This window comes from Bidens hawaiensis, unplaced genomic scaffold (genome assembly GCF_021521415.1).
Source record: "Bidens hawaiensis isolate Kalapana, Puna unplaced genomic scaffold, B.hawaiensis_p1.1 tig00062506_1, whole genome shotgun sequence".
NCBI lineage: Eukaryota > Viridiplantae > Streptophyta > Magnoliopsida > Asterales > Asteraceae > Bidens > Bidens hawaiensis.
The window spans coordinates 1-61,788 of record NW_027506513.1 but is presented as its reverse complement, the minus strand read 5'-3'; the positions used below and the strand labels follow the sequence as shown (position 1 = coordinate 61,788).

Genomic DNA, 61,788 nt, shown 5'->3' with positions numbered 1-61,788 from the left:
TATTGGACGGCCGGTTCGGATAAAACTCACTGGTTTCTTTGTCGTTTAGGATCCGCATTCGAGTCTTTTCCACAGCGATTCGGGCTGTCCAACCTCATTCTTGTTTCTTGATCTTCTTGCTAAAGCCAAGGGAAACGAGATCTTTATCACCTCGCTACAAGGATCTGACCGGGCTCCTGTGGCTTTCACGGCCCATGACACATCCTCTTGTTCAAACTTTCAAGGTCACGGTCATGGTAATCAAGGCAGGGGACATTACAACAACTCTATGAACTCCCGCGGTCGAGGTCGTCGATCGCCTCATTGTCAGTTATGTCGCACATATGACACGTTGCAAGTGGTTGCCCGGATCTCAACACTTTTTCTCATCAATCCTCTTATTCGGCTGCAAACCTCAGTCAAGCATTCCATGCGGATTGTAATGTAACCACCCCTAAACTGGCTTGGTGCGTCGACTCCGCTGCTACGGCTCATATGGCACCATCACCATCTCATGTTGATTCATCGGTTCCTTATCAAGGACATGAGAAGGTGGCCTTTGGAAATGCTAATATTCTTCCAATCTCTCGTGTTGGTACTCTTTCCATTAATCCGCATTTGAAACTAAATGACGTTCTAATTGTCCCTAATTTCAAAAAAAAACTTGCTTTCAGTTAGCAAACTTACTAATGATTATCCAATTGATTTCTTGTTTTCTCGATCTTATTTTGCTATTCTTGACTTGGTCACAAAGACTATTCAAGCAAAAGGGACACATAAGGATGGGCTCTATGTCTTAAGTCCCGGTCTTCAAGCACTTGAAGCTGCCGTTTTATCTTCTACAAAAGCTTCGTTCGAACTTTAGCATAAACGTCTTGGGCATGTTGCCTTCGATGTCGCTTCTATTGAATAAACATGGGCGTTTAAATCTCACGTCTATTTTACCGAAACCAAGTCTTTGTCTTCTTGTGAACTTTCCAAGCAACGCCGTTTACCATTTCAATTAAATGATAAACGTTCATTACATGTTCTTAATCTAGTGCATTGTGACTTGTGGGGATCCGCTCCCATTGTTTCAAAAGATGGTTATAGATACTATGTTGTGTTTGTTGATGATTTTTCAAGGTTCACTTGGTTTTTTCCCTTGAAAGCCAAATCGGATTTTTTTGAGGTCCTTAAAAATTTTATGACTTTTGTCCAAGCACAATTCTCATGCAAAGTTAAAGAGTCTTTCAAAGTGACGGGGGAACCGAGTTCCTAAATAATAAAGTTCGGCACGTATTTTTAAATAATGGCACCCACCGTTGGATGTCTTGTCCCTATACATCCCAACAAAACGGTCGAGCCGAACGAATACACCGTCATCTTACCGAAACCGGGTTAGCAATGCTTTTTGGTGCTAATGTACCTGCTACCTTTTGGGTTGACGCCTTTTCTTTCGCGGCACGTATAATAAATCGTCTACCCACAAAGTTACTAAATCAACGATCTCCGTTTGAAGTTTTGTTTCACTCGGTACCAAATTATACAAACTTCAAAGTTTTTGGATGTCGGGTATTCCCGTACCTACAACCGTATGCTCCACATAAACTTGCACCTTGGAGCATTGAGTTTGTTTTCATTGGCTATTGCACTCAATACAAAGGTTATAAATGCTTTGACCCTCTCACTTCACGAACATATATTACTCGCCACACGAAGGGTATAAATGCTTCCCATTTTCAGTCTCAACAAAAACCATGAACCTTGCCAAACTTTTTCTCAGTTCCTATTCTGATTTAAATCAACCCACTACAACACATCCCACATCCTCATCATTAGAAGACCCTCCTCTATGCCCACACTCACAAACCCAACCCACATGTGCTCAACCCACACCAAACAAACCCACACCAGCCCAATGTGATAATATTTTAGCTTATTGCCCTACCTGTGATACTACCCCAACCCCTTCCCATGTAACCACTAATTCCCTTGAACCACCTATCTCGATCCCAACCTCTCCTGTCACACCCCAACCTAAGGCGGAATGCCTGGGCGTGATCCGATTTCTCACAGCTCGAAGATACTATCATAATTATAAATGACAATATCTAATTAATTATTTTATTCAAATAATGCCCACAATAATCAAATACAACAAAAACAATTCAAATAAATAAATATAACAAGTTTAAATCCAAGTTTGTCTTTATTTCCTAAGGTCTTTTTAAGCGTCCATACTTCAACTTCAAACAACCTGCATATGCGTAGAAAATGGAATTTTGTCAACAAATATGTTGAGTGAGATGATCACCAATTTTGACACAACAAATAGTTATATAATAAATAAATAATAAATGACAAGTGTTAAATGCGCAAACCACTCTCTGTGGTAATAATCAATCAAACCTTAACAAACCAAAACCAAGTTGTACTCATGTGCCAATGAATTGTTGTCAAGCGAATTGGGCATTGATTACAATGACTAAATTGTCGGTTTACCTTCGCCAAGCGAATCGGGCTCCAGTTACTTAGACGGTCGTATGATCATACTAATGAGAACCCTATACAATGGGATATGTTGGACCACTCCGAAACATTATCAAGTAAACAATTAAACATGTAGCAATTAGCAAATAGCATTCAACTGATATTCACACAATAATTATGTTTGCGATTTTCAATATATATATAGAATAGAAAATATGGGTAAGTACGCATATGTCCCCAAAACGTTAGAAAACAGTGTATAAAAAGTAGAATGATCAAACTCACCTTAGATTTAAGGCAAGTGAGTACAATTAAGAATAAATGAGTCAACGGATAATCGAGTCGTCCAATACGCATCAAACGAGATAACTGATCAGAATCTAAAACTTTGTGATATGAAACTATAAATAAAAACGAACTTAATGCCGCTGGAATCAATCCAAACGGATGAGTAGAACTCTAGTTATGTTGAATTAAACGTTTAAGCGAGTCGAGTCTGACCAGAATCCGAACTTCGATTCGGGAGTCGGGTTTTGGTTAGAACCCTTAAAATTACGTTTCGAGAATAAAAGTCTTCTGGACCGAACGTTGAATCCGACCAGAAGCATGAGAAAACGATAAGTCAAACTTTTTGACTATTTTACCCTTAATCGGGTTTTGAAGCAATTGACCAGTCAACACCCTTCAATCACCGAAATTTATTGAAGGCTATTGACTAGAATGTGTATGAACAATTCTACAGTTTACAACTTACCCGGAAAGTGAAAGGATTGACGAGAAACGGAAGTCAAAGATCCTAAAGCAAGCAAAGTCAACGAACAAGTCTTGAATCTTTAACGAAGATGCAAAATCCGAAGGGTTGGAGGATGAACAGAGGTAAGGGACGGCTGGAGTATGTTTTTTAGGGTTAGATTAAGGTTTACAGCAGGGAATTATGATGTGTTTATATAGGAATAGCTAAACCGAACTAATTATGAACTTTTGGCCCGTTTGAGCAAGTAAATATGGTTTAAAGGAAAGAATCGTCAAAAGATCCATAAAGATATGTCTTGGAGCAGTAAATAATGAATTAGAATTTGTATTTTAGTTATAGGATATTTACTTTGTCCTTAATTCTCTCTAACATGTTTTTTAGGGTTAGATTAAGGTTTACAGCAGGGAATTATGATGTGTTTATATAGGAATAGCTAAACCGAACTAATTATGAACTTTTGGCCCGTTTGAGCAAGTAAATATGGTTTAAAGGAAAGAATCGTCAAAAGATCCATAAAGATATGTCTTGGAGCAGTAAATAATGAATTAGAATTTGTATTTTAGTTATAGGATATTTACTTTGTCCTTAATTCTCTCTAACATGCTTAAAATAAACGATTTTATGTCTTAGATGAGTTTAGAAACGAACTAAAGTTAACGAATCTGGTGCAGGTGGTTCCCCGCGCTGCACGGCAAGCCAAAGGCAGTCCAACGCGCGGCGCTCCAAGGTAGGGGATGAGAAGTATGAAATTTGGCTATTTTGGTCCCTATACTTTGTTATTTGAGCATTACTTGAACTAGTTTTTGATATAATTTGGTTTTGAACATTGTTCAAAACCAATGTTATGACTCCAAAATCAGCAAATATAGTTTTTAAAAGATTGGGTTTTGCGATTCAAAAAGGGGTAGCGGCGCAGCTTGTTGCCCGCTTGCCTTCTGTTTCGATGTAATCCAATACATTTTTGTACCTTTATTTCACATAATTAATAATAAAACATCATAACATTGTTTGAAATACAGGGGCCTAAAGTGAACATTAGGAAACTTATTTACTTATAAATATTGCATTTTCAATAATAATAAAGATAAAAAAAAATGTTTCATTCGGGTTAAACGCAAACAAATACGGGTTTGAAAAATCCGAGATGTTACAGTCTCCCCTACTTTAGGGAATTTCGTCCCGAAATTAACGAAAACCAAAACATCATTGTTTTTTAAATACTTTAAACTTTTAAGGAAAATATCATAACATAGAACTTATAATAACCGAAGCAACGCTTCAAATGACAATCTGATAAGGGCACTTATATATAGGATGTACCAGCGGCGTATCCACCATGTCCTTATCATCTCATCATTCGTACCATCACTCAAATTACTTTCGGTTCTAAATCATGACACACAATTATACGAATTATGATTTCCATGTGGGAACTTTGGTAATTACGTGTCGACCCATAATTACTTAGATTATCGGATAGTCCGCATAATTCGTTCCATCATGTGGGTTATAAAACATTGAAAATAAAATTTTTAAAAGAAAACAATTGTGTTGATAATTCTAAATAAAATTTCAAATTATAATTTATACTGTATTTATTAATTACCTCAATTAAACCAATAGTGACTTTCATAAAATTATATGACCAAAACATATGCTTAATTTCACTTATAACTTGCATCAAATATGTAAATATTTTTTTTTGAAATTATATCATTTTTCAGCCCGTGTAATACACGGGTTATTAAGCTAGTACAACATGAATAAGTTAGTGAGTCAATTTATGTATTTGGGCTAAATGGGCTTCACTAAATAACCAGCCCAGCCCAGCCCAGTGGTATATACGAATTAATACACGAGGTGTGGTGTGTGAAGAAATATCCGGAGGGAGGCAGACAGACATATATATCCGTTAGTTACTAAAGAGTCCGAGAAGCCTCTGGAAAACCGTAGAGATAAGTAACAACTAACAACCAACGAACCAACCATATAAATTTCGTTTCAGTTTCAGTTTCAATTTCAAAGAAACAAACAGCAAAAACACAAGTGGAAGTGGTTATATTGGGTTGGTGGATCGTAATAGAACTGATAACTAAGTTATTCGGATTTGGGTGGTGGATTTTGAAACCTGTAAGCTAGCCTTCCTTCTTTCAATCAATCATATTGTATCGTGTTTGTTTGCTTGATGTTCATCGTTTCGTGTCAAATATATTCTATTCTTTCCAAAACTACTACGAATATGAGATCTTCCAATGCCAGTTGATGAGCTAAACTCTTTGGCAGTTTCTTTTTCTACATATTTCATAATTGAGAAAAACCCCTTACTTGTGATCATATTCATAGTTTATATTTACAGGTTTCGTTTCTTTAATTTATATCATGCAACTGGTTTTTTAGGCATATTTGTTGTTTTAGGTTTCTTTAATTTAATTTATTTTTGTTAAAAGGGATTTTAATTTTCATCTCGTTCTGATTATCTTCATTTGTGTGTGTTTTGATTTGGGTTATAATTAGGGGCATGGTGCTCTGTGGTGCGGCTTTGGGCTAAAACCAAACCGAAAGCCAAAACTTTAGCTTTTAGATTTTGAAACCGTTCACTTTGGTTTCAGTTTTTGCCATTTGAACTTGTAAATTTTAGGCCAAAAAGAAAGTTTGTTTGGTTTTTGGGCTAAAGCCAAACAATAATGATTTTCAGTTCGGTTTGGTCTTTTCGGCTTTTATTACATGCAAAACCAGAACCGAACCGTTAGTTCGGTTTTTTCGGTTTCGGGTATGTATTTTTCTTTGTTGCACACCCTGTTAGATAGAATGATCACAATAATGTAATTATGATTTTGGATATTCAAACTGCAATTGGGTTTCACATGGTTTTCTTCAATAAGCTAATAGTTGTTTGTTGATTTCAGGTATTAGTTAACTAGTGAATCAGTCCTATTTTTTGCTCAACAATGTATCATCCCGCTTACCTGTGGACCGATTCATACCCGAGCCACGCCGATACACGCCCATCTCATATGCCCCCAAGCCCACTGTATCAGCCCTGGCCTTATGCTCCCAGCTACGAATATCGTGGATGCTGCAGCCATGCCTGCAGTTATGGCACTGCCCCGTACGAATACCGACCCCACTACCCGCCACAACAATTCCATCCTTATGGGCTAAATACTCTGTTTCCACCTGCATACCATGTTCCGCCATCGCATTATTCGGTTGAGCAGCCGAGGTATGATCATAACAAAAAGAATCATCATTGTTGCGGATGCAATCACCAGGAGGATGTCAAGGCGCCAACGATCAAAGAGGAGTCACAAGTTGACAAGAAGTCAAGTAATAATGACTCCTCTTTGGTTCCTTTGTTGTTGAAAGACCGCCCCGAGTATCCTATCATGTGGGTCCCTCGCGGCTACGTTACCAACACCGAACCAGGGGCGAAAGACAAGGAGATGCATTCTCGTGATCCGTTTTCAGTCGAGCGTCTTGAACCTTCGAAACAGGGTGGAAATGGTGAAATGGCCCGTGATACCGAGTATCCAATCTTGTGGGTCCCGCGTGGCTACATGACCAACACCGAATCAGAAGCAAAAGAGAAGGAGATGCATTCTCGTGATCCGGTTTCAGTTGAGCATCTTGAACCTTCGAAACAAGGTGGAAATGGTGGGATGGCCCGTGACACTGAGTATCCGATGTTGTGGGTCCCGCGTGGCTACATGACCGACATTGAACCAGAGGCGAAAGACAAGGAAATGCATTCTCATGATCTGCTTTCAATCGAGCGTCTTGAACCTTCAAAACAAGGTGGAAATGGTGGGATGGCCCGTGACACTGAGTATCCGATCTTGTGGGTCCCGCGTGGCTACATGACCAACACCGAATCAGAAGCGAAAGACAAGGAGGAGGAGAAACATTCTCGTGATCCTGCTTCAGTTAAGAATCTTGAACCTTCGAAACGAGGCGGAAATGGTGAAATGGCTCAAGATGAAAAGAATGAAGATGGTAACCGGTTCCCGTTCAAAATCTTTTGGTTGCCTTCTAAAAACGATGAAGCGGGAATCGACGCCAAGAAGAGCACTCATGATCTAGTAGCTAAAAATGGATTACCAGAAGATAATAAAATTATTAAAAACAAAGAGGATTCGGGTACTGAGGACGAGTGTGAAACTAGTAAGAAGCATGTTGTCCAAAAGGTGATCCCGGTGAAACAAGCAGTACGAAAGAGGAAAAGAAGAACCCGAAAATCATAGAAACGAAGGTGAACACGGGTTCTGTGGAGAAAACAGAAGATGGCAGCAGGGCTTCACCAAAGGCATCCAAATTACCGCCTGTTTGTCTGCGTGTCGATCCGCTTCCAAGAAAGAAGAAAAGCTCACGCTTGCCTAGCCCGACTGCTGAGAAACAAAGATCAAACGAGTCGCCAGTAAGCACTCCGAAATCTTCTCAGCAGGTAGCACAAATGAATAAGGCTGAACGAGATAATGTTACCGACAATGTGGAGAAGAAGACGAAGAAGTTGTCAGAGGACGAAGCGGCTTTGATCATACAGTCTGTGTACCGTGGTTATGAAGTGAGGAAATCGCAGCCGATTAAGAAACTGAGGCAAATTTATGAGGTTAAGAAACAGGTTTTGGAGTTAAGAAATCGTATTCAGGATTTGGAAACATCCTCCTCTACCGACCGCATTGATGGAAAGAAACAAGTGATTATCAGTGAGACTATAATGAGCCTTCTGTTAAAGCTAGACACCATCCAGGTATATATATATATATATATATACTTTACCGAATTGACCGACTTTTGGTAAATGAAATGTTTTTTAAAATAATTATAAAAAGATGTATACTAATCTTATGATATGATGCTGATCAGGGTCTGCATCCTTTTGTTCGAGAGGTTAGGAAGTCGGTCGCGAAGGAGCTTGTAGGTTTACAAGAAAGGCTAGATTCCCTTGTGAAATCTGTAACCCCGAGTGACCAACAGATTATGCATCCTGAAGATGAGAAGTCTGATCCGGCGCAAGACCAAACGAGTTTATGTGTGAGTCATGAACACGAAGCTACAGAATCTCAATATAATCATGCTGCAGAAGCCTGTACTACCGCCAATTGTGAGCAAACATGTGAGAATCAGGAAGTTGAATCAGGCACAAATGGCGAGCCACAAGTGGATCAGGCACCAACCGAATGCGATGAAGCCTTGGGGTTATGTGAGAATAAGGAAGTGGAAGCTGCAGAGTCAAAAGAAGGCTGTAATATCAATGGTGAACTGCAATTGGAATCATATGAAACGAAGCTCGATCAGCCACCAACTGAACGTGAGACTCATGAAGTAGAAACTATGGTTTCACAACAAGGCTGTGATAGCGTTGGCGAGCCACAAGTGGAATCCAATATGGAGAAGCCAACTGAATGTAATGACGCTTGCGTGACTCGTGAAGTGGAAGCTACACAGTCACAAGAATTTTGCAATACCATTGACGTGCGACAAGTGGAATCGCATAACGAGAAACCAACTGAATGTGATGACGCCCGGTTATGCGACAAACAGGAAGTGGAAGCTATAGAGTCACAAGAAGGCGGAAATACCATTGACGAGCTGCAACTGGAGTCGCATAACGAGAAACCAACTGAATGTGATGACGCTTGTGTGACTCATGTAACCGAAGCTAAAGTCTTGCAAGAAGGCTGCAATGACGTTGTTGAAGCAGAAGCTGCACAGTCACATAAAAATAATACTTACAATGGTGTTGTAGAAGCCGACGGCATGAAGCATGAGGTATCTGGAGATGCTGATAACATAAACATGATGGAGATGAAGTCTGCTGCAAAGGCGAACAAAGGTGATGGAACAGATGAGAATGAGAAAGTGCGGAAGGCGATGGAGGAGCTGATGAACGAGCAACTGAGCGTGATACGGGAGCTGACGGGCCGAGTGAAGGATCTGGAGAAAAAGCTTTCAAAAACACAGAAGAAGAAGAAAATAAAAGTAAACAAGGGCAGGAGGTCTCTTGTTGAACAAGAGGAATGTCTAGTGTGATGTTTGTTTGAGCAGTTACATGTTTTTTGTTTTTTGTTTTTTTTCTTTGTGTGAAAATAATGAAAAGTTTGTTGTTAATAAACATATGTTATCTATTATGTTATATGCATACTTGTTGCTTTGATGGCCACTTTTTCTTGCTAAACAAAAATATTGTGTGATGATGCAAAATAGTGGTTTTGTTACTTGGGGAAATTTGACTGGATCATTGTTACAGTTCACTTTTGACTTTCTAGTCAAACTTACTACTTTTGGAATTGGAAATTGAACTTACCTATATTATATTTATTTATTTAAAAAATGTAGCAGTAAGTTTTGATGACTCTTGTCAGTTAAATTATGACTCAACAAACATTGTAGAATTACCAAGTTTGCACCATCTATCAGTACCATTTATCAGTCTTAAGGACTAATTAAATTTAAAGCTAAATTTGTTTTTTAAACCCAATAACCAATTAACATTTGATTTAGTTTATCCATTTAAAATTTTGAACTCACTTTCAGTTAAACTCATTCAGTCATTTACTCAAGTACCTAATTAAATAATTTTTGGCGTGAAGAACAAAAGAGTATGAACATGAATTACAAAGAGTTGTTCGCTCATTGGTAACAGCTTATGCATGTGTCATCAAGGCATAATACGTATTTGCTTAAAGCTTTCAAATGGAATTGCAAATCTTATGTTTTGTTGATGGTTCGGGTTAAAAGAAATTCTAGCTAAACTGATTAAAGTCTTAAACCAAATAGCCCGCTAATAAATATTTTTAGTCATATACTTAACCTTTTAGGTGGACCAACATATAATATGCGGTTATATTTTTGAAAAACTTGAAAATGTTTTGTTACAAATTTATAATGATAAAATTATTGGTGGTATACTTTAAATGTAGCTGGAAAAAAAAAGGTTGATAACCTATTTTTTAGCTTATACACATCTATATATATAATTAAAATATTTTTTCAACTAAAGTAGCTGACTAATACTATTACCATTTATAGAAATACTAACAAAGTTACAAATATAACTTTAACTTTGTGTTCCCGAGTCTCGTTAAAGGAAAGAAAGAAAAGGAAACGAAGAGAAATAAGTGGAGTGCTGTGTTTCCAAGTTTCATTAAAGAAAAGAAAGGAAAAAAATCAATGATTTGTGTGTTCCCGAGTTTCAATAGAGAAAAGGAAAAAAAAATGAAAGGAAAGAAAAAATAAGGAAAAAGTGAAGAGAAAAATAGGCAGGTTTGTTTGTTTGTTTGTTTTTCTAAATTGAAAAGAATTTGATGGAAAGGAAAATAAATGAAATAAAAAGAAAAGAAAGGAAACTATTCTTTTTCTTTATTTTTTTATCAAAATTTATATCTTATGAATTCGTAGAATATGTTATATGTATATTATTAAATTTAATATTTTTTGTTGTCTTTTTTTTAACTATTTCTGTATTGCACCGGCTATATATATTATAGTGAAAAACAAACTAACATATATTAAAATTAATTCATAAAAAACTTCGTGTGGCCCTATGCGTAAATTATTAAAATGTTAAATGTATTTTTATTGTTTAATAAATAAAAATTAGTAAGTTGTGAACTATAACGAATAGAAGACAATGTGGGACTCCTAAAAAGGAGAATTATAGCATTTAGGATAGCTTACGAAAATTAGTAAGTTGTGAACTATAACGGTTTTAGTTTTTTTATCTTAGACATTTAGGATAACTAATGTTTTCTTGTCAAAATATTAAAATGTTTTTACTATTAAAACAAAGTCTACTCGAGGCCTTCTTTAGATCATGATCTGAAATCACTCCTTAACAATCTTTGGTTACTCGCCCCTCTCATCTCTATCAGACATCTCTCCCCTTCTCTCATCTCTATTCAGTTTTCATCCTTGTCGTTAACTAGACATGAACCGAACACGTGTTGTGGTTAGTTGGGTTTTGGGTTCTAGTTGACATAACTAGTGTGAAAGTAGAAGAAAAGCAAGGGGTATTTTGTTTAAAATTTACTTCTATTTTACAAACTTCTTTTCTTCTAATAATGATAGTATTATTGTCATTTGACGGTGAAAACTTAACAGGTTTTTTAACGTTTTTTTTTTTTTTGACAAGAAAATTTCTATAAACACAGCCCAAAAAAAAGGCAAAACCACCCACAAACACCAATTACAGGTTTTTTAACGTTTGTTGGAGCCAACAAATAAACAGCAAAGACCATACCTTTAATTTGCAAATTAAAGTAGAAACAAAAACATAAAACGAACACGCCATACCAACCAAACATCCGTATAATTAGTTCTAACAATAATAAGATATTTGTTTCGCATACTAAATTTGTAAATTCTTAAACCAAATAAGAATCAAAAGCAATAAAAAGCACGTTTAGGGTTCTTATTTCTTAATTATGGTTTAAGTATTATTCTATTCTATACCAAACAAAGAAAAACGATTTCACAGGTGTGAACACAAGACAAGTACGACTGGTGATCGGCAAAGGAGAAGAAGAAGAAGAAGAAAGGTTTAGATTTGGTGGGGTCAAAAATGAGATGTGTGGGGCCCAACCGAAAACTTATAAAGATGTATGTGTACGTGTCTTCCGACACAGTGTGAACATCCTCATCTTCAACATAGAATTGAAATGTATGAATGAATATTCGTGGAAAATAAAACAAGACAATAAAGCAAACGAAGGATCCTAATAAACTCCTAAATTCCACAAACCGCGTTTCATGCCATTACTATTTCAAATTCAAAACATGCACTTATTTACTTCTTTTTTGTTTCTTATGGCAGGCATGTATAAATCAAACAACTAATTCATTAAAGCCCATTCAACTCCTCCCCATCTATGATCTATGTATCGTTTAGTTGGCACCTTACACCCTAGGTTATACTTTAACGTCTAGCTGATTTGACAAAGGCTAACGTGTATGACACCATACATAACAACTTAATAATTGTTTTTAAATTAAACTAAGGGGGGTTAAAGACGCTAGGGTCATGGGGTATACTCTAACCTCTCTTAACTTCACATAAGCACAACATCACTAATTTTTCTCTCTTTCACTACATCTCACCCAAGAAAAATGGTTTAATCCATTTAACTTCATCTCTTTCTTATTAATTGTTAATTTAATATATTGTTCTTTGTCTTTTAACACATAAAAAGCATAACAATGACTCTTTTTAACAAATTTAACACAAGCGGAGAGTGATTTTAATCAATCTTTAAAGTGTCATGTCGTCTTAATTTGTGTTGGGCGTTAGAGTCTACCGGTAGACCTAAAGACAAGTCGGGTTAAAAGTGTTAACGGTTTTTAAATCCTCTACACTCACACACAATAATTTAAGAATGTTATTAAACTATAAACTGCTGGAGGTTAACCGGGTTAAGCCATTTCCTCTAAATGAATTAGAGTAAAAAGGGATATATCGGGTGATATGACAGTCTACCTAAAGTTAATATAGCCTTATGAATGGGTGTATTCTTGCGAAACCAATTTTAAGAGAAAACTACAATAACAACTATCACTTATACGTAATGCATTAACAATTTAATAAGATATATAAAAAAAGAAAAAAAAAATCAAAAATTAAAATATCAGAATGAAACAAAATGTATGACGTCATTTTTTGTTCATGTAGTTTTCTAACATTTTTTTTATTCCGGTTTGAGCATTTCCATACAGGAATGCCAAAAAATTAAATATAAAGATGATTGAAATATAATATTTATTCGCATATTTTAATATTATTAAAAAAAAATTAAACAAAACTCATTTATTTATATAAACTATACATAGGGGTGTGCATAGGTCGGTTTTGAGCAAAACCCATAATCATAACCATTATGTTGGTTAATGGAAAGTCATAACCATAATCGACCCGTTATGGCAGTTTTGGTCAATCGGTTTTGTCGGTTATAGTGAGTCGGTTATGGGTCGGTTAACCGTAACCGAAACAATGTAAATGAGCCTAAAAGTTTGGTACTAATTATTACAAAAAAAAAGACATGATATAATCTAACAAGGTATATAATCCATAATATTAATACTAAATATTCAAAAAAAAATGACATTATATAATCAAACAATGAAACTCAACTTAATTTGATAACAAACGTTAAACCAAAAAAATCAAAATGATATAATCCAACAACATGTTTGGTGGAAGTTAATCCCCAAACATATTAAACATATTGTTGGTTAAATAAATGGATCGGTTCGGTTATGGCGGTTTTGGAATTATCTTTAACCAAAACCGACCCGTATTTGGCGGTTTTTAAAAATTTATTAAACCGACCCAACGGTTATGTCGGTTATCGGTTAAAACGGTTCGGTTATGTCGGTTATGGTTCGGTATAACGGTTATGGCGGTTAAGTTGCTCACCCCTAATTATACATATGCAAATCGCTATGCCACCGCTGTTGCCACCACCACTTGACTACTACTGTCGTTGTTGCCACCGCCACCACCACCACGGCCTCCACAATCGTCGCCACCATCTAAACACCGTCGGGGCCAACACCATCTGACCTCCACCACCAGCCATTACAAATATTTTTCATTTTGTTAAATTTTATTTGTTTTATGATATGGGTATTTTTGTCATTTTTATATTTATACGTCTTTTCATACCTACCAAACAAGATAAAGTAATGATTTATTCCATTCACATAAGTTAACCAAACACGACAATGGAATAGTAATGATCCGTTGTTCATTTCATTGTCTTCCTTATTCAATTCTCTCGTTCATTTCATTACTTCATACCAAAAAAATTTTTAATGTTCTTGTGATGAACATCTCAATATAAAAACACACACAAATATGGGGAGAGAGTGTGTGAGAGAAGGTTTCACGAGAAACCCTCATTTCTAAGAAAATCGACCACAACACTTGACTCGTTACGATTAAGATCAATTAATAATAGTTTTGTAAATATACCCCTAACCCATCTAATTAAGCCACTTGTTGTCATAATCTTTTAACAAGTCTCTTAAACATTTTTCTTTATCCATAACCTATAAGCGTACTATTTCTAACAAAATCAACGCTAAAATCACACCATTTTTTGAATACCAAAGGAATCAAAGGAAAATCCGTAAGAAAAGGAACAACTTGAGGTTGACTGCTACTCAGTTGGAGTTTTTTTAAATCGTTCACTTATCCGATTTTTTTTGGTTGAGAAAAATTGAAGTAATATGAGCTTATTGGTATAGGAGACAATCTTGATTTTCATTAGTAAATATAAGACACTCCACTGAAAGGTGTAAGATATATCTTGGTTTATACTACATACATGTAAATTTGAAATCATCCTTATGCTTAGATGTGTTGAAATATTGACTATAGTCATGTTTGCTACAGAAAACTTATTTTTCAATCAACTGTGGTCAATTGGTCATGCCAAGTGAAAGAAAAACTATGAAACAATACCAAAAAAATAAACGACCTCTGGCACTGGAGCAGCAGTAGGAAGTCAAAAGACATTTGGGATTGACGATAGAACAATGGTTTTTGTTTTAAAATTAAGTTTATGATAGATATTGGAATCAATTGAGCATTTTATTTTCATGAACTCTATACCTGTTTATTAAATATATTCCTGTTTTATTGCAATAATATTTGCATGTGTTTAATTGTTGGATTTGTAGTTTGTTGGAAATTTAGTATTAGACACATATATAATGTGTCTAAAGAGTAAACATGAATGCAACATCAATACTCTAAGTTATGTATTTAAGAATTTGAACTTTGGTAAAATAGGAAATCAATGTATCCGTCATTGGTAAAATGACAAACTTTGAAGTGGCTTATTAGAAGGAGTGCTCACAAGATTGTTTTCTTGTATGACCTGAAACATTTTCAATGCATTAGTGAGGGTGCTGAGCGCCTGATGTGCCTGGGCACAAGCATGGGACCGGGCGAGGAGCAATGTGCATAATCTGACGTTTCGATGACGAACTTTACAAAGCAGCCTTAGTATTTTTGTAGTGCGATGGGACCAGGTCATGAGACAAGCATCATCTCCTGGTCAATTGAGTGATGAGTCATCGCGCTATGTGTCAGCACTTGAAGTGAACACACATATATGTGAGTGAGCCTTATGGAGTAAGATACCACACCATAAAAATTCCCCCATATGCCAAAATCTGCAAGTACCAACACACCAAATTAGTTCATGCAGACCCACTTTCAATCGGAACTGTTTCCAACCTTCTCGATCTTGCAAGCTCTTGTTTCAGGGATAGTTCAGGTATTAGGTTAATTCCGTCAGTACTCATGTTGTGGCTGTTGTACCCTTTCAGACAAACGAGTTCACCTGGGTGGCCCCACATCTATTTTAAGTGACCCCACTTTAACAGAAATCCTCAGCATCACCCGCTTTATTTTGCTTTCATTCGCTTCTGTATTTCAGTTGTCTGTAGTTATTTCCTATATTTTGTTATTTTGAAGTGTATATTCATTTATAGTTTATTGTTGTAATATAATTTTGTGAATGGTGGTTCTACACAGATTTTTTTAAATGGTGACTTTGTTATATTTAGGCTACCTCACTCTCCAAATTTGAAAAGCCCTGATGCCCCACTCTGACCAGACTATGTTGTTTTAATCGAGCCCACGATGGCTTTGAAGTTTGGCTTGGGCGTCCCCCCGGGGAAACCATACTGCCGACTGCCACCTGACAGTCGTTGTGTCACCATAAAAACAGAACTCTCTAACATAACACATGGTGTGACGAAAGCCCGAGTGAGTTCATAGTTCAAACCTACATAGTTAATATACGTAGTTGTCAAAAAGTAACATTTCTATCTTTACATTTTTTTAACTTGCTAGATTATATACACTTCTTATGTCACAATCGTCACAAACATAATAATAAAAGAATTCTCTCTTTCGTATTTATTGCCTCCAATGTTAAAAGAACCAAAAATATAGAGGGTCATTTTCGTTTTCTTTGTGTCCAAGTTACCAAAGAAATAAAAACCAAGGATTCTGAAAATTACTTTTTAAATTGTGAATAAAACTAAATCATTACACGACACTCTCATTTAGATGACAACAAAATTACATAATAAATTCAAAAATCACTCTACTATTTAATACACAAATCACACTATGATATAACGTATAAACATAATACAAAGTACATTTTTGTATTAAAGATAAAAAAACATAAAGGACATTGTTTCTTTAAAAATCAGCATTAAACATATAACGTCCTCTAAGAAATTGAGATTTCAACTCCATTGAACCATTTAGGGCACTGATCTCAACAAGTTGATTAATAACCTTTGGTTTAACACCAATAAAAAACAAAATAGATAGATAAAACTGGAATAGGACTCTTAAGGCAGTTGCATTAGTAGCAATGGTAATTTTATCGCGGTCGTTAATTTCATCTATAACATGATTAAAACTAGATGTATTGGTCTTTATTAATCACGATTATCTTTTTTTGGTCGCCGTTGGTCCCAACTAACGAATTGGTTGTTGATGGCCCCATCTTTTAACATATTTGTTATCAACGGTTCGTGACTAATATAATTCTAACGTCGTTAGTTGCAGATCGTCGGAAAAACGTTATTTTGCTGGAAAACTCTGATTTTTTTCCCGAAAAAACGCAACATTTTCGTTCCAAACGTCTTTTGTAACCTTGGATAAGAGCTTTAAGAACTTTTTTATGGTAAAAGACCCAATATTGAGGTCGTCAGAACCCTAGAACCACCGCCGGAATCGGTTGGTGGTGGTGACGGTGTTCAAGTTGAGTTTTTTCGGCAAAAAATGTGACTTTTCCGGCTTTTCTAGCGTCCTGCAAGGAAGATGTGTCGAGAAATAAGACCGTCCCAACTCCCAAATGTGTAAAAAGCAACGTTATATATTTTTTTTTTTGAAAATTGACTTTCAATAAAAACAAACACAACCAACGACTATCACCAAGACGGAGAAAGACGCTGAAATCCAAAAACCAAAAACAACAATCACGTTACATCAAATAAACACTATCTTTTCCAATCCATTACCCCTATCTTAGATCTATTTTTGTACCAAAGAAAACCCAAAGATTTTATATCCGCAACCATTTCTACCACCTTAGTGTTCTTGCCCGAAAAAATCTTTTCATTCCTAGCCCGCCAAATCCTCCAACAAGTAATGATGACAATTCCATGAATAATTAATCTCTTGTTCCCCGTCGCACCACAAACCTTATGCACTTCCACCAAATCATTGACATGAAAAACAAAAGATCTAAGGATGTTGCACCATGAACCAATCGCATTCCAAACGGCCATAGAAATGAAACACCCGGTTAACAAGTGCTCGAGCAATTCCTCATTACTCTCACATAAAGCGCAACTATGATCATCACAATGCAAATGACGTCTAGCTAAAGCCTGCTTGGTTGGAAGACTATCCAGAACGGCCCTCCACATAAAAATATTACATTTTTTCGGGACCCAATCGCTCCATTGGAAACCGAAACTCCCAGCATCCACAACGGACCGCACCATCCATCTTTTAATCGCCGAAACCTCGAACTCTTTGCAGCTACCAACCGCCCAAGACCATGAATCTTCACGGTCAACCATCACCACCCCTTGAAGGAGATCTTCCAACTCTTGCTTCTCGATCACCTCCTGTTGGGAGCAAGGAGCTCTAAGCCAATCCCACACAATGCGACGAGAAGATCCAGTGACCACCAACCGATCTGCTAACAAGACATTTTTATGTTTTTCTACCGCATATAAGGACGGATACTTGTCCATAATCGGCGCCGAACCCAACCACAAATCCATCCAAAACCGAACTTGGCGACCATTCCCAACTGTGGCCCGGATCACTCTATTAAAACCCATACCATCAACCTTAAATTTGTTCCAAAACATAACACAATTCTTCCAAACCCCGGGAACCCCATTATTAACCGGAGCAAGCCCCCAACAGCGCGAGGACCCGTGAATAGACAACACTACTCTTCTCCACATCGCGTGATGATCATTTAGAAATCTCCCAAGCCATTTAGTAATCAGCGCTTGATTATTAACCTCTAAACGAGCGATACCTAAACCCCCTTCTTTTATAGGTTTGGTGACTACCTCCCAAGCCACCCATGACATCTTCCTCACATCATCCGAACCACCCCATAAGAACCTTCTCATCAAAGCTTCTAAATCATTGGTAACCTTCTTGGGTGCCTTAAAAAGCAAAAAATAATAAGTGGGAAGACTATCCAGCACCGATTTAATAAGGGTTAACCGACCGGCAATAGATAACGAATTAACTTTCCATTTAGATAGCCTCTTCTTAAACTTGGACACAACCGGTTCCCAATTAACCACCCTATTCATGTTAGCGCCAACCATAATCCCTAGATAAGAAAACGGGATTCTACCCGGCTTACAACCCATGAAACCAGCTTGGGTATCGATCTCACCATCTTCTACACCTACTCCAAATAACACTGATTTATGGAGATTAATCTTTAGCCCCGAACACAAGTAAAATATGCGAAGAATACGTTTCAAGTTATCAAAATTAAAAGAAGACCACTCTCCCATAATCATAGCATCATCCGCATAAAAAAGATGGGATAAAGTAGGACCTTCATTAGGAAGAGTAATACCATGAAACGCACCTATATCACAGGCTTGTTTCAACATACCTGAAAAAGCCTCCATCAGAATAATAAAAAGAAAAGGCGACAGCGGGTCACCTTGACGAATGCCTTTATGACACCCAAATTCGAATGTAGGAGATCCATTAACAAGAACAAATGATCTGGTCGCCAACAAGATACCACTAATCCAATCGCACCAGACCGAAGGAAAACCCATCTGAGAAAGAATCGACAACAAGAACTCCTAATTCACATTATCAAAGGCTTTATCGAAGTCAATCTTGAACATAAAAATTCTTCTCTCCCTCTTCTTAGCCCAAGCAATAACCTCATTAGCCACCAAAGGGCCATCAAGAATATATCTCCCGGATAAGAAAGCCGACTGATGCTCTGAGACAATCTTATTCATAAGCGTTTTGAGTCGATTCACTAACACCTTCGACACAGTCTTTAAAATACAACCAATGAGACTTATCGGTCTAAAATCCCCCAAAGAAGACGGATTACCTTAGGAATTAAGGTGATAAAAGACGAACCAACCCCCGAGCAAAAACTTTTAACCCTATGAAAATGATCAAGAATATCCGCAAAATCCTTCTCGAACAACTCCCAAAAAAACCGAATGAACCTAAAATTAAAACCATCCGGCCAGGAGCTTTGTCACCACCGCCTTCAAAAACCGCCTTCTTGATCTCATGCACGGAAAAATCACTGATCAAAAAATCCGCCTCCACCGAAGACAAGACCGAAAACCCATATCCAATCAACCGAGGCCGATGAGTAATAGATTCTTTAAACTTACCAGCAAAGAAACGCAAAACTTCCTTTTTAATGAGAACCGGGTTTGTTTCCCACGCCCCATTCACTTCCAAACCCGGAAAATAATTTGAAGCTTTACGTTTATTAATAAAACCGTGAAAAAATCGAGAATTTTCGTCTCCATGAATCGCCAAATTACACCGAGCCTTTTGCTTCAAATCCCGATAATAATGATTATCCAACTCGCCTAGCCGTCTTTTAATTTCGCTTAAAGACCATGTCTCTTCTTCCAACAAATCCCGGACCTCCATGGTTTGGTCCAAATCACGCAACTCTTGCTCCAATAAAACCCTTTCCTCCTTTTCTTTGGCTTTACAATCGATCGCCCATCTAGTGATAGCATCACGCAAAGCTTTAAATTTATACAACAAACTCGCGTCCGGAGAACCATGAAACGAGCCATCAACAAGCGTCTTCTTAACCAACGTCCCAAAATCCTCTCTACCAAGCCATGAATTGAAAAACCTAAACGGTTTGGGACCATAGTTCTTGGAAGAACCAATTTTCAAAACCAACGGACTATGATCCGGCTTATTCCTTTCGAGAGCAATATACTCCGCACACGGCCATTCCATAAAGAAATCCCAATTAACGAAGATTCTGTCAATACGGCTTAATTTATTTCCTGCAACAAAAGTAAAACGCCTCCCTTTCAAGGAATACTCGTGAATATTCGAATCATCAATGAAATCGTTAAACTCATTGGCCTCACCCACATTAAACAAAGAATTCCGCCTATCCTCGGCACATCGAACCGAGTTAAAATCTCCTGCCACAATCCACCTCCCATTACCCTCCCCGATCAAATCACGAATTTCCCTCCAAAGAGCTCGTTTCGTAACTAGATTTTGAGGAGAATAAACATTGAGAATATGAAACAAGCTACTCTTTCCTTTCACAGTGCCCGAAACTAGAAGCCACAACGTTATATGATCGCAAAAGAGGTAAATTAGGTACCGATTATGCAATGTTTTAATATACCATAATTAACGCTAGCTGAAAAGTGAAAACCACACAAATCTTGTTTATCTAAATTAATTATTTTTTTGTATTTATAAAAGTAAAAAACAATAAAAAAAGATGACATAAATTTGTAAAAAAAATCGTATGTGTTAAAAACTAGAGGAACGCAAACTTCTTCAAAACCAGTTTGGGTTAAAACCGGTTCGGTTTGGTCAATAAAAGTCAAAACCAGTTTATAATCGGTTTTGGTTCGGGTTGAAATAGGTTGCGATCGGTTTTGGTTCGGGTTTCGGTTCAGTTAACCGGTTTGGAACCGGTTTCGGTGGAGATAATTACAAATCGGTTTGGCGGTTTCAATTGGTTTTAAACATATTTTTACATAATCGGTTTAAATCGTTCGGTTCGTTTAATCGGTTCTTTTGCCCACTCTATTAAAATCACGTTAAACAAAATCAAACAGACGTAAATCACGCATAACTTCTTGTTTGGGATAATCATACTAAAAAAAATCTAGTTAAAATTAAAAGATGTTTATCCACGTCTATATATGGAAATGCCCCCACCAAAAAGGTCATTTTCTTATATTGTTACTCTACAAAGCAGAAGGCATCCTAAAAATCTAATGGCCCTTCGCTATCAACTTTATGATAAAGAACAAGACCCTCGATAATGCAATCTAATGGCCCTTCGCTATCAACTTTATGATAAAGAACAAGACCCTCGATAATGCAAATGCAAATATAGCGAACCCTAACAGTGAGCAACGCCCTCCAATAGGGCTGGCAGTTCGTGTCTTAATGTGTTAAACATGTTTGAAAGGAATCGATTAACACACGTATCAAACATGAAAACGACTCGTTTAACACTTGATTTTGGTGGTTTAAGCATGACAGTTACACGTTTTATGTACCAAGAAGGAGAAATTATGTACTCTAGCCACTTAACTTTAATTATTTTTTAAAAAGTATAAATTACATGGCGCATTTTTTTGCTAAACAAGTCTTATCTTTGCTAAACATGTGCCCATTATAACAGCCCAACCTCCAAGCTTACTACCAGAAGGATTGAGTTCTATACTTCTATGGCATGCTCCCTGGCCGTACACTAACAAAATTGCATGATAAAGCTCTAGAGTATATCAACCAACAGATCGCTTTGAATGGTATATGCTTAATTTCTAACGTCTTGTCAACCATTTGGTAATCATGCACAACACTTGAGTTGACCGTGCTATAGTTAAGCTTGTTGTGGTTTTTTTTAATCTTTTTTTTCTTAGGTTTATCTAGATGATATAAAGCATTTAAGTTTTTATGGAAAACTATCCTGAAACGTTTATATTTTATTGTGGTTTGGTCTCTTACACTAACTCCATCCATTATTTACAATTAGCATAATGAGTGAATTTAGACTAATGGGCCAAAACAACAAACAAATTTAAACGTCAAATGTCACACCCCGACCTAGGGCCTAGACGTGACACCCATTAGTTGGTATCTGTTTGGAAAATATATCAGAGTTGCTGGTTATTAGCGGAATTTTTTTGTTATAATAAAATATTAATTTATTTTAAAATTTTCTCAGATAACAAATATCCACGTTTTTTTATTCACAAACCTTGTTTAATCTTGATTATAATATTTTAATAATTTAAAATTGAGCCATCTTCATAAGCGAGCATCTAACATCATGGGTGACTCTTATTTCTTGCTATCTGTGTTATACTTAGTTTCCTGTAACGTGGGGGGAAATACGTCAGTGATATGCTGGTGAATCGTTGACTCTAAAAATATTTAATAAATCTTTGACTGATAAGATAGTTTTCTTGAACAATCTCAGCAGAAACGTCTCTTATCTTTGGGAACTTGTGCCACTGCCATACACACACAATTATGGTTCTAAATTAATTATTTTTTTGTATTTATAAAATAAAAAACAAAACATTAAGTAAAGTAAAAACAAATGGTATAAATTTGTAAAAAAAGATCGAATATGTTAAAAATAAGAGATGCACAAACTTGTTTAAAACTCAAAAAACCAGTTTGGGTTGAAACCAGTTCGGTTTGGTCAACAAAAGTCAAAACCGGTTTATGATCAGTTCTGGTTCGAATTGAAATAGGTTATGATCGGTTTTTGTTCGTGTTTCAGTTTAGTTAACCGGTTTGGAACTAGTTTCGGTGGATAAATTTACAAACCGATTTCGAACCTACGGTTTCAATCGGTTTTAAACAGGTTTCAACATATTCGATTTTTTGCCCACTCTATTAAAAATCACGTTAAACAAAATCAAACAGACATAAATCACGCATGACTTCTTGTTTGGGATAATCATACTAAAAAAACTAGTTAAAATTAAAATTAAAAGATGTTTATCCACGTCTATATATAGAAATGCCCCCACCAAAAAGGTCATTTTCATCCCCCAATTAAACACAAAGTTTTATATTGTTACTCTACAAAGCAAAAGGCATCCTAAAAATCTAATGGCCATTTGCTATCAACTTTGTGATAAAGAACAAGTTGATGCAAATGCAAATATAGAGAACCCTAACAGTGAGCAAGGCCCTCCAAGTATGGCTGAAAGTTCGTGTCTTAACATGCTTAAAGGACTCAATTAACACAAGTATCAAACATGAAAACGACTCGTTTAACACTTGATTTTGATGGTTTGAGCATGACAGTTACACGTTTTGTGTACCAAGAAGGAGAAATGATGTACTCTAGCCACTTAACTTTAATTATTTAGAAAAAAAAAGTATAAAATTACATGACACACTTTTTTGCTGAACAAGTCTTATCTTTGTTAAATATGTGCCCATTATAGCAGCCCTACCTCCAAGCTTACCACCAGAAGGATTTAGAGTTATAACGCATGCTCCCTAACCGTACACTAACAAAATTGCATGATAAAGCTCTAGAGTATATCAACAAACAGATCGCTTTGAATGGTATATGCTTATTTTCTAGCGTCTTGTCAACCATCCGTAATCATACACAACACTTGAGTTGATCGTGCTATAGTTGAGCTTCTTGTGGTTTTTTTATTATGTCTCTTTTCTTAGGTTTCTTTAGGTGATATAGGACATTTAAGTTTTTATGGACGACGAACCTGAAATGTTTATATTTGATTGTGGTTTGGTCTTTTAGACTAACTTCATCCATTATATACAGTTAAGATAATGAGTGAATTTAGACTAATGGGCCAAAACAACAAACAAACTTAAACGTCAAAAGCCTAAAAAGCAATTTTCCATATTTTCAATTTTTTTTTGCTTTTTATTCCTTTACATTTTCTTTAATCTTTTTATTCTTCGTTTAATTAACTCGCATATTTAACTTTCTTTTTTCGTATTTAGGTTCCCCGACTCTCTAATTTGGAGAGCCTCGTAGCCCAACTCTGGCTAGCCTATGCTGTCTGAACCAGGCTCACGCTGCCTTCAGAGTTTGGCTTGGGCTTTTCTCCGGAAAACGTACCATACCGTCGGCTGCCACTTGACAGACGTTGTGCCGCCACAAGAGCATAACTATCGAGCGTAACAAACGATGGTACAACAACCTGGGTGAGCTCAAGATCCGAACTCGCAACCTCGCAATATCTAGCTCAAATCATTCATTGTCAGTATCCACCAAAAATGATACAAGTGAGGTTTGAACTTGGGCCTCCACCGAAGAACCCAAAATTTCTACTAGGTAACACCAACACCTTTACCACCACACAACAAAAAAGTAAAAACGAAAACTAAAAATATAGAAGTGAATTGCTTTTTTTGCCTTTGACGTTTAAATTTGTTTACGTTTTTGACCCATTGACGCTTGGCACTCTATACCGGAGGTGATGAATAAAGTAAGTCTAAAATGGTAAGAACACAATCATTAAGGGTCAGGTGTTTATTCATTTAAAAGTTTAATTGTAAGCTAAAAGAAGCAATGTTCTAAAAACCGGTTTTTTACTTAAACCAGGATTGAGCTAAAAAATTGTACAATCGGTTGAACCAGTTTGTACCGAGAGGTTCAACCGAGTTAAATAGTTTACCTTGTAATTTCATATAAATGTAACTTTCACTCAAAAAAATAGCACAAAAGTATATGATTTCATTAAAAAAATATAATCTAAAAGTTAATCCGTAATAAAAAATAATACAAAAACACTTGATTTTCAAAAAAATAAGTCAAAAGTTACTCATTTCAATGTTAATTGTTAGGTTAAAAGTAAATTTAGAAAATATGGGCTGCAAAATAACAAAAATGTCTTGGACTTAAAACCGGTTTGCCGGTTTAAACCGGTATTTTAGAAAAAACCGTCGGTTCGATGTTCTAACAAACCGTCAAAAATACCGTACACAAAATACCGGCCTGATATGCGAAGTCCGGTATTACCAGTTTAACCGGCTGGTATGAACCGGTGTTTAAAACACTGAAAAGAAGTATAAAACGTGAGTCGATAAAACAATTTAGTCGTAATTAAATATAGTTTAGGGTTCGTGAAATCTATAAGTTAATAGATGCCATTATTTTAACATTTTCGTGAAAGTTACGTGGAATTATGATGGGCCTTGCTTTTCTTTGAATTTTCTTGAAAGCGTGCGAAGAAAATTTGGACCAAATCAAGAAAATCCATGATGATCATCACATACACATTAATATTGGGGTATCTAATCTAACTATAATATTATTACTCATGACTCATTTTCTCATTATAACCTATGACCCGTAAGATATAAAAAATTTTGAAAAATATATTATTGTGTGATAAGAGTTTCGAACCCAAGACCTCAAGTTTCAAACCAAATATGCTTATCAACTCCACTAAATAGTAATTGTGTTTAATTTCTTGACTTCACATATATAAATGTGATTTCTCTTCAAGTATAAAACCAAAATTATATTTAATTGTTAACATTTTCATAATTCACAATATGACATTTTCTTCTCATATATCTTAATACAACAATTTAAGATTGTTCATCGTTTCTCTCTTTTATTTTAAAATATAATGTATTTTCATTTATTTTTTTTATAACAAAACCTTAGTCTTTGTAAATTTAGTTTTTAAATATGTGACAACATTATATTATAAATATCATTTTTGTACACACAATATTTAATATAACAATATCGGTATGAATGTTTTATTTGAAATAACTCAAAAATCAATATTTGGTTTCAACTTAAAATTATAGTGTATAATATATCAAAAATTTAATAAGAAAAGTCATAAATAAAAATTATTATATGAAACAACTGAATTTATGTATTACATATAATAATTTTTTATTTTTATTATATTTTTCACTTGTATGGAACACGGGCTCTAACCTAGTTGGGTATTAGGGGATTGTTTATTTTCATAAACTTATAACTTATTAATTTTTTGAAAAGTAATAAGGTGTTTAGGATTACTTATACTGTGAGAGAAAAAGTTCAATAAGTTACACTTTTATAACTTATTAAATTAATAAAAAGATATAAGGAGGTAAAATAAGGAATCTCAAACACCCCGTAACTATCATACTGTCAAAATCACTTTATATGTTTTTATTAGTTTTTACTAAACTCAGTCTCGAATCTAGGAAATTTTTTAGATAGGTTAGAAATATACTTAAAAGTTCTAATGTTTGTTAATCTACTTTTTTATAAAACAGTTTTAAGAGATCATAAACACTACAATAGCACAATGTATGTGACATCTGACCCGATCCGACCCGACCCAGGTACCCGTTTCTCCGATCCGATCTCTTTCTTTTATGATTTAATATTTATTTATACTTATACTTTACTTTTAATAATAATAGTATATTTTCCTTCCCGCCCCTTCCTCTCTTTTCCTTCCCGCCTTCCTTTTTCTCTCTCTTGTCGCCGTTCCGCCTTCTTTTCCCTCTTGTTGCCGTCCCGCCTCTTTCTCTCTCTTGTCGTCGTTCCGCCCTTACGCCTTGAACCCCTTTTTCTCTTAACTCTTTGCTTGTCCTTTGTTCCTTCCCGCCTAAGGTTGTCTGCGCAGCTCCACGTGCCAGACTCCTTACAAGGAAGCCTGCGCGAAGACCAGTTGTTCCTGCATACGCGAGGCGAACTGTTCTCGCAGCGCGCTAAGGATTGTAGTTCTTCTCACAGCGCGCTAAGAACGGTAGTTCATCCCGCGACGCGCTAAGAATTGTAGTTCTTCTCGCAGCGCGCTAAGAACGGAAGTTCTTCCCGCGACGCGCTAAGAATTGTAGTTCTTCTCACAGCGCGCTAAGAATGATAATTCCTCCCGTAACGCGCTAAGGATTTTAGTTCTTCCCGCGGCGCGCTGTGGACTGTTCTCTGTCTGCCTTCGCCCTCGCGCGTGCGCTCGATGCTTTCTCGCGCTATGTCTTGAGTCTTTTCTTCTGTTTAATCCAGCCGTTTACTTTTGTGATGTCTTATCTTCTGTGCTGTTGACCTAACCTGTCTTATGTCTGAAAAGTTACTTTCGGCGCAGCATGCGCGCCAACCCCATTGGTTGGCAGAAAAAGTGACTGACATTATCTTTTGAGATCTGCTTTTCCATGCTTGACCAGTACCTTTATCTGACCCTCCCATGCCTGTTTACTGTTCCCTGTCAGCTTTTCCTTGTCCCCTGCAGCTGCCATATCTTTTGATATCTTTTGCTTTTGGAATCTTTTGCTTTTTGAGATTTTTTTCCCTTTTCTAGGGATTGTGTTCCCTAAGGTTTTCCCTATAAATAATAATGTTATCTTTCTTAACACTGCACACACAAACACTTATTATCTTTATCTTCCTTTGCTCTCTGCCGTTGTCCTCGGTCGCCTCCTCTCTCTGCCTCCGTCCTCTCTCCTGTTATGCCCTGTTTTCCGGTAATCTATTATATATAATAATTTGTTTAAGTACTTATTAATTATGCTAACTTATAATCAAGACTTAAAACCAATCGTTAAAACAATAATCTTTAATTATAGGTTAACTTGTGCTTGTTTAAAGTTGGTTCTTGCTTTATCTTTCACCGCATCGTTTATCAAGTGAGTAATCTCGTACCTAATCCTTTTTTGCTTTTAATGTTTTGGGATGTTCATGTGTTCATACAAACTTAGAGTCTTAAACTTGTTTATGAACTTTAGTCGCGCAGTATCCCATGTGTTGAGGACGTTTACTTGGCTGTTTATTTGTATGTGTGTATCATTAACCGCTTTGTTCGGCCTATTCCGAAGTTTTCATGGATCCATTAGATGAACACGGGAGACCTATCGTTTACGGTTTTCTTTGTTTACACTTGCACAGATGTTTTCTTGTTTTTGTGCTCATTTGGGAGCACGGATTGAACTATGAACTATGAGCTATGATCTATTTAGGCTTGATCACAATCTGATTGCACCCTTTTTAAACACCAGACATACACATGTTGCGCGCAGATTTATTGTTATCTATGTATTGTATTAAACTTGATTTCTCACCAACACGCAAGTGTTTGACGTTTTATTTTAACACATGTTCAGGTTTGCAGTAGCTGTTTTGAAGCTTGTGGACACGTAGGAAGTTTTCTTTATTTTGGACCTAGATTAAAATGTATCAAGACAAGTTATTGTTGTTCGAATATTTTGCCTTATAATATATTGATTTATGTTGATTTATGTTATCTTCTGTCTACTTTGCGTGTGCGCGAATGAATATATTTATTAAATATTGACACCCAATAGTGTCACGAGTAATGGAACAATATGTGGCGCCCCGATGTATAATCCGCCTTTGGTCGGGGTGTTACAGATTGGTATCAGAGCTCGTTGACTTTAGGATAGGTGGTTAGACGTAACGGCCTAGAATACCTAAGAGTCCCTTCTCGCGCATAAGAGAAATCTCATGTTTGCGCGCTTATTGTTAATTACTCGTTGTCTATAAATATGCTCGCGCTTGCGCAGTATATGATTTTATGATTTATTCGCGATATTTCGATTTTTGCTGAATTACGATTTTTATTGATTTTTCTTGCATATTCGTTTGTTGGGATTTGAAAATCCGAAAAGTCATGGTGATACATGAATAGTTGATTTTCAATTTCCATTTACGATTATGTTCTGAGGTTGGAGACTTGAAAAGTCATGGTGATACATGAATTGTCAACCTCCAATACTCATTTTCTTGTATATTTTATATTGAGGATTGAAAAGTCATGGTGATACATGAATCGTCAATCCCCAATACTCGTTTGCTCGTATATTTTAAATTGGGAATTCGGAAAGTCATGGTGATACATGAATTGTCGATTCTTGATTCGAATTTGTTACCTTTATTAAGTCTGCATTTAGGGTCATTTATTTTACTTTAACTTTTGACAGTAACTGACTCCGCGAAACCAAGCTTTTCGAGGTTATACTTTGCGCTAAAACCAAGATATTAACTAAAATTAAAAACTTTTATAGAATGCCTCCGCTATCTCGCCGTCATCAGAGGAGAGAAGCCTCGCGCAGACGATCGCAGCAACGTTCCCAGGAAATGGCCGCCGCGATAGCCCAAGCTTTGAGCCAAAACAACACCTCTGGTTACAACATTAAGTCCTTTAACGCGGGTAACCCTCCAAAGTTCACAGGTCTTGAAGGAGCCACTGTGATGCTCCAGTGGCTTGAGAAAATAGAAAACACTTTCCTCCACACCCAATGCCCCTCAGACAGACGAACCCTATATGCTTCCAGTGTCCTGGAATCTAGAGTGCTTACATGGTGGAATGGAGTAGCTCATGCGCGTGGCGCAGAAGCTGCTTCTAGCATGACATGGGAGGAATTCAAGGAAATTCTGACGCGAGAATTCTGCCCTCCCAACGAAGTTAAGCTCCTGGAGGAGGAATTTTGGAATCTTAAGCAATACAGTGGCGAAGCGCGCGAGTACGCGACGCGCTTCCATGAACTAAGCCTGCTTGTCCCTCACCTTGTTACCCCTTCCCGCCGAGCCATCGAGAAATTCCTTGGGGGTCTCCCCATGGAAATTCAAGATTCTGTATGGGCCAGAAACCCAGCAACCCTATCTGACGCCATCGAGTTGGCCGCTGTGCTCAGCGACAACCATGTCAGAGCAGGAACCCTGTTCCTGCGAGGAGCTGAGAAGACCAAACCCACCAAAACTGTCCCTGAACCCGCAGAAACCAAACCAGAACCCTCAAACCGTAACAACCTCAAGCGCAGGCGCAAAGCCTATGCGCTTATCGAGCCGCCTATTGTCCAGCAACCCATCTATCAACCTCCAGTTTACGCTCCTAACCCACTGTCAACTTACCCAACACCTCCTATAGTCCACAACTATGCCTTAACCAACCCCGTACTCCCTGCCCCGCCTCCTAAGAAACCTTACACAGGAACCCAACCCTTTCGCCCAACCTGTAGACTTCACCACCCAACTCAGACCCCGTGTCGACAATGTAACCGATGTGGCCGCGTTGGTCACTCAGCCGAATACTGTAGAGTCCCTCCCGCCAATCCAATTGCGCCAATACCACCAGTCTACCCGCAGAACCCACAACCAACCTACCAAAACCCACGACCCAGATCGTGCTTTAACTGCGGTGATCCCAGTCATTTCCGGAACGCGTGCCCGAGACTACAAGTTCAGATTACGCAAGCGAATCCGGTGAACCAGATTTCGAATCAAGTGACGCGCGGACGAGCTTTTAACATAACCGCGCACCAAGCGCAAGCGAATAATGACGTAGTTAATGGTACATTTTTGCTTAACGGATTTTATGCTTCTGTACTTTTTGATACTGGCGCCGATCGAAGTTTTATTTCTCGCGCGTTTGAGCAGAAGCTTGCGCGACCGCGCAGCCATTTAAAAGAAAATTTTTCAGTTGAATTGGCTAACGGTGAAACTGTTTTAATTAACTCAGTGATTAAAAATTGCACGCTTAACCTTAACGAAAACGATTTTCTGATCGACCTCATCCCCATGCCTCTTGGAAGCTTTGATGTTATTATTGGTATGGACTGGCTTTCGCATAATCGCGCCGAAGTTATTTGCGCCAAGAAGTTGATTCGCATTCCTCGAGAAAACGGTGATCTTCACATCTACGGCGAAAAACCCTCCAGTGGTCTTAAACTTATGTCTTGCGCCGAAGCCCGACGGCTCATGCGGAAAAAGTGTATTGCCTTTTTAGCCCATGTGGTTAAACCTGCTGAAGAAAAGAAGAAGCTTCGCGATATCCCTGTTGTGCGTGATTTCCCTGAAGTTTTTCCTGATGATCTTCCTGGTATCCCTCCCGCTCGTGAAGTCGAGTTTCGTATTGATCTTGTCCCTGGTGCTTCCCCCGTAGCTAAATCTCCTTATCGTCTTGCACCCGCTGAGATGCAAGAATTGGCAAGCCAACTTCAAGAGTTGACCGCTAAAGGATTCATTCGCCCTAGCTCTTCGCCCTGGGGTGCTCCGGTGTTGTTCGTTAAAAAGAAAGATGGGTCGTTTCGCATGTGTATTGATTACCGCGAGTTGAACAAACTCACCATTAAGAACCGGTATCCCTTACCGCGTATTGACGACCTCTTTGATCAACTCCAAGGTGCCTCTTGTTTCTCCAAGATCGATCTCCGCTCTGGCTATCACCAGTTGCGCATCCGCGATGAAGATGTTCCGAAGACTGCTTTTCGAACTCGTTATGGCCATTTTGAATTCTTGGTCATGTCCTTCGGTTTAACCAACGCACCCGCCGTTTTCATGGATCTAATGAATCGGGTGTGTAGGCCTTTCTTGGATAAATTCGTGATTGTGTTTATCGATGACGTTCTGATTTATTCTAAGACCAAGGCCGAGCATGAGCAACATCTTCGGTTGGTATTGCAAAAGCTTAGAGCCGAGCAGCTCTTTGCCAAGCTCTCCAAGTGTGAATTCTGGTCGGATGAAGTACAGTTTCTTGGCCATGTTGTTAACAAGATGGGTATTCATGTCGACCCATCCAAAATTGAAGCAATCAAGAACTGGATTACGCCATCCACTCCTACCGAGATCCGTTCCTTTCTGGGCTTAGCTGGTTATTACCGGCGCTTCATTTCGAACTTCTCGAAGATCGCATTGCCTTTAACAGCTCTAACGCACAAAGGTAAACCGTATATTTGGGGCTCGAAGCAAGAAGAAGCCTTTCTGACGCTCAAGCGTTTGTTGTGTGAAGCTCCTGTTCTTGCGCTACCTGAGGGTAATGAAGATTTTGTCGTGTATTGCGATGCATCCAACCAAGGTCTCGGTTGTGTTCTTATGCAACGAGGCAAGGTTATCGCTTACGCATCAAGGCAACTCAAGGTTCATGAAAAGAATTATACAACTCACGACCTCGAACTAGGCGCAGTTGTTTTTGCCTTGAAGATCTGGAGACACTACCTTTATGGTACTAAGTGTATCCTCTACACTGACCATAAAAGCCTTCATGTCACACCCGGCCCTGAGCGGCGGAAACAGCCGGGCGCGCGCGAGTGGGAATTGATACTTAAGCACGGGCCATTGCAAACATTCAAAGTAAGATTTTCATTGCGCATGAAAAGTTTAATACAAATACATTACATTGTTTAAAAATTATAAAAACATCCAAGTATAAAAATTATTGAAGATTTCCACGCCATATCCCCATGCGCGGCGGGAACAACCATGCGCATCGAAGGGATAGAACTAAAATCTTCCAAAAAGCTAGTTTAGATGTTCAGCGTGAGGTGCTCTAAGTGTGACTCCATGCGCTACCTAGTTATCTCCTAAAAGACACGTAAAAACATTTGAATCAGTATAAACTGAGTGAGTTCACAAGTCTTAGTAACTTGATAAATCGTATTGCATCATAATCTTGATACAAATCATTCTGAAACATAATTCTGATAGCATCATTAAAACACATGCTTGGTAAGACATAGTTATATCAACATATTCTGATAAAATCGTTCCGCGGGTTACGCGCGAACATTTCTGGGAACTGTGCTCGTCTATGCAAAGTGGCGCTGCCACTACGAGCTAAAATAAGTAATACCGTCCCGCGGGTTACGCGCGAACGTTTCAGGAACATGTGCTCGTCCATGCAAAGTGGCGCTGCCACTACGAGCTAAAATAATAATACCGTCCCGCGGGTTACGCGCGGACGTTGTGCCGGAAAACAAGGCGCTCGTCCATGCAAAGAGGCGCGACCCCTACGAGCGGGTTCAAACCCATAGTACTGCCCCATGACCATACTAGGCACTCGTCCATGCAAAGAGGTGCGACCCCTACGAGTGGGTGGATCAAACCAGCAGTCCCTACCCTTAGAGTTCCAATGGTAAAGTGATCACTTACTCGAGTTCTAGCGCACATACATCGAAAACCTTGGATAACCGTTTGCATTACTCATCATGAAACATAACTTAAACACATAATCGCTTGCATAGCTTGTAAGTATACCATGATAAAACATTATTTAAGTACGTGTCCCTTGCCCCGAAAACAGTTTAAAAATAGTGAAAACAGTGAAAATAGGGGCTGTGAGACTCACCTGTGGTTCTTGTTAAGGGATTAATCGAGATTCGGGTTTTCTTGGTGTTGGCCTCGGAATCGAAGGTCTAGAATACGATTAAATAACAAGAAGTATATATATTAAGATCAAGAAATAGGAGAATATGAGGTTTGGAAAGTAGATCTCAAGTTTATAACCTCGGCTTACCTAGTAACTGGAACGGAATCGAAAATAACGGATGCTTGGGAGATGATTAGTGCAAGTTTGCAGTTCTTTGGAGTGTGTTTTGAGTGATAACTTAGGTTACATATTTATAGGCAAACTCAAGGGAACACAATCCCTTGCTTTAGGGGATTGAAATCTTTTCATATCTAGGGGTAATGATGATAAAGTATGGAAATTATTATTGTTTATTGTTTACTTAAAAGTGGAGGAGTGGACAAAAGATCTTGATTTGATTTGGACAGGACATGCAGGTCTGGGGTTGGTGAGAATAGGGTGGCTGACAGTTGACTTTTCATGTTACAGTGTGCTTTTTCAGGTACTTTTATCAGTGTACAGTAAAAAGTGGAAACTCTCTGAAACACGCTACTGTTTCCTTTTGGGCGGGAGTAATCTCCTTATGTCTGGAGAATAGACTAAGTGTTCTGTGCGCATCACTTTGTGCGCATAGCTTTCTGCGTGAAGGACATTTCTTTGCTGCGGGTAGGTGCGTAACCTTCTCGCAGTTGGGGATATTGAGTTTCATTTGTAGATTCTCCAGGTGGTCTTGGTATTTCAACATAGTGATCAGTCATGTTGAAGTCAATTCCATCTTGGAGCTTCAGACAAACTAGCTCTCAATGTTCCCGCCATGCGGGGAGGTTAGTTCCCTTCCGCACGCGCATAAACGATGTAGGATGCACCCGCCTTAGCATCATGCGGGATGGTCAACCCATAGACAACATAACATAAAGCCAAAACATTCACGCATGGCGCATATAACATATGCTCACGCTGGTTCTTAACATGGTGCGCTCGCGCAGGGCGCACATAACAAATGCACGCGCTGACTAACATGGCGCGCTCGCGCAGGGCGCACATAACAAATGCACGCGCTGACTAACATGGCGCGCTCGCGCAGGGCGCACATAACAAATGCACGCGCTGACTAACATGGCGCGCTCGCGCAGGGCGCACATAACAAATGCACGCGCTTAATATTTACAATCACCTAATTATTAGGTTGATTACTTAGTTTAAGGGATTGGGAATTACCGGGTGTCACACTTCAGCATATCTTTGATCAAAAGGAACTCAACATGAGGCAACGCCGATGGAACGAACTCATCAGCGATTACGATTGTGAGATCCGGTATCATCCTGGTAAGGCTAATGTGGTAGCCGATGCGCTCAGCCGAAAACCCTGCCAGCTTAACTGTATCTTGCCGCGCACGCAGCTTCACTTCGCGCCGATCCAAAGCAACCTTGAATCGCGCATTCGTGACGCGCAGCGCGCATCCATCAGTAATGGTAACCTTCGCGCCGAGTTAGCGTGTGGCGCGGAAGCGCATTTTGTGCCCAATCTGAGTGGAATTCTCTGTTATCTTAACCGCATCTGGATTCCCTTTGATGAGAATCTTCGCGCTGATATCCTGAGTGAGGCGCATAAATCTCGATATTCCGTTCATCCCGGCGCTGATAAGATGTACAAAGATTTGCGCATTACTTATTGGTGGCCCGGTATGAAAAAGGATATTGCTGTGTTCGTAGCTAGATGCCTGACTTGTTCTAAAGTAAAAGCTGAACACCAACGCCCATCTGGTTTGCTCGAACAACCAGAAATTCCTACGTGGAAATGGGAAGGTATAGCGATGGACTTTATTACCAAGTTACCTTTGACAGCAAGCAAACATGATAGCATTTGGGTAATAGTGGATCGTTTGACTAAGTCTGCTCACTTTCTGCCCATTCGTGAAAACTACCGTGTTGAACAACTCGCGCAGCTTTATGTCAAGGAAATTGTCTGCCGTCATGGTACTCCTTTGAGCATCATATCCGATCGCGATGGCCGTTTTATATCTCGCTTTTGGAAATCTCTCCAATCTGCGCTAGGAACTCGCTTGGACATGAGTACGGCATATCATCCTCAGACTGACGGACAGTCTGAGCGAACTATTCAAACTCTTGAGGATATGCTCCGATCTTGTGTTCTTGATTTTGGAGGTAATTGGGATTCGCACCTGCCTTTGATCGAGTTCTCTTATAATAACAGCTACCATTCCAGTATTGGTATGGCCCTATTTGAAGCACTTTACGGTCGTAAGTGCCGCTCCCCGATTTGTTGGAGCGAAGTGGGTGAAGCTCAAATCACAGGACCCGAACTAGTTCAAGAGACAACCGATAAAATCGCCAAGATCCGTGATCATCTGCTGACTGCTAGAAGCCGACAGAAGAGTTACGCAGATCGCAGGCGAAAGCCTCTCGAATTTCAAGTTGGTGATCTTGTTCTCCTCAAAGTGTCGCCTTGGAAAGGTGTTGTCCGCTTTGGGAAGAAAGGTAAGCTTGCTCCTCGTTATGTTGGTCCATTCAAGATTCTCGCGCGTGTGGGAAAAGTTGCCTACAGACTTGACCTGCCGCCCGCGCTCAGCAATGTGCATCCAACGTTCCATGTATCCAATCTCAAGAAGTGTTTAGCCGACGAGAACCTTCACATTCCACTTGATGAAGTTCAAGTTGATGAGTCTATGCATTTCGTTGAGAAGCCTGTTGAGATTATGGATCGCGAGGTTAAGCAAACCAAGCGCAGTCGTATCCCTATCGTGAAAGTTCGCTGGGAGTCCAAGCGCGGAGCCGAGTTTACATGGGAAAGGGAAGATCAAATGAAGATCAAGTACCCGCACCTGTTCTCTGCGCAACCTACTTCGAGATAAATTTCGGGACGAAATTTCTTAAAGTAGGGGAGACTGTGACATCTGACCCGATCCGACCCGACCCAGGTACCCGTTTCTCCGATCCGATCTCTTTCTTTTATGATTTAATATTTATTTATACTTATACTTTACTTTTAATAATAATAGTATATTTTCCTTCCCGCCCCTTCCTCTCTTTTCCTTCCCGCCTTCCTTTTTCTCTCTCTTGTCGCCGTTCCGCCTTCTTTTCCCTCTTGTTGCCGTCCCGCCTCTTTCTCTCTCTTGTCGTCGTTCCGCCCTTACGCCTTGAACCCCTTTTTCTCTTAACTCTTTGCTTGTCCTTTGTTCCTTCCCGCCTAAGGTTGTCTGCGCAGCTCCACGCGCCAGACTCCTTACAAGGAAGCCTGCGCGAAGACCAGTTGTTCCTGCATACGCGAGGCGAACTGTTCTCGCAGCGCGCTAAGGATTGTAGTTCTTCTCACAGCGCGCTAAGAACGGTAGTTCATCCCGCGACGCGCTAAGAATTGTAGTTCTTCTCGCAGCGCGCTAAGAACGGAAGTTCTTCCCGCGACGCGCTAAGAATTGTAGTTCTTCTCACAGCGCGCTAAGAATGATAATTCCTCCCGTAACGCGCTAAGGATTTTAGTTCTTCCCGCGGCGCGCTGTGGACTGTTCTCTGTCTGCCTTTGCCCTCGCGCGTGCGCTCGATGCTTTCTCGCGCTATGTCTTGAGTCTTTTCTTCTGTTTAATCCAGCCGTTTACTTTTGTGATGTCTTATCTTCTGTGCTGTTGACCTAACCTGTCTTATGTCTGAAAAGTTACTTTCGGCGCAGCATGCGCGCCAACCCCATTGGTTGGCAGAAAAAGTGACTGACATTATCTTTTGAGATCTGCTTTTCCATGCTTGACCAGTACCTTTATCTGACCCTCCCATGCCTGTTTACTGTTCCCTGTCAGCTTTTCCTTGTCCCCTGCAGCTGCCATATCTTTTGATATCTTTTGCTTTTGGAATCTTTTGCTTTTTGAGATTTTTTTCCCTTTTCTAGGGATTGTGTTCCCTAGAGTTTTCCCTATAAATAATAATGTTATCTTTCTTAACACTGCACACACAAACACTTATTATCTTTATCTTCCTTTGCTCTCTGCCGTTGTCCTCGGTCGCCTCCTCTCTCTGCCTCCGTCCTCTCTCCTGTTCTGCCCTGTTTTCCGGTAATCTATTATATATAATAATTTGTTTAAGTACTTATTAATTATGCTAACTTATAATCAAGACTTAAAACCAATCGTTAAAACAATAATCTTTAATTATAGGTTAACTTGTGCTTGTTTAAAGTTGGTTCTTGCTTTATCTTTCACCGCATCGTTTATCAAGTGAGTAATCTCGTACCTAATCCCTTTTTGCTTTTAATGTTTTGGGATGTTCATGTGTTCATACAAACTTAGAGTCTTAAACTTGTTTATGAACTTTAGTCGCGCAGTATCCCATGTGTTGAGGACGTTTACTTGGCTGTTTATTTGTATGTGTGTATCATTAACCGCTTTGTTCGGCCTATTCCGAAGTTTTCATGGATCCATTAGATGAACACGGGAGACCTATCGTTTACGGTTTTCTTTGTTTACACTTGCACAGATGTTTTCTTGTTTTTGTGCTCATTTGGGAGCACGGATTGAACTATGAACTATGAGCTATGATCTATTTAGGCTTGATCACAATCTGATTGCACCCTTGTTAAACACCAGACATACACATGTTGCGCGCAGATTTATTGTTATCTATGTATTGTATTAAACTTGATTTCTCACCAACACGCAAGTGTTTGACGTTTTATTTTAACACATGTTCAGGTTTGCAGTAGCTGTTTTGAAGCTTGTGGACACGTAGGAAGTTTTCTTTATTTTGGACCTAGATTAAAATGTATCAAGACAAGTTATTGTTGTTCGAATATTTTGCCTTATAATATATTGATTTATGTTGATTTATGTTATCTTCTGTCTACTTTGCGTGTGCGCGAATGAATATATTTATTAAATATTGACACCCAATAGTGTCACGAGTAATGGAACAATATGTGGCGCCACGATGTATAATCCGCCTTTGGTCGGGGTGTTACAATGTACAACTATAAGCTTCTATGGCCTTCTTTTCCAAGCTGACTTTCTAGTACTTCTTTATTAAGAAAAAGAAAAAAAGAAAATTCTCAAAATAACTTATTTATCGAAGGAGATTCAAAATATATCCCTCCTAGTTTTCAGGTTTGTCTCCAAGCTATCTTGTTGTCGGCGACATGTTAGATTATCAAGACGACGAGCTAGTTATCCAACGGTAACGCATAACTACTAACGCGTCGTGGCCTACCTGTTAGTTAAAACAGGAGGTCACGACGCATTAGCAGTCAAAACATATAGGCCACGACGCGTTAGTAGTAGCGCATTAACGTTGGATAATTAGCTCGTCGTCTCAATAATCTAGTAGGTCGTCGAGTCAACGACAAAATAGCTTGAAGACAAACTTAGAAATTTGAATTAGGAGTGACACATTTGAAATTTTGTAAGATAAATAGAATATTTTGAGAATTTGCCCGAAGAAAAAACCTACAATTTCATATTCACTTATTTTCACATAATAGTCTAGACATTAACAATGCAATTATAATACCCAAAAACACATGTTCTAAACTAGGTGAAAGAAGATTAGAAGCACCCACGTGTAGATCTTAAATGGGTTTCTTCTTTTATGGGTTGGGTAGTAATGTGTTTATGATGGGTCAAATTAAATTAAAAGTTGTTTCATGGCCAAACATAAGAAAAACGTGTCTTGGTAGTCAACGGATATTCATTCCTTTCGTCTTTAATGCTTTTGGTTTGCTAGCACATGGGGCTGTAGTGCTACTTGTAAGTAGTGTTAGTTATGTCCAACGTGTCATGAATAGTAATGTTATCAACCCACGAATCGTGCATGAATGTTATTTTATTGAACGACTTAGTTTTGCAATTCAAAAGGGCTAGCGGCACAACTTTAAGTATCATTTAATCATTTATAATTATAGGACGACACTATATTAAGCTTTTTTTGAGTTTAAATTTCCGAATTGATTTTGTTCTAAAACACACGTATCATTCGAAGACCCAAGGACTTGGTAACAGTTAGTTACGTTTGTTCGTAATGGCATACACTGAAAGCGTTAGTCCGTTACCCGTCAAAGACGTTATATGTCATCTTGTATGCTTACTTCATTTTCGGGGAGACAAGATGACTCAGTGTGGCCCCTTGAATACAAAAAGCACCATAAAGCAACAAAGAGACTCTTCATCGTTAATTAATAATTATAAGGAAAAAAAAATCCAAAAGTTTTTAATTAAGGACAATAAGAGAGTACAATTACATGTTTCATGGATAAAACCATAACTTACAAATTCCGAAAATCCTCAGCATGGTGAACCATTACGATAAAACTCTAGTAAAGTCGTAAGCCTAACTCTATGATCGATATTATCGTCAAGATGTGCGTTGACTGTTAAAAGTTATAGTAAAAAACACAAACAACGACTTTCAACAGACGAACTGTAGCAGTCACAGAATCACCGTTAACTTGCTGGACAATGTATCAAGTCTAGGAACTTAAGCCAACTTCAATAACATATGTATTTACAATGTAAAGATATAAACATGGCTCGAAAAAGTTGAAAGATATAAAATGAGAGTAGTAAACCATTTTATAAAACTTTGCATGGATTTTCATAAATAACCAACTCTCATAAAAAAGAATCTCTTTTAGTAATTAATTTGCATGTTTTAGTGCAATTGAAATCGCATAACATAGCTAAAGAAGACACAGATACACAATGGGGGATTTCAAAATAAGTTAAATAAATAGTACTATTCCAGATTGAATTCAAGAAACACTACAACCAACTTGTAATTTTCTTCATCGAAACTGGTTTCAAATCGGTTAACCGAGCCGAAACTGAACAAAACCTGAACCGTAAACGATTATGACCTATTAAGTAGCTGGCTTCAACCTGAATCAAAACCGATTTTGACTGGTTTCAACCCGAATTGGTTTTTACATCTCTATTTGTGTGATGTTCACACAAGTGGGGTTATTGCCACGTGGAGAGTGACGAGTAGGTTTATTTATTTATTTATAAAAAACATGAAAGAAATAATAAGTAAATAAACGAGCGTAAGCAATGGGTGTGACAATGACATATCTCTCTTTCAGCTTTTTGTGACATTGATGAACGTAATAACGCGGAACCATCTTTGAACGTTCATTCTTCACATCTTCATTGACTTACCCATTATTTTTTATTTTATATTATTTAATAAATAAACAAATAACTCAAATTTTCATTATTTGTTTTTGTTTTTAGCAAAAGCAAAATGTTGTGTGGGGTTCGGTGTGACGTCATTTTCTAGATATACGCAGTGGGTTTACGTCATCAATCAAATTGGCGAGTTCACGTTAGTCTTAACTACACCCACCCATGCTGCCTTTAGAGTTTAGCTTGGGGGTTCTCACAGGAAACCATAGCGTCGGTTACCACTTGACGGTCGTTATGCCGATACAAGTGCAAAACTCTTTGACCTAAAACACGGTGGGACGAAACCCGGGTGGGTTCGGGATTCGAAATGACAACATTGCGCAAGGCCAAATATTTCATTGTCTTAATCCACCAAAACTAACACAAGTGAGGATCGAACCCGGGTCTCTATAGTAGAACCCAAGCCTCCAACCACTAAGCCACTAGTGGTGGTTAACCTGAAACATTAAAGATAATAATAATAAATAAATAAGTAAAAAGAGTTAACCAGCAACATGAGTTGTTATGTTCGTTATGATTTGCGTTTACCGGTAAAAGGAGTGGTGAGTGGTCTCACTTGTTTCCATCATATCAATTAAATGTAGATAGATAAATGTTTGAATTGGTCTAAACACACATTTTTTTATTCGGATATTGATCAGAACACATCACTCACTCAATCGGTATTATCCTTCGGGTTTTTGTCGGTTTTGTCTCCAACATCTCCAAAAGTGCCCTAGTAAATCGATAAAGGACATCTTTAAAAGAAATCGGTTTCATGAACCTGATTCTCCAAGATGAATGAATGATTGTATGTGTGTAGTTGGTTGAGACACGTTTGTGCAGATTGGTATAAAATGGAGCACCACCCCTTCCAATTTGACAAACTTTTAGTACTAGATAAAATATTAATGCGCCCTCATTTGATTAAATGAAGTGAATCGGGTACTTTGAGACGTGCCCCAAGTAACCTTAGTTCCATTTTCTACATTCACAATCTTGCAAGCACACATATTAGTTGTAGGGTACTAAACTAGTTTACTTTCAGTTTTCAGTTGAACGGTCGGTTTTAAAAGTTATAAACCATGATAAACGTTAGGTTTGTGGTTTATACCAAAAACCAATTGTCTAAAACCCGAACGAACCGTGAGAATTGATATAACGTTTAATATATATAAATCCCGTGTACATTTTATTTAATATTTTATTAGTTTTATTTAGTTTATTAGTAAGAAAGTAGGTACTTTAAGCATTCTTTTGAATTTCAGGTTATGATGCGTTAAAGATACATAATGGAAGCTTTGGTTGTAACGCCCCAAATTCTCATAAATGTCGTTGTTCGGTACGCGTATTAAAGTGGTCATACGAAACTATTAATAGAAATTACTTTGAGAAACAAATAAATATGAAAGGAAATATGAGGGGTTTTTCACAGAAAAAGTGAAATTAATTCACTTTTACAAAGATATGAAAGAAAAGAAGATGTGGTGTGATCTTTAAAAGGCCACGTGAATGCAGCCCATATTTAATCTTTTTAATCGACATAAGCATGCTATATATATTTATTATTTTGGAGAGAAACCGGCCGTGTGTTATAGACGCAAGATTGAATCAGAAGGCAGAGACAATTATCGGAAGAATTTGAGATTTGAGGAGGGGTCACGCAAGAAAGAAAAAAAGAAAAGAGAGGGTTTGGGTTCAACACCGTCTCATCCAAGAATCCTTATTATTTTGTTTGAATTTAATATTTTCGTCATGAAGTATTTGAACATATTTACTTACTTTTGTTCTTAAGTATGGTTGTTGGCTAAACCTTTAGACCGCCTAGGTTATGATGAACCTACTTTGATGTTTTGTTTTGACTTGGGATTATTTATTGTTATGGTTTTTATGGTTTAGTAAAAGATTTACTTATATTAAATTGATGCATATGGATACTTATGATTGTTTGATGAGTTTTATTCCATAATTTTCCTTGATTATTGTTTGTCATATGATAAGATTGCTATTAGGTCAATTACTTCGTGTTTTGATTATTTTATGGTTGATTTCATAATAAGATCATAGGAATAATATTATCAAATAAACCTAAGTGTGCTGCTAACCTAAAATCTGTAAAGTGCTAGGTTATTAATAGATCTTTATTATTTAATCTTGCTAGATTTAGTTCTTCGCAAGGAGTCCGTCTAGGGTTGATTATTTATTATCGTCTATTAAATCAATTAAATATATTAAATTGCCTTTGATTTCCGCACTGTAAGGTAGGATTTCGTATAAAGGAGCTAAATTATAAATAATTAGGTGACCGTAAGGGAACTTGATTTTTAATACTGGTGTGCATTAAAACTTGTTAGAAACCCATAGGTGTCTTTTGAGAAGGGTCAGGGGTCCTGTTCGGGTTTTCTTTTAAGTGTCTATCTTACGATCCCAGTCCATAACTAAATATTTTCCAGAGTTAGTTCATAACTGAAATTTAGGGGATTCTAGCCTAGGTGGTTTTCTCACAATCATCTTATTTTCACAACAAACTTTGTTTTCGTTAAAATTACTTATTTCTTAATTAGTTTTTAATTATAGTATTAACTTAGTTTTTTTTTTAAATAAAAACCCCCAAACAAATATAAATTAATAAGTCGTGTTTGTAGTCGAGCCTAATTAGCTAATAAACGTAATTTAGAGAGTCTCGTGGGTTCGATATCCGGACTTACTTAGCTTTACTAGAGTCGATCGGTTCACTTGCCGGTTAGTAGTTTAGTCGAGTTTTAGAGAGTCTAGAGTATTACTTAGTGTTTATTTTTAGTTAATTTAGTTAATAAATATTAAACTACTTTTAGCACATCAAGAATTAATTACATTTTGCAATTCTTAAATATTTCATTTATTTTTTTTTTAATTTTTTTAAACACTTAAAACGTTTCAATATTCTATAACAAAATGATCCAATTACAATAGAGAGATGAGAGATGTTTATGTTAGCTTATATTTAAATAGATGTTTATGCTTGACATTTTTTAGACAACTTTTGTACAACTATATTTATCACAAATGCTTTAACTTATGTAGTTTTACAAGTTTATAGTAATACTTATACTGAGATAAATATAAACCTAACTAAATGGATATTGTGTGGAGATAGTGAAATAGTTGTTTGATATAGTTGAACTTTTCCTTAGAAATAACAGAAACATTGTTCTTTTTTTCTTTCTTTCTTTCTTTTTTGTCACACCACACATGTAAATAAAGGTTTGTATAATTTTGGTTATGAATGAGTCAAATTTATGTTGTGAGCTTTCATACTCTTTATATTATAAATATCTCTCCTGTCTTTCCTCCTACCTTCATCATCACCTTCACTTACATTCCTCTCTCTTCAACTTATTCAACAAACAAACTTCCATTGGTTCCATTATATATCCATCCATCCATCCATCCATCCACCCAATCCAAATCCAAATCCAAATCCAAATCCAATCTGACAACTTCATTTTTTTTAAACTTTATTCTCTCCCATTTTTATTTATGCTTATTGTCCATTTGTCCATAAAACCAAGTAAGATCATCACTTGAGATCTTCCACACTTTTAGTTTCAAAAAAATAAAATTCCCAACTTTGTTTTTGAAATGGAAAAAAGGCCTTTGATGAATGAGCTAACTCAAGGCAGAGAGTTAGCTAACCAACTTAAAGGCCACCTTGATAAACCTATGTCACCACAAGCATGTGAGTTTCTTGTTGAGAAGATACTTTCTTCCTATGAAAAAGCACTTTCTATGCTCAATCAAGAATCCACTCATTCTGCTTCTTCATATTCACCTCATGATCATTGCAATAAGAAAAGGTAACTTTCTTTTTTTACTTTAATTTGGACTTTGTGGGTTGTTTTTGAAACTTAGTTAATTTTTTTTGTTGTTTTACAGAAAAACAATGGAAAAGTGGAGCGAACAAGTGAAAGTGTGTTCAGGGAACATGGTGGAAGGCCCTCTTAGTGATGGATATAGTTGGAGGAAATATGGTCAAAAGGATATCTTAGGTGCTAATCATCCAAGGTTAGAAACTAATTTACAAGCTTAAGTACTTATGTTTATTTGAAATATCTACAGTCTCAATGTACCTGGTCTTATCTACTTGGAATCTTATTAAATGGTACTTGTTCATATTCATTGCATTGGGTCATCAATATTCACTTGTAGCCCCCAAACAAACCAACCTTTTCCAATTTAATGCTTGGAAAAGCAAAAAGTTGTTATATTGCACATATAATTGGAAATCCTTTTTGTTTAATGGTTGGTTGTTATATTAATGTTTGGAAATTGATTGCAGGGCGTATTATCGATGCACTCATCGAAACGTCCAAGGATGTTTGGCGACGAAACAAGTACAACGATCCGATGATGATTCATCGGTGTTTGAAGTAATTTACCGAGGAAGACATACTTGCATCCAAGCCACTCAACTTTCAAAAGCATTGGAGAAAAAACCGAAGAAAGAAGAGGACAAAAAGTGTATGGACCGCGTGTTTAGCTTCAAAGCTTATAAAGGGGGTGACGAAGGCTTGTTTCCTAGCTTCTCGTTCGCCTCAACACCAATTGAAACCGAGAAGTTAGAGAATTTGTTCTATTTAGGGTGTGATTTTAACCATAATTTGCAAAGTTCGGATTCTGATCTTAGTGACATCATCAACTCAACACCAACTTCCGTGACAAATTCGCCTTTTGGGGGGTGTGATTTGGATTTGGATATGGATTTCTCACTTGATCAGGATTTCGATGTCACGAACTCGGAGTTGTTCGTGTAGAAATTTGATTATTATTGTTGTTGCTACTTGATCATAAGGAAGACAATAGAAGAGGGTAGATAGGTTTAAGGATGTACAAGTTTTTGTTATGTTGGTTGGGTTACTTGCAATTATAGATGATATGTCTAGTGTGACTTATGCACTCTGCCATCTTCTTTTTCTTGAATGTAAATTATTTTTCAAGATAATTGTATGTTTTCTAGTGATTGCCAACAAATTAAATAAAAGTGATTTTGTAGGGCTAGTGTTTGTTTATCAAATTGTTATTCTTTTATCAAAATTAGATATATAATTACACCAAAACAAAGATTATAGAATCTGGCTCACACACATGTGCACTAAGGACCAAAGGGATGCATATGTTTGGGAATTAATGTGATAGAAAAAAATAATAATAACCAAAACTAATGCTCTGAATTTATTTTTTCATTTACTTTTCATAATTTATATTCTACTTTGATGAATTCTTAAGGTGGTGTTTCTTTCTATGTTAGCAAGTTTTAGTTAAAAGTTTTACAAATATTTGTTCTAAACTTTTTATTTTTGTATAAAGTTTTAGTTAAAAGTTTTACAAATATTTGTTCTAAACTTTTTATTTTTGTAAACATTTTTATATTAACAAGTTTTACAAACATTTTTATTATAGAACAAAAACTTTCATCTAACAACCTTCTCATTTATCACTTACAGAGACCAACAATGATAACTAAATAGATTGTGGGTTAAAAAAGTTAATATTTAAATTATATATGTGTACATATATAAAATTATATATATTAAAAAATAACAATTAAAAACTAAAAAGAATTTTGGGTCCTGAAAATTGAGGCCCTAAAGCGAATGCCACATTTTTAAAACATAATCAGCCATCAGCAAATTACTCATGGGGCCAAGACTAAAGCCATTATCAAACATCAAGATAAGGGTTATTTAGGTAAATGAAGTTTTAAGAAAAACAAAACGATCATCATATAATGATGATTTCCTATAATTTACTAAGCATGATTTTTAATCTCTTAACAAATGAGATCATAGAATGTATATAAAAAAACAAAGTTAACGTAACATATTTTTATCAACAATTTGCTTGTTGTAAGGCCCCGTTACCGGTAGCCCTACTTTCGTGTTGGATTTACTCATAAACGCAGTTCTAAATATCAGAGTTAATTAAAACATTCGCGGAATATAAAAGCTTTCATAAAACATTTCATAACAAAACACGTCTTGTCTTAAAACATCATTTTGTCTTTCAAAATTAACGAAACATTAAACTTAAACGTCTTGAGTCTTCCGATGCCAGCCTCTTATTCGGTGCCACGTGTCTTCTCAAGCGAGCTGCCTCATCCTACTCATCTGCGTGCATACTAAAAGTCAGCTACGCTGAGTGAGTTCTAGTTAATCACATAATCATACAATACCTTCTTACATTTCATACTTAACCTCTTAACTTTCTTTACATACATAATCATACGTTTTAAAGAGCCTTTCACCCTATAACCTCACAGATATTATAAGGGTCTGGTCCCTAACATCACAGATATTATAAGGGTCTGGTCCTTAACATCACAGATATTTTAAGGGCCTGGTCCCTAACATCACAGATATTATAAGGGTCTGGTCCCTAACATCACAGATATTATAAGGGTCTGATCCCTAACATCACAGATATTATAAGGGTCTGGTCCCTCTTCGTTACCATACAACCGTGCCTTTCCTTTGTTTATTAACTTTATCGCATTCATACATATGAGCAAATACATTATACTCACCTTATACGTAACACTACAACCTGACAGTACGTGCAATATCCGAAGATCGTTCACGTACTGACAAGCAATCATTCATACATTTCACATCATTCATATAAGGCATACACTTATCCACTTAGGATAAGTGTATTAACAAACATATCGAGTATGCACACAGCCCCGAAAACATAACACAGAAGTGGGGCTAGAAACTCACCTGAACACGGTTACGTTCACCGTTAATCGTAATCCCTTTCCTCAGTTGTGCACGGCTGACTGTATAACAAGTATAAATATCAATTAACTATCACTACTTATATCATCTTTCTAATCTTAATTACTACCCACAACGAACGGGGGTCCGGGGGGCAGCGCCCCTGGCAGCGGGGTCTAGGGGCGGCAGCCCCTAGCAGGGTCCAAGGGGCAGAGCCCCTGGCTGGGGTCGAGCTGCCAGGTCAGCTTAGAAAAATTTTATTAACATTAACTGTCTTAACACATTTTTCATTAGGTTTTAAATTTATTTTCTAATCGAACTTGACTTTAGGCGAAGTTAAACCTTAGGCGAACTTAGTTTTAGGCGAAGTTAAACCTTATGCGAACTTAGCTTTAGGCGAAGTTATCAGTTAGGCGAACTTGGCCGTAGGCGAAGTTATCAATTAGGCGAACTTGGCCTTAGGCGAAGTTACCAGTTAGGCGAACTTGGCCTTAGGCGAAGTTACCAGTTAGGCGAACTTGGCCTTAGGCGAAGTTACCAGTTAGGCGAACTTGGCCGTAGGCGAAGTTAAGCTTTGAAGGCGAAGTTATCGTTTTGAAGGCGAAGTTATCGTTTTGAAGGCGAAGTTGCCCAGTTCGCAGGCGAAATTGCCCAGTTCGCTACGGGTTTGGTTTTTATCACGCATTTTGGCGATTTTAATACCCTTGTTATGGTTCGACATCACCCACTAACGTTCCCTAACCATTTCGGTCGTATATATATACCCCGTATATACTATAAAGCTTGGATCTTTAAACTTTAAAGGTCAAGAACATACCTTATGTGCTCGTTTGGATCTCGTTTAACTTGTTTAATCACAACTAATCGTTTACTCTCTCTCGGATCTTGCTCGTTTCTCTCCCTCGGCCGCCGGCCATATATGGCGGTGTGTGGTGTGTGTGTGTTTTGGAGTGTGTTAGAGAATAAGATGGAAATGAATGATGGTTTAGGGTTTAGGGGATATTTATATCCCTTAAAGCCCATGGACCGAAGGCCCATTCTCATTTAACCCATCTCAATTAATCTAAGTCCATGATCCGTTCTTTACTCGATATTAATTAATTATTAACGCTAAATCACTAAACGTAACTTTCTTTATTTAACATTATAAATTTTAGGATGTTACACTTGTGTAGAGGGAGATCCGGTATTTTCTGAATCCTTATCTAAGGATTTACAAAAAAAATTCTTTCAACAAAGATGTGAATTGGGAGGGATTGGTCGACGAAATATGAATCGGAGACTAAACCTTGATATACCCCAGAACAATACATTTTTGTTACCGAGAGATATATTGGCAGCCGCGGATCGTTTGATTCGAATCAAATTTGGAATGGGTACACTTGACGATATGAATCATTTGCAAAATAAACGTATTCGTTCTGTAGCGGATCTTTTACAAGAGCAATTTGGGTTAGCCTTAGTTCGTTTAGAAAATATGGCTTGAGGAAACATATATGCTGCACTTAAGCATAACTGGACACCAACTCCTCAGAACTTGGTAAATTCAACTCCCGTGTTCAGCGGGTCATGCATAGTAATGTTATGACTCCAAGATCAGCAAATATAGTTTTTAAAAGATTGGGTTTTGCGATTCAAAAGGGGGTAGCGGCGCAACTTGTTGCCCGCTTACCTTCTGTTTCGATGTAATCCAATAAACAATTATATACATAAAGAATTGATTCAAATATTTTGATTAATTTTTATTTTTATCTTATTTGTTATACATTTCCACGACACTAGGGCTAACACTTCTTAACGGTTCTATGATGATAAATCTATCTCCCGTTTGTGTTTGTGCTCATTTTTATTTCATGGCCTTTGTAAACATCAACCGCACTATCAATAGCAGCATCACGAGTTATGTTTGGATCAAGCCCAGATAGTGCAACCGGCGCTATAAAAGTTTTTGTACCTACAATGAAGGTGAGGACACTATCTGACACAAAAGATAAAAAAAATGATCAGCTATGAGAAGTTTTTTGCAAAACCAACATCTAAGGGTTGTCTCTCTGTACCCTGAGACCAAGTTTATGTAAGTTGGACGATGTTAAGTGAATGAAAATAATAGAGTGGTTGTTGGAATAAGTTATACCTGGATTATGTACCTTCACTTACTCGCTTTGTAGTTAGCTACAAAGTTCGCACCACTTTGCTTCATCTTTGATTGTTGCATTCCCAGTGTTGTGATTTGGTTTGGCTTAGTACAATGTTTTCTTAATGCAATATTATTTTTCTTATTATTGTAGTTAAATCTGGAAAAAGAATGTTACTGATTTTTGAGATGTTAAAATTAATTAAACTTAATTGTAAAAAAGTAAGTTTATAAATCTTTTGGTCTTGAAGCTTAATAATAATAATAATAATAATAATAATAATAATAATAATAATTTCAGCTATCACTTTTTAGCGTTGTCATACCCAACTAACAAATTGACTGGTAATAGTCCTACCTTTTATAAATTTTTCTTTCATCGAGCCACGACTAACAGATTACTAACTCTATTAATTTCTGGCTGACATGTCACCTTTTGGTAAACCACCTATAGATTCATCCCCAATTTGAGAACTTCTAGGTCCAGTAACCCTACGAATTGCAATTATATCGTGGTTAAATGGCAACCATATGCAAAAGACGATGACGAACTCGTTTAGATACTCTTGAAATTTGTAGGGATTGGATGTAGAATAACATTAAAGAGAAATCATTTAAAGAAAAAACAGACCCACATAATAAGATTTTGACAAGTAGTAGGCTTTGCCATGTCTGGAAGAAGTTAACAAAGTTAGTCCGGATAGCCATAGTTTTGATTATTAAAAACCAATACCCCTAATAATAAAATTAAAATGTAATCTTCTTATAGGTTTAACCAAAACAAAGGTAAGTAAATAATTTGGATCCGTTTGCATATTTCGTTTCATTGATTGTCGTTGAAGGCGTTGCAGCCACTCTTCTTGCCTTAAACTTTATCTTCAAACAGGTCGCTTAATCTAATTTATTTAATATGTTTATTATTTATTGAATAAGTACCTTGATTGATTTTAGATCTACAACTAGAATGACATGACAACATACATAAAACAAAATACCCATTTGTATCTATCTGCATGCTTAAATGATCTAAATAAGTTCGGGTTATAAAATCGGTTTGTGCGCGGCCAAAAACTTGTTTTTTCTCCAAATCGGGTCAGTTTGAGTCTCCAAAGTGCAAACTGGTATACGACCAGTCTAGGGTCGGGCTAGAATTAGATCTGGGTTTGGATTTTGGTGGTGTTTATTTGTTTGGGAGATGGCTCCCGGCCTGATTACCCTGGTAGACCCGGAAATTTTTTAAAAGAAAATTATATATTTATGATTTTTTTTTTGAAGAAAAGATGTATTATTAATGTGTAAACCTAATTTCCCAATTCATTTAAACTCATTTTTATAACAAAAACTTTTTGCACAACCTAAACCATAACCCAATAATCCTATTTTAAAATTTACTTGTTTAAACCCAATATAAAAAACTCTTTTACTTAAAGAAGCAAATTTTTTTAACTTTCAGCCCAAAAATTTACTTGTTTTTAGTGATTGAATTTTTTCAAAGTCTTTCAATATTTTTGCATGTATAAAAAAAATAATTATTTCAATGACTGGGCGGTTCATGATTAATAAAAATTAATTCTTATAAAAATTCTTAGAATATTGGCTTCAAACGATTTATTAAACGAGCCTTAAGAGCTTGTTTAGCTTGATCGCGAGTCAAGCTTTTAAGGATCCAAGTCCTAGTAACTACGCTCACTTACACTCGTATAAGGAACCTAAGCACACCTTGATTCTTGAATTTTAATCAGCATTTAGCTTCTATATGAAATCTGTAGATATAGTATTTAACATATGAACTCGATAACTCATATATAAAAAGCGAATAATCGTTAAGAATTTAGACTATGTTTTCATCATGAAAGCCATTTTTTGAAATGGACTATTAAGTGAATTAGTGAATTGGGTTGTGACTATTGTATATGTATATAATATTTGTTTTAAACGTTACGGGCCTCCTTGGGCGATTGGGCCCAGGGCCTAGGAGTGTTCAGAAAAACCGAATCCGATTTCATAATTCAATTTTCGATTTGGTTATAACTGAAAACCGAATTCCAAATTCGATTGCAAATCGATTTGTGGATTTATTTGGTTTAACCGAATTAATCGATTAAAATGTAAACTATATTAGTTATTTTGTATATGGGCCGGTATTGTTTAAGCCCATAACTAGCATGCAGTATGATAGTCCATATCCATATCCATGATGTTTCATTTTGGATGTTTTAGGATGGTTATTTTATGCTTTACTAGTTGTATGGTTAAGACTATTTAATGTTTCATCAGTATGGTTGTTTTAATATGGCCCTTAACTTTTGGTTTTAGGATGTATATATATTTTGATCTAGTACGGAACCCAAACGGTTGTCCGAATATGGAACACAAACAGAAAAAATTGTTGTTTCGGATGAATTCGATGAATACGGTTTAAATCCATTTGTTCAGTTTTAACCGAAACCGAAACAGTTCCATCAAATCATAATCATCCGGTAGTTAGTGACTATTATCTGATCAAAATCATTCGGTTGGCATAAAAAGTGTATGTATATGGTGTGTTTTCTGAAAAAGTTATTTAAGTATTATTCGTACGTGTATACGCAGAAGGATCCCTTTCCTGAAAAGAAGCAAGGCTCGGTCAGCATCGTTGAACAGGTAGACCGAAACAGATGATGCTTATAGGCGAATTCGACATGTATTCCCTCGTTAAATGCTTCCATTTCGGCTTGTATGCGTTTCATGAAATCCGACTCTTTGAATAAATTTCGATAACTTTTTCCTTGAATGTTTTTCTTTTGCATTTATAGATTCTTTGTTTTCTCAAGTCTATTTCATAACCTGCATACTATTAGGGATGCATAATTAAGTTGTGATCATCATGCATACAGTTTATATAACTATTCATACCAAAAGGATTATATCCAGTCTCTGAGATTATGCAACATCCATAGTCAAGTGCTATACGCCTTAATCTTCGGTAAACAGAACATAAATTACACGACCAAAAATCGGCCAAGGAAGTGAAATAAAAATCTTATCTTTATTATTCTGTAACAAGTATATGAATGAGTAAATCATTCCATGAGTCAATCGGGCCAGGCAAGCACCAATGCAAACAATCATTTTGAACTTGAACATTCGAATCTTTCCCTTCGAACGGATGGAACGAACGGTAGGGCCCAGGGTGACCGTCTGGCCTCAACAACGCCAAACGGGTCGTATCAAACAGTTTCAGAGTCAGCCCGTTTGTATTCCCGACCGCTTTCCTGAATTCTTCCAGTTCAATCTCTCTCATTATTGTATCAATATCTCGCAATTCAATCTCACTGTCTTCGAAAGGAACCGTCCTGTTACAATACCCGCCCGTGTTCCACTCACCATTCTCGAAATGGTCAGGTGTTGTGGTCTGGAACAAGGTGTAAACCTTGTGGTCCAACTTTGCAATGAAGTTGAGAGTCGTCTGTAAAGCTCGACGGTACGCGTAATAAAACCCGACCTCCGTTACATTCTCTAGTTTACAGTTATGACACCCAACGATCGTGTTGTTCTCATAGTATACCGCTGTTTTCAAGAACCATTTCCCGGCTGCAACCTTCATATAGTCAAACTTACCAAACTCGTTGACCCATTCGGAGCCCGGCTCGTCAAGATGGAGCCGAACCACACCCGAGGCGTGCCCGTCATTATCTTCAAATATTCTGGCTTCGGTTAGAAAAGGCGACCAAATCACCGAAAGTGTGAAGTTATGCGAATCAAAAAACCATCTTCTGCTTCGGTATTCTTCGTCGTGATACACCTCTACCGGTCGTTCCACTTGAGTAAGAATGCATAGCAATGACTGCACGTGGTTGCGTGAGATTGAGTCACCGATGAAGGCCATGGACTTGTTGGTCATGAAACGAAGAAATTTTGTGGCGTCAAATCTTGGTAATGTGCAGTCGCGAGGCGCCCACCGCCAGTATATGTAACTGGAATCGGGCCGGCCGTTTTTCATGCAGTTTTGGTGGTGTTCTATTGTGCTACAGGTGGTGTTGGTGTATGGTGGGCCTGTGGGATCCTTAACCCATTGTCCTGTGAATATATCACAGCTCCCTAACCATGGACAAAACTTTAATATTATGATGATATGTTTGTCTTGTGAAAAAAGTAGACATAAAAATGTTCAACCATGTCTCAAAATTGCATCATTTTAATGTTTTGGAAACAAAGTGTGAGACCAGGGTTGGGTCATGGGGACAGTTGAGCCCATATGGTCTTTGTTTTGAGGATGGTCAAGCCTGAACCGGGCCACGTCCAAACCGGTTCACACATGGTCCCTCATAGGGTTGTTCAAAAAGCTCGCAGCTCGGGCTCGTGGATCGCTCGAATAAAATTAGCTAAAAAAACTTGACTTGAAACAACCTGAGTTGAGTTGACTCATTTTTGTAATCATGGCTCGGCTTGTTTAACTTCAAAAGCGAGCTCGAGCCTAGCTGAGCTGCCTCGTTTAATTTCGAGCCCTAGTCCCTCAAGTGTTCAACTTTCTACATTTTTAATTTCTAGTATGTGACCAGCACAATGTTTGGGAAGGAATTAGAATTTTTATTTTTTATTCTATTTATAAAGTTGCAACCCAAAAAAAAAATTACCCTCACCGAAGTTAAGGGTTCGAAACCAAACAAAAATTGATGGTTTTACATATAATTAAAACCGAACTAAATTGATGGAGTTTCATTTTTTATTTTTAGGTTTAACTTTAAGTAATCAATAAAAATCTAATAAGTCATGTAACTCAAGTATTTTAGCGCAAATATATACCAATCAACTATAGTTATTTATTAACAAATAGATTTAAGCCCAACTTCATATTTTGGCCCACATTTTCAAACCAAAATGGCCCCGAAAAACCGATACCGAAAAGTTTTCGAAAACAAAAACCCCAAACCAACAAATGCACACCCCTACCCAAAGCCCAACCATTTCTCGAATTAAAAGTTTTCAATACATGGTCTTCATTTTTGTGAGGCTATTTTTGTAATGTTTAAATTCTATCATTAAAGCTAAATTAATCTAACCGAACTAGTATTGATTTCAAGCTAGATGTTCTGTAAACTTGATTATTAAAGGATGTTATTCTTCAACATAACTTGATTTAATCAAGTTTTAATAATAAAAATAATAGTAGTAGCTGTAGTACTAGTACTAATAATAATAATAATCAATTGAATTCGCCATTTTCTAACAAAAAGAAAAAGAAAAAGAAAAAGAAAGAGTAATAAGTAATAAATGAAGGTAGACATGCATACTGATAGGAGTTGGAGGTTGAGCAATGGGGAGTGTGAAATTAGCAGCTGCTGCCGGAGGTGACCGAATCCGAATATTATTCGGTGTAAATGGAGTGGTTGAAAAGTATAGGCGATAAGCAAAGCCCAAAAGAATCAAAGAGACAATGATCTTAACAAACAGATTCCTAGTAATTGTCATGTCTGCACTCATATCATAATCGGAGAAGAAACTGAAACACACACTGAAACTAGGATTTGGTTTGGGCATACATAGGAGTATGTTGTGCTGTGTGTGGGACATGTGTCATGTGGTTGGATTTTAGTGTTGGTGGGGTCGGTCTATAATACAAACATATTGGGACCAATTCCATTTATTACTCTAACCAACATTTCACAATATTTATTTTTTTAACCGTGTTTGAAACTGTTCTTGATACTTCATATTAAACGAGCGATGTTTATACTGATTTGGCACTTTAAGTTTGACTCAGGATCATTCATATTAGGGGTGTAAACGAGCCGAGTCGAGCCCGAGCTCGACTAGGCTCGAGCTCGGCTCATTTAACTTATACAGAGCTAGAGCTTGAGCTCGAGCTAGAGCTTGAGCTCGAGCTCGAGCTCGGCTCGTTTCGAGCTCTATTTTCAAAGCTCGAGTTCAGCTCGATAATAGATTTTCAAGCTTGAGCTTGGCTCGGGTTCGGCTCGTTTACTATTTATCAATTATTTTTTTATATAATTATAATTATATTTATATATTTCTTCTATTATAATTTTATGTACAAAATAGGATATATTATTTTAGTTATTTTTATTTGTTTTTTATAACATTATATATATTAATTAATAATCATTAAATATATTTTTTTTAAAATTATATAAATGGCAGGCTCGTTTAGGCTTGCGAGCCAGCTCGAGCTTGATAAGTGAAGCTCGGGCTCGGGCTCGTTTATTAAACGAGCTTATTTTCAGGCTCGAGCTCGGGCTCGGGCTCGATAAAGCTCGGCTTGATCGAGCTTTTTAACGAGCCGATCTCGAATAGTTCGGCTCGTTTGCACCCCAAATCATTATCAAGGAGGAATCCTAGACATGTATTGAACCAAGATCATATAGATCTCAAGACTCAACAAACACTCTCTTACTATTAAGGGTCTACAAAGTCGGATATCCGGACCTTTCGGATGATAGATTTCATTATCCGAATCCGAAATTTCGGATACCCGATCGAATAGTGAACAAGATACTCGAAATATCCGAAAAAAATAATAATTATAATAAAATTTAAAGAATTACTTTTAAAAATATTCGGGATATCCGAAAAATTATCTAAAATATCCAAAAATTATCCGAAATTTATAAATAAAATTTATTATTTTAATAATTAAAAATATTTCAGATAGTTTGGATAACCGAACTTATCCGAACTATCCCGAAAATTTTCAAAATCACTATCCAAATTTTCAGATAATTTGGATTCGGATTTTTGGATACGAATTCAGATTCGATTTTTTTAACGCCATAACTTACTACCAACAGGCAGAAAGACCAATTAAATTATTAAAATTGTAACAATATGTTGTTATTCAATTTCTCATGAAACATATTTATGATTTACGAAGTACTATTTGTGATATGATTAAGCCGTAAAGCTTAAGATAACAAAATACATATATAATAAGAATAACTTACTTCAATGTGTAAAAGACAAATCCAAGGAGATAAAATCACACATGGAGCATGATTTCATGTTCTACACATGCGGCATTCTTTATTTTTAAACAATATTAGAATAGTTGTATTAAAACAAATTGTAATAGTATGTACACAAATAAATGCATCTTAACAAACACGTATTAAATAAGTATTAAATATGAGAAAAGTACTACAACTCGGGCCTTTTAAAGTCGTATATGAAATGAAAAAATTTGTAGACCAGTTAAAAAAAATGTGTTTTTGATAAAAGTTTAATGTTGGTCAATTCTGATTAGATGTTTGGGTAAGAGACCAACCGTTAAAACTATTGTTCTCCTGTGAACTTGAAGATGAGTAGGATTACGTATTTAGCCCAAGCTAAGGATGAATTGTAGGCTTGTTTAGCGTTGGTTTCTGTCACACCCCGACCAAAGGCGGCGGAACATGCCGAGGTGTAACGATTGTCCATAAGCACATGACACTAATTAAAGTGACAGTATTTAATAAATTCATTTCATTTCATAACATCGAAAATGTCACATAACAATTATCCATAAAATAACCATAAACAAGATATCACAAAATATGGCAAATTTGATATTGTTCGTTTTTACTAATATCCTAAGGTCTTTGATGTCGTTTTCTTCACAATCATAAATCAACCAAGATGCAAATCTGCAACATTTCAGAAAATAAAGTTTGTCAACACAAAGGGTGGTGAGCAATTCATAAGTTTAATCATATTAGTATATAATAAAAATAGCCACAAAACTTGCATACGAAACGATAAATAAAAGTGGCAATTTGGATAAATAGATATCGCTAAACACATTAGCAACACCTAGCTATAAGGGGATGCCAAATAGTCTAGGATTTTATAGTTATCGTTAATTGCATTACGTTAACGACATTTTGCTATAAGGGAATGCCAAATAGTCTAGGATTTTATAGTTTCACCAACCAAAAGCGATAAACACATAGGCATATAAGCATAGAACACCAAATCGAGCAATTATTTAGGTAAAGTATACAACTATGTTTGTGGTTTAAGATTCAAATATAAAGCATTTTGTTGAATAAGTATGAAATGTCACCCTCAAAATAAAATATGGAAAATGGGGTATGAAGTACTCGCCTTCAAGTAATAAACTTGAAAGATGATAATTTGAATATTTGTCGGAACAACGAGTTTAACGCACAATGCCTAAAAAGAAAAGAAGTCTTGAATTTAGAAAGGTTATCTTGAAAGTCTTTAAACAAAATAAATGTTGAGAAATGTAAATAATTAAAGTTCAAGGTTTTAAAATGTAACTATTTAATAATTTATAATAATAACTCTTTAAAAATGTAAGTTTGCTCGAAACCGGGTTAAAGTATCTAACCTTAATATTTACTCAACCTATGTTAAGTAATAAGGTGGGTAAAATGCAAGAATGCAAATCCCTTTGGAATAAAGATACTAAAACGGTTTTTTTTATCGAGTGTTTAGGTTGTCCGTTCGGGTCTTGATAGTTGGTCAAACCCAAAGTCAACTTTCCAAAATATTGAATGTTATGAGATAACTCAATAAAATTTAATAAGACTTAACCAAGTATGTAGTTCCATTGTTTTAGAACTAACAACGCACGTTAAGCGAGTGTTCGGTTTTGTCGGTCCAAACTTTGTTATGAGATCAAGTTGGATCCAACATTTCCAAGTACTTAAGAAAATATTTAAAAATCAATTTGTAACTATTTTTAAAGAAATATACAAGTCTTGATGGCTGAAAAAAAAATACACTTGTGTGTCTTAAGCGAGTAAGAATTGGTTTGGTTCGGTTTCCATCTCACAACAAGTTCATAGATGGTTTCCACATGTCCAAACTTGTATAATAATGTACAAATAAAAATACTTTAAGTTTTACAACCAAAAGTTAACAATAAAGTCTTTAAACAAAAGTTCGGTTTTCAGTTCGGATCGTGTTTCGGGTTAAAACCGAGGTAAGATTCTACAAACCCATAACCATAGAATTTGTAAAAATGATTTTAGAAACTTAGATCTAACAATAAGTATATTTAAACAATTATTTAACAAAACTAGTAACAAAGTTTGGTTTACGGTTTAGAGCTATTTACGGTTAAACCGAAGCATAGACTCTTAAAAACCCATAACCATGGAACTTGTAAACATGACCAACAAACTAAAATAAGCAAGATTAATATGTATGAACAAGTTATATAGATGTATATATATCAAGGACACGAAGTCCTCCATGAAGCCTTACCTTATGAGGTCCGAAACCTCACCGACCGGAATCAGAGAAGTAACTACCAAAGGTAAACAAGGGGTGTATATTATAAATATGTTGCACAACCATAAACAAGTATTAATAAGGCTACATAAACTAATTAAGATGGTAGACTAAAAACCTTCAAAAACACTTAAGAAGATAACCTTGAATCTTTGATGTTTGAGAGAGTTTTTTTTTTTTTTTTTTTTTTTTTGGAGTTGTAGCAAGGGAAAATAAAGATGAAAGGTGGTGCATATATAGGGTAATGTTGGTGGTCAAATATGGGTGTGAGACACAAGAGTTTTCATGCAAAATGGATCAAGACAAAAATACAAAACAACAAAAAAATAAATAAATAAAAATAAAATAAAAATAGGATGTTTTCAAGACCCAACAAGTGTGAAATAATATTGTAACATAAATCCATCATTTTGATTATAACATAAGCTTCGGTTTACAAATCGGGTCGGTTTACATAATAAACAAATACAAAAACGAATACAAACAAGACCCGAAATTGACGAATGTCACAGTTTCTAACATCATAATATCTTTAGGCCCAAATAAGTGGTTATGGAAAGAGGCAGATGGATCTATAAACGATTTTTGGTAAAAAAAAAATTGAGATGGGAATTAGATAATTTGAATCATCCGACAGTTGTTGGTAACTTTGGTTGAAATGGATCCCTATTACGGTTAATTGTTTCGTTTGGAGGAATAAATGTAGGTGATGATACGTGTGTGTTGTGTGACATAAATCCAAAATCGTGTGTGCATCTTATGGTTCATTGCTTGATTGCTAAGTGGGGTTACTTAATTATCCATAATTGGGTTAAGTTACACGACTCAAATCACTTCAACACGGTGACGGCTTTGCTTGAATATCCATCAAAATATAAAAAGAATAAGGAGGATTGCAAGGCTATACAAGCGATTTCAATTGTGACTTGGATGATTTAGAAAACAACGAAATGACTAAAGTTTTTAAAATAAAACCTTTATAATGGATAACTTGGTGAATGATACTAAAATACTTCTTCCCTTTTAGTGAAGCATAGAAGCAAGGGATCAAGTTTCAGAGTGGGGAAAATAATGCCGGTTTAACTTTGTCAATTTTTTCATTGTAAAATGACCAATTTTTTTGTTTCATTTATTGTCTCTTGTATTCTTGGGCTTCCCGTGACTTGGGAGTTGCCTCTTTTTTTCTTTGTTATAAAAGTTGGGCTTTCAAAAAAATAATAATACAAATTTGAAAGTAAAGGTGCATACAAGATCAAAAAATATTTTAACTTGAATAAGCTATCTTTTCAGTGAGACTTATAATTCATAAAATAAATAAAGACAAAAGGTTAAACAACACAGTGACGTGGCACAACCTGAATGGTGTAGAAGGGGGGATTTAGACAAATCGACTATCGGTGCGGAAGCGTGTGAAACGATGATAAACGAGCTTGGATTTAGGATCGATGTATAGCATGTATTTGCTCTTGAAAGATTTATAGACGGATGTGAAGAGTTTGATTCAGTCAGAATTAATAATATGATAAACAATTGTAATTGAAACACAATGATTTGATTAACTACATTACATACATACTCAAGAAAAATTGAAATTGAAACTCTTTAATACATAATAAAAATATGACTTGTTGGTCGACTTGCAACTAATTAATATTAGACTGGGGGAGTCTGTCTATCAGCGGGCAAGCAAGAAAGCAAATCGAATCGACGGACGAACGGAGAATGAAATGAAATGAAATGGTACGTGGTCGCATCGCTTCTCACTCTTCTCACCAGTTCTCAGGTACAAACCCTAATTAGTTAGTTAGTTAGTAATATCATCTATCTATTCGTCTCTAATATGATTTTGATTGTCAGGGCATTTTGACTGCATTGTCACAGACTAATGGAGGATACACTTATGATTATGCCACTATCCCATTTCTTGCTGAGATCTTTAAGGTCTGCTCTCTAAACTCCGCTCCTAGTTGTTGTTAGATTGGCATTTATATGCAAATTTGATTCACATTCATATTCATATCTTAATATTTTACATAATATAATTTATTAATCATCTGTAAACATTTTTGTTTTATAGTTAATAGTTTTACTTATGAAAAGAATAGAAAACTCATTACAATTTTTAATCAACAGCACAACACAAATACATTATCCAATGTTCGTGTTCTTCATTTAGTTAATCGAACACGGTTCTTTGCTATTGTTCGTTCATTTATTAAGAAAACGAACATAAACAAAGATTTTCCTGTGGAGAGACAGAGAGTGTAAGAAATCGCTCAACGTTCGGCTCGCTTACAGCCCTAGACCCTATTAACATTAGTTGGGTTGCTTGCAATGCAGCTTGCTGTATCTAGCATCTTTCTGTGGAGGGAGTGCAAGAAATCACCTCCTCCGAGGATGACCACAGACTGGAAGACTGTTCGCTTGTACCCGATCCCATCAGTCATATACCTCATCCATAACAATGTTCAGTTTGCCACCCTCACATATGTTGATACATCCACTTATCAAATCATGGGGAATTTGAAAATTGTCACTACCGGAATATTATTTAGGTGGGTGGTCGTAACTTCCCTGGTCATCGTTATTAGTTTCTTTGCTTATTTAACATGCTGTCAACTTAATGTTTTTTTTAGGCTGTTTTTGAAGCGGAAGCTTTCAAATTTGCAGTGGATGGCGATAGTTTTATTGGCGGTTGGAACGACCACAAGTCAGGTTGTTTGTAAACCAATCACATGTCTTTTGCTTGATATTGCATGTAGGGGTGTAAACGAGCCAAGCTTGAACTCCGCTTGTTTTTTAAGTTATTTTCTAAAGCTCGAGCCTCAAGCTTTGCTTGTGAGTTGTTTTTTCAAGCTTGGGCTTGGCTCGTTTATTATTTATTAAATATTTTATGTAAGTTTTTAATTATTTTTATATACTTAAAGGAAACCTTTTACGAGCCTAAGCTCAGCTCGAGCTCGTGTAGTGCCCGAAACAAGCCAAAGCTAGGCTCAAGCTCGGTTGTGTAGTGTAAAATTAACACAGAAATTCTAAAATAGAAAAACTTAAAAATGCACAAGGCTCGACGAGTCTAAACCAGCTTTCTATGCAAAGCTCGAGCTTGGTCTCGATAACTGAACGAGCTTTTTGACAATCCAAGCTCAAGTAGCCCGCGAGCTCGGCTCGTTTACACCCCTAATTGCACGTAAGCCTTTAGCTAAGATTTGCTGATAATATATCAAATAAGACTAGATGCTGCTAAAGTCTACTTGTAAAATCTACTAGTCCTTATCGGTTTATTGGTGATATAGGTTAAAGGATGTGGAGAGGCATCTTGTGACTCGCTATTCTCATCACCGATCCAGGGGTACATGTTGGGCGTTTTGTCTGCTTGTCTTTCAGCCCTAGCTGGAGTTTATACAGAGTTTTTAATGAAGAAGAATAATGACTCTTTGT

General features: G+C 36.8%; 3 protein-coding genes and 1 pseudogene across 3 annotated transcripts; 3 read left to right on the top strand and 1 right to left on the bottom strand.

The window, feature by feature from the left end:
• The first annotated feature begins 6,153 nt into the window (after nucleotides 1-6,153).
• On the top strand, nucleotides 6,154-9,235 carry LOC143618050 (uncharacterized; annotated as a pseudogene).
• A 34,593-nt stretch (nucleotides 9,236-43,828) lies between these two features.
• On the top strand, nucleotides 43,829-45,261 carry LOC143618049 (putative WRKY transcription factor 41). Its single transcript, XM_077090389.1, has 3 exons — nucleotides 43,829-44,066; nucleotides 44,146-44,274; nucleotides 44,549-45,261. The coding sequence occupies exons 1-3, from the start codon at nucleotides 43,852-43,854 to the stop codon at nucleotides 45,021-45,023; spliced, it is 819 nt and encodes a 272-aa protein (XP_076946504.1). The 5' UTR covers nucleotides 43,829-43,851; the 3' UTR covers nucleotides 45,024-45,261.
• Nucleotides 45,262-52,150: 6,889 nt separating this feature from the next.
• Nucleotides 52,151-54,433, bottom strand: LOC143618051 (protein trichome birefringence-like 25). Its single transcript, XM_077090390.1, has 2 exons — nucleotides 54,393-54,433; nucleotides 52,151-53,199 (listed from the first exon to the last, which is right to left on the bottom strand). The coding sequence occupies exon 2, from the start codon at nucleotides 53,099-53,101 to the stop codon at nucleotides 52,151-52,153; it is 951 nt and encodes a 316-aa protein (XP_076946505.1). The 5' UTR covers nucleotides 53,102-53,199; nucleotides 54,393-54,433.
• Nucleotides 54,434-60,082: 5,649 nt separating this feature from the next.
• On the top strand, nucleotides 60,083-61,784 carry LOC143618047 (CMP-sialic acid transporter 1-like; the record flags this gene model as incomplete). The annotated part of the gene is made up of 5 exons (XM_077090388.1): nucleotides 60,083-60,133; nucleotides 60,208-60,291; nucleotides 60,691-60,905; nucleotides 60,987-61,065; nucleotides 61,644-61,784. Coding segments are annotated over exons 1-5 (570 nt in total), but the record flags the coding sequence as incomplete, so codon positions are not given.
• Nucleotides 61,785-61,788: the final 4 nt, after the last annotated feature.

What these genes read in the sequence shown, in the direction of transcription:
- LOC143618049 (XM_077090389.1), top strand. Translation starts at nt 43,852, where the DNA reads ATGGAAAAAAGGCCTTTGATGAATGAGCTAACTCAAGGCAGAGAGTTA. An exon ending in GATCATTGCAATAAGAAAAG is followed by an intron (nt 44,067 to 44,145) that starts GTAACTTTCTTT and finishes GTTGTTTTACAG; the next exon opens with AAAAACAATGGAAAAGTGGA. An exon ending in TTAGGTGCTAATCATCCAAG is followed by an intron (nt 44,275 to 44,548) that starts GTTAGAAACTAA and finishes AATTGATTGCAG; the next exon opens with GGCGTATTATCGATGCACTC.
- LOC143618051 (XM_077090390.1), bottom strand. Translation starts at nt 53,101, where the DNA reads ATGAAAAACGGCCGGCCCGATTCCAGTTACATATACTGGCGGTGGGCG.